The sequence below is a fragment of the Garra rufa genome, chromosome 24, assembly GCF_049309525.1.
Source record: "Garra rufa chromosome 24, GarRuf1.0, whole genome shotgun sequence".
NCBI lineage: Eukaryota > Metazoa > Chordata > Actinopteri > Cypriniformes > Cyprinidae > Garra > Garra rufa.
The window spans coordinates 4,830,110-4,901,848 of record NC_133384.1 but is presented as its reverse complement, the minus strand read 5'-3'; the positions used below and the strand labels follow the sequence as shown (position 1 = coordinate 4,901,848).

The following is a 71,739-nucleotide window of genomic DNA, read 5'->3' as shown; positions in this document are numbered from 1 at the left end:
CTTTTTTACGTCATTAACCGAACAATAGATGCGCGTTCAAATATTCATAACCTGAAAAATACAAAGGAAAACCAATGCCATTTCTATTTGAATGAACATTAATGATCTTTGATATTTGAAAAATACTGTAAAATGTTACTTCTGCTTTTGTCCTTCTGCTGCTCTATCATTTATGGGAGACCGGGGCTATAGTCACATGGAGAAGTTGTAGCGAAGGGACATTTCAGGACATTTTGTGTGTGAATTTTGAAAACTAGAATAAATATCATATTTCTGTAGATAACAAATGAACACATGCTACTGGCATAGCCTATGTTGAAACAAGAGTCATCTTTGTAATTTCGTTCAAGTGGTCACTTTAATTTCAATCTCTGTTGACCGTAAACAAAGTTTTAAGTTTTTCTGTTGTGTTTCATAATTGTTTTACTGTATACATTTAACTGAAAAACCAAAATAGGCTGTTTAATAGCAGGTAACCTCATAGAGTTTGACGATATGCCCCGCTCATGTAATTATGCTCAAAATAATTTAACTGAGTTAGTTAGTTAGTCAGTAGCCCATTTCTATACAGTAAATGACTTTCATAAATAACCCACTCCAGTGAGAAATATTCACTGGAGAAAAAAGTGTGACAATTAGCCCCGGTTTCCCCTACAGTACACATTGCTTCTTGTTGGGATTCGAGGGATATCAGGTAGACCTTTTTTCACACAGTCATGCTGTAAGGGAACGTGTGCCTGTGAGATATAACACAATGCTGTTCAATCTACAATGTGTATAGTCAAGTAGTGCAATAACTAAAATGTTATAAAATTGAAAAGCACACAGTTAATGCCCACAATAATGAATTAAGCGTTTCTTTGAAGCATAAACAAGTTTTTTTTTAATTACTTTCTGGATTCCATTAGGTTGTATAGTAATTTGTTTTTGATGGTAAAACATTAACAGCCTAAAACGTGTTAGAATAATTAAAACGCCTTCATGGCTTGCGAACAGTTGGTTGTGCCTTTTTAGTTACTGTACAGGAATATAAAGTTGCTCTGTTGAGTGTCAACAAGCCTAGTCAGAGGGAAAAAATATGACCTACACAGTTTTCATTCATTTTGGCGTTCATCGTTTCCATCCGGCATGAATGCGGAAATCTTTATTCTTGACAGTTCTAGAACTGCATTTACATTGTATATACAAGGCGATCAACCTAAGCCATCTCTGAAACTAAGTGATGCATGATGTGTACTTAAGAACACAATTTATAGCTTGGAAAAATGGCAAACATTTTCTAAACAATCTTGTGTGCTTTGGATCATAATAAAGAATATAATCAAGCAGTGCTAATTTGCATGCATCGTTTCCTTGACATTAAATGTTGGCCAGACTCTATTACGACTGTTAGTCTCTGAGCATTATATTTAGGTCAAACTGTGGGAAAATGGAGTGACAGAACTGTATTGCAAGCTTTGCTAATGCATTCCCTTCTGAGAAGTATCTTTCTTGAAAGGTCACTTGGTAAAACTTTCCAAAAGCAAAACCCCAAAGTGCAGCCATGTGTCATGTCAGATTTGAGTATTGTATGACTGTGGTTTCACACAAACGCAAGGCAAAGGTGTGTATTTTGTGGGAATATCTACAGGCTATCTGTGAGGCTGTAACGCTTGTAACATCTGGCGTTTAGTATAACACAACTAAAGTACTGTTTTCAAGGAGTCAGTCTTCTGTTTCACATGTTGAGCATTTGTAAGGTGTTTCAATATAAGTCAATGAGCCTTGACACCTTCCAAAAGTTTGAGCTCCCCATCCCTTGTCATTGTTTTTATCTTCTAGCTAAATAAATATGCTGCCAATTTAAATAGAATTGTTTGGATCTTTTGGGCTTTCCAATTGGAGCATGTTAGTTAGATTTGAAAAGATACTGAAACCCTTTAAAACCAGCCAACAGACCAGACCAGCAAGCCTGTTTAAACTGGTTTAAGAGGAGACAGAGACATCTTGACCTAACAAATGTATCTGTACCCGTTTATGCTCATCTGTCTGATCTAACAGTAGATGACATTTAACATGACCTATTTTATAAATATTCACCATGGACAGACAGTCAGCACGAAACAATTTTTGACCCATTTTACTTTCATAATCATAAACAATTTTGAGTGAAACCAGAAAAATTCTAGGGTGGGACTTGATTTTGCCAGTCACGCTACCCAGTCTCATTGGAAATACGTGATTCTACCTACCATTTCTGCAATACATACCCATGCGTACAAATCGCTGGAGTTTCCAGTTGAAAGTAACACTAGAGGCAGGAAAACTTTTTAAAAGTTTTATTTCTTTTCACACAAATGATGATTTACAAGGCTAAGTTTTAATTTAGAAAGTTTTTAAAGTTTATTTTATAAGGTTTTTACTTTGTCAAAAACAGCTCTGTTTAAAGTGACCTGTTTCGGTGCATGTTTCTTTAAAGGAACACTCCACTTTTTTTGGAAATAGTCTCATTCTGCAACTCCTCCTTATAGTTAATAAGTTGATTTTTACCGTTTTGAAATCCATTCAGCCGTTCTCCTGTTCTGGCGTTATCACTTTTAGCATAGCTTAGCATAGATTATTGAATCCTATTAGACCAATAGCATCACGTTCAAAAATGACCAACGAGTTTTGGTATTTTAAAACTTGACTCTTCTGCAGTTATATCGTGTACTAAGACCGGTGGAAAATGTAAAGATGCGATTTTCTAGGCCGATAAAAAAATACAATAATTTTATCATTGTAGGGTGGTTGTGTCCACACATGCTGCAAAGACACATTTTTTATGCAAACAACACGTAAAAGTGAATTTTGCATCCGATTTGCCCTTTTAGACAATATATTAAATATGATAAGAAACATCAGTTTGCAATATCAAGCAGCAACTTTAGCTATATAACAGATAACACCGGAAGCCAGACACATTAAATTTACAATCTTACTGGAAAAATAAGTTTGATAATATCCACAGATAAATCACAAGAATTACCACCATTGACCATGTTAACTATAAACTGTACCATGTAGTATATATGCCGTCGGTTAAACCACTGACACATACTGATCTCATGAAATCCGGTTGTAAATTTCCAAATTTAAGGTGCAGCGCAGATAAAAATCTAAATGGGTCTCTTAATTGCCCCTGAATTGAGGTTTTGTGTACCTTTGCGCACAGTAATTAAGCTAGAGTCATTAACGGTTACTGGTATCTAAATGACGCATACTGTCCTAAACACAGGGGAAGATATGGAAAGAAAAATACATGGCTTTATGTAGACAGAAAGGGAGTGAAAGGCACAGGAAATCTCTGGCATTTGCGGCATGACATCACCGCAGTCTTTAAACCCATCTGTCAGCCTGAAGAACCTAGAAACTGAGGCGTTTGAATCTGAACAATCTGTCTCATTACTCCTGAGGCCGTCTCTACTCAAATGCCTGTGGGAGAACTAACACCTCCTGTGAGTTTTCAATGTCCACCCACGTTTAGACATCTGTGAACCCTTCACAATGAAACATTGGCCTGTGAGTTGAACTGCAGTGTAAGATTTACGACTCCCGAGTCCCAGTAAAAGAGAACATATATGGTAGTCTATAGTGTTGACTGCTGGACCTGGCAGCACTAGCCTGTAATTGGACTTGTGCAACATGGTGTCAGTCAACCACACACTTGATTAAAGGAGTCTGGTTTATATAAGCAGTTTAGATGGATGTCGACTGTGTTTGTCAAACCATTAAATGACTGTCCAAGCCAAAAGACAAACAGAAGTACAGTTGCATAGTCACATCCCAAATATGCACCACAACCTTTTGTTCTCTAGTCTCTGGTTTTACTTACTTTCTAATCAGAATTTGCAGGCAGCTGATCGGATTTGTCAGTAATAACTATTTATGTGCCTGTGACTTTTATTTGATTGACTGAGCTCTGAGGGACACTTTAACATTTCTGTTTCCATAGACAAAAAAGCATTTCAGATAATATTTTAATGTCCAAGGCAACTGTTAGGCGTTGTTATGTAATAAACATAGTCTGGTGTCAAGCCAATACATCTGGCCAATCTGTTTTATTCTCTCAGAGGTGAAAATACACAATGTTCTTAGGTAAGTTTTATGATATTATAGTCAGATCTGGCTTCTTTGTTCCCTTAATAGAAGTCTGTAAGATTTTACACCTCTTTAATCCATCAAATCAGAAAATTAATAACATGTACATCTCCTTAATTAGTCATGCAATTTAAAGGATTAGTTCACCCAAACATGAAAATTAGCCCATTATTTACTCACCCTCAAGGCATCCTGACTTCCTTTTTTCAGACGAATGCAATCAGAGTTTTATTAAAAAATGTTCTGGCTCCTTCAAGCTTTATAATGCAACGGGCGGGTGTTTCTTCTTATCAGTTCAAAACAAGTCCAATAAAGCGCATATTAAGAAGATTTTGTAAGAAAAATTTCCATATTTAAAACGTAATAACCACTTTTCTCTAGCTTGCACTAACAGTTGTACATGGAAGCAGCTCTGGGCTGATGACGTTTTACATCGGCGTTGTGCCACTCAAAAGCGAACGCGGATGCGCAGTGAAGGGATAAAAAAAATACAATGGTCAATAATTAAAAGTACAAATGAGGATTTGTAAAAACAAATGTCAGAGGATTTCGATATAAGCCAAGAGGAGACTTTGCTAAAGTCAGTAAACTTTGCTTCATTTGCTCCTGTAAAAAAAAAAAATGTTGGTTATCACAAGGCTCACTGGCGCATGTGTAACGCCGACATCCAACGTCATCCGCCCCGGAGCTGCTTCTGTGTACAACTGTTAGCGCAAGCTAGATTAAAGTGATTATTACGTTTCAAATATGGATATTTTTCTTACAAAAACACACCGATTCGCTATAGGAGGCCTTTATTCACCAGCCGGAGCCGTGTGAGGCACTTTTTTATTATGAATGAAAGCGCTTCATTGGACATGTCTTCTTGAAGAGAAACACCCGCCCATTGTATTATCCAATTGCATTCATCTGAAAGAAGGAAGTCATATACACCTAGGATGCCTTGGGGTGAGTAATTCATTTTTGGGTGAACGTTAACCCTTTAACCCTTTAGGGTATGAATTCATGTCCGTACCATGTGGTCCGGAACTAGTTGTTTGTCAAAATTTAAAACTCATAGTGGTGTGTATTCGCTTGTGGGAATTTTCAATAAATTCCTATGAGATCTGAGCAACATGCTCATGTTGGGGAATGTTTAATTGGTAGTGGAACGGAGAAAGTGTTGAAAGCATTCGAGAGCATCTCAAAAGTTGAGAAAACCTCAGCTGTATGCAAATGAGAAGCTGGACAACAGCAATGCTTAAGCATTCTGACCTTTGGCTAGCATCTCATGCCATTAAGTACTGTTTTTGGTTTGTATAGACATCTTCGGTCCATGTTGTGTTTATATTTCAGACGATCATGACCAGTGCACTAACAGAACAATCACACCGGAGGTTGTTTTAATCAAACCAAACCTGCCAAGAGTAAACACGACCTAAGAATAACCAACAGTGATAGCTTGCCTTTGTATTTCGTATCCTTATTTAACCCCTATAACTGTGTGTGGTCTTTGAAACACAAGGTTACGAGGGTTTCCCGTATCAAACAGAAGCTGTTCCTCAGTTTGGCTTGTTTAATTGCTCTGGCCAATACAGCATTCCAGCTCGGCACAGGAAGTGACCACAGTAATTGCGAGCATTAGGCCAGGGCAGGCACAATTTTGGTGATGTCAACCAAATGACCCCCTTCTTTTTTTCTCTGTTCTTCATCTTTGTGATTGTTTTTCCAGCCAAGGAAAAATAAATAAGAATTACTGGTAAATTAAATCCTCAACTGAACTATTGTGGCCAAGCCCATGTTAAACCAGATGCTGATGGCGTCATGTAATGTTCCATTCTAGAGGCATTTACAGCTGCACTGGAGTGGTGCAATTGACACTCAACCCCCCTTGCCAGTGTACAACTAGATTCTCGGGTTATAGACACAGGGGCATGTTTAAACAATCAAGGAAATTTCCAAGCCTCAAGAGAGAAAGCTTTTCTATTTCAGTTGCGCACAGCTGAAATAATGTCTGTCTACAATAACCTCACCAGCCTTCTCCCCCTAGTTTGTTCTGCGCCCAGCCTTCAAATTTGGTTTCTGGTCCCTAAGTGATAACACATTTGCCGGTCACCTGTCTACAGACTCAAAGATTTAGAAGGTGTTATGGAATTGCTGCATGTCTGTGTTTATGTACAAGTTTCGCATTGTCAAATCACAGCTATCTGTGGTTACATTAAAATGCTTTCGATCTGACGTTGGCCTTTGTTTTCACAGCGTAATGAGGCGTAAGTCTGAGGTCTAAATATTTGTGTGTATATATGTTCTGGCAGTTGATTCTGGTGATTTTGGTTGAGATTGTGTTAACATGCTCATGTTAAGCGGGCAGAACAAGGTACTCACTACACCAATTCGGAAGTGCTGGTCTGCTGGAGAAACACAGTGACATACTTACGGTATGAATGAATGGGCGCTGTGGTAGAGTCTGGCTTTTGAGGGATCAGACCGCCTAATGAGGTCAGTTATGTGACTCAGTAGTGTTTTCATGTTTCCCAGAACTGCCTGAAGTGAGATCATCTATGTTAGCTTCTGTCTTATTTGCTGCTGTTACTTAATGTACTGATTAAAATTGGCTTGATTTAGTTGATGTTATAGCTGATAAAATGATGGAGAAGAGCATCATACCCTGTTGAAAAAAACTGCATATGCTGTTTAGGTAGGTTTTGATGCTGGGATGCTGGTTTTAGCTGGTCTTTAGCTGGTTTATGCTGGTCCTTAGCTGGTCATGTATTGGTCCTAAGCTGGTCATGAGCAGGAGGGACCAGTTTAAGACCAAAACCTACCTAACTAGCATATGCTGTTTTTTTCAACAGGGTAAATGGACATAATATGCAGAAGCACTGGGTAGTCAAGAACATTCTGCTTTTTAAAGAGCCAGTTTAAGTACCTGGATTTTAATTGTGAAGTGCACAGTCCCAGATAAAGCAGACTGCGTTATCCTCCACAATCAAACAGTCACAACCGGCTTACCATAATTATAGCAAGAACACTTCATTCTTAGTTCATTCCCCAGTATGGTTTGCCCACCTGAAGTACGCCGACCCACCGGAGCTGACCAAAAAAGTGTGAAAGGCCATGTTATTGTAGGCTGAGAGCTTTCTTAAACATTCTCTGTCTCCAGAGCCCCAAGCATTACTTGGAAGATAAGCTGAGAGGGCCACAGAGAAAACAGAGTGTGTTCTCTAGTTTCCCACTCATATAGTTGAGAAAATACTTTCTTTAAGGGGGAGTCTTTGGCTTCTTTTTTGACTCGGACTCTCCTACTGAGACTTGAGTGTTCTGTGTGGTAGAAGTTCTGAGTGTATTACGGTGGCCTTCCAGTGCAGTATGAGAGTTTACACAGACGGCCCTGACTGTGTGCGCAGGAACACTTTTAAAGCCCCACTCTGAGAAAAGAAACAGCCTGCCTGTCTGAAGCAGCATTCCTCTGGACCTCAGCAGTTCACACAGAGCTGTCAAACACTGTCTCCTCAGGTCGGTCCAGACTATGTACTCCATTCAAAATAGCCATCTTTTAAAAGTCCAAACTGCTTTTTCCACAATATTTTTTTTTTTGCCTCAGCTCTAAAAACAGTGTTCCTACATCAAGCGGCGGAGAATGAAATTCTTCGGAGTGTTGGACAGTGACCTCTCTGTCTGAACTGAATGTCTGCTTGCACTGCATTAAGCACAGTCTGTGGACTCCATTAACACACATTATTGCCCTACAGGGTGCACACTCCCTTAATATGATTCCTCTGGTTTTGTAATTCTTTCTGTTTTACAGTTAAGCTACATGAATCAAAGATAATACATCTTGATAGAGTGCATTTTTTTAATCAAAGCTGCTTAAAGTGATTACATGCTGAGAGGTGGCTTGGTTTCTGTTTTTCAGAAGATGCTTTAGAGCTACTAATCATGTCTTCTGCTCAGTTTCTGTGAGGCTAACTTTCTCCATATTACAGATATGTTGAGATTAAAGACACATCACGAGACATTATTCATTATTGACCATTTCAAAAGTAGCTTTTGAGAAATCTTTTCATCTCATCTCATCTCATATTTGGGGACATTTATTTTAGTAAGCATAACTATTACCATTACTATTACCCTTGACTCTAAAGGTGTGGTCACATTACCAAAATTTCAAAAATTGGCAAAAAAGCTCAATTGTCTACCTCGAAAAGTTAGCGTTGTATAACACGCAGGTCACATAGAAGTCACTTTCAAACAAAACAGCTTTCTACTGTTCAAAGTTGCAAATTCACATGACCAACTTCCAATGTGAAATCTGCATGGGGAAATCTTCCAAACTCAAGAAAAATTCCTATCACACAGATTCCCATTCAAATTACTAAATTTTGACTAAATGTGACCATACTTTAAGATTTATATCCAAAACACCCCCAATCATTCCAATAATGATGCTTCTCTAAGTGATCAAACTTTCTGTTTTTACCTGACTAGTAAGCAACCATCCAGAGCCACTGGAAAATGCCCTATGTGCCACCTAGAACCAAGCATCCACCTAGAACATCCAAACTATAAGACCCTAGCAATTGTCTACCAACACCTGAAAGAAATATCCAGAACACCACAAGACATAAGGCAAAACTTCTTGGCAAATCCTGTATTTGAGCTGAGTGGAATGTCTAAGTCACCTGCTTATCTTTGCATCATTGCCATTGCCATTCGACCATCACAGCAGGAGTTGTGCGTCACCACATACTTTTGTGGTGTGGCTTTTTAGATCTGTAATAGCCACAATGGAATAGAGTCAGATGGAGATTATGTTGTGATTGATTATACACTGAAATGAATTAGTATGAAACTTTAATTATAAATACAAGGAGAAAGCATTGAAAGATGCATGCCAGCTGCAGAAAAACACCAGTCCCGAAGGTGTAATAAATTCTAGATTGGCGAAGAATGATGTGAATGAAAAACACACTGGCGTGTTCTGAAAATAATCACATTTTGACTCTGACCAAGAAACATAGCTCAGTACATCTTGTTTAAGAAAGCAGCAATTGAGGTATCTGTGATTTACAAATCCAAGATGAAAATGAAAAAGCTCTCTCAAGCTTTAAAGATTTCATGGAGATCTTAGTTTCATTGAAGTATCAATATTGTCTGAGATAATTCTCTTAAAATCCCATAAAAGAAATACAATCAGATACAAATTGGACACTTTCTGGGATACAGTAGGAATATGGAGCTATAAAATGAATGTGACCATTATAGCCAAGATTTTGTCTTGGAAGAATTACATAAGAAATGTTTGCGTTCATATTGAGATCTTTTGATGGAAGACTTGATGGAATTTGGCAAATCTGAACACGTCACCAATTGGTCACTTTTTAATTCTGCTAAGAGAAACAACTGAGATAAAGAGATTTTTTTTTACAATGATTTTACAATGATTAAAGACCCTTCAGATTTTCTTTAAAATGACCTATGTTAAAGGCTGATGTAACCACTGAACAAGAACCAGAGAAAGCCTGGCAGACATCAAGATTAGCAGTCCAGATACTTTCATTGTATGGATTTCCCCAGCTGTTATTTTAAACCCAACCCGCTCATAGAAAAGGGCTTTCTCAGACGACAAGGCTCAATGAGACCTGGGCATTTATAGGATGCCGTGTGCACATGGCGTGACCGGCATGACTCTCTAGCGGCCTTCCGTTGGATATAACATTTGGAGCTATAAAATTAATGTCACCATTATAGCCAAGATTTTGTCTTGGAAGAATTTGATAAGAAATGTTTACATTCATATTGAGATCTTTTGATGAAAGACTTGGAATTTGGCAAATCTAAGCACATCTTTTCTGAAACCCCAAGGGGAGATGCATTTGAGTTTACTGCGGTCTTGAGCAAGTCACCAATTGGTCACTATTTAATCTTGCTGTCTAAGAGAAACAACTGAAATAAAGGGATTTTTTTCTTGCCCATGGGATTTTACAATGATTAAAGACCCTTCAGATTTTCTTTAACATGACCTATGTTAAAGACTGATGTAACCACTAAACAAGAACCAGAGAAGGCCTGGCAGATATCACATGTCTTCAAGAGTAGCAGTCCAGGTACTTTCATTGTATGGATTTCCCCAGCTGTTATTTTAAACCCAACCTGTTCATAGAAAAGGGCTTTCTCAGACAACAAGGCTCAATGAGACCTGGGCGTTTATAGGATGCCGTGTGCACATGCCATGTCCGGCATGACTCTCTTGCGGCCTTCTGTTGGATATAACATTACCGTCTAAGCATCCAGACGCACAGATTAAACATTTACAGCATGCTACATCATATAACTTATGTGAGAAGATCCATGCCTTTCTGTCTGGAATGTAGATAGGAGTCAGAGGGATCATGGTTTAGTTCCAAAAAAAAAATTAAGCCTGTGAAAGTCTCTAAGGTTTCCAGGCTTTTCTTGAGAAGTCCTCACCCATTGTAATCTGTTCTTTAGAACAGGTTGTCTCTTTTCTCACAAACTGACTCATAATGATTGCTTCTATGGAAGATGTGCACATTTTCTACATTTTGAGTGCTCACTGTGAAGGTTATTCGCTGGTCTGTACAAACATTATAGTACAAACACATGTCTATTTCTGTGTTGACAACTCAGAGAGTTTAGCATGGTAATATACGTACATGTCAATGCTAATGTGCTTGGTTCCCTTCCAGGAACTTACGCTGCGTCGAAACGCTTTGGGAACGCCTCCAGCGTGACCACGCTCTGAATCATGTGTGTAATCAGTCCAATGGAATCGCGAGACGTCACGTACGTGATGACGTCACCGACCAGGAAGCTTAAAAGCACGTATGGTGAGAGCAGCGCTAGCTTTCTGCCATTCAGCAAGCGCTCTATGTCTGTCTCTCTGTTTTTCGTGCCAGTTTGCACACCTTTTATTTGAGAGAGATTGTCTGTCTGTGTATTATGTCCAAGAAGGGTGAACTTTATAAGCAGCAACATCACAGGCCGTGTGTTCCTCCTTGCCCTCGTTTTATTACGGGTGAGGACACACACGGTTTGTGTGTTGTCTGTCGGGGAGCAGCACATGCCGCATCAGCTCTCGAGAGGGCTGGTTGCGTGCAGTGTGAGCGCATACCGTTGCGTGTGCTCCGCTCCCGGAAAGCCCTCTTCGAGGAGGGGGCTTTTACCAGCGTCCCTCGCGGGTCTGGCCCCGCTTCCGCCGAGGCGGAGCGGCGGCTGCACTCATGGGGCTCGCAAATGGATCTAACAGCGGGCTTGGAGACGGGCGAGTCCCTATCTCCAGCCTCACCTGTTAGATCCATCGCCCACTCTCTGGGTTCGGAAGCCTGCTCTGCGGTTTCTTCCCCCCGGGGAGAGGGCGCGACGCTCCTCTTATCTTCCTCCGAGGAGGTTGATGTAGAGGGCATCGGTGAGGATTCACCCCCTCACTCTCCCCAGTACGAGGATCTTTTGGAGGTGGTTACTCGTGCCGTAGCCACATTAAATCTAGAGTGGCCGGCCGAGAGACGGGCTGAACCGCAGCGAAGCAAATTGGACGAGCGTATTCCAACGTGTATCCAACTGTATTCCAACGTGGCGGGGCTGTCAGAGCGCGCTTACACGACGATGCCCCGGGTTGAGCAGACGCTTGCGAGCTATCTGTCCCCCGAAGCGGCATCGTCGTTGAAGGCTCCAGCGTTGCCCTCCAGAGCTCTAAAAACCATCTCAGCTCTGGTGGGCAAAGGCTATGCGGCGGCAGGTCAGGCTGGTGCGTGTCTGCACACCATGGCGGTGTTACAGGCGTACTAAGCCGACCTGCTCAAGGAGTTGGATGAGGGCGAAGGGGCTCGGCCTGACGATATCGCTGAGCTCCGGAGCACCGCTGATCTGTCTCTCCGCGCCACCAAAGAGATCAGGTGGACCTCTTCGCGACTCAAGAAAACACGCAATGTCCCCTGTGGTTTTCCCAGCATTATCCAGCTCCTCTTGGGCTGGACGCTATGGTACAGACGTGGCCGAGGCCGCGTCTGTACGCCTTCCCCCGATTGCTCTGCTCCCGGGAGTTCTGGCGAGAGTGCGCCGGGACGGGATCCGACTTCTCCTAGTCGCCCCGCTCTGGCCGGGCCGAGTATGGTTCTCGGACCTGATTTCCCTCCTAGACGGCTCCCCCTGGGAGATTCCTGTCAGGAGGGATCTCCTCTCACAGGCGGGGGGCCATATTCTTCACCCCCGCCCGGAGCTATCGAAGTTGTGGGTGTGGCCCCTGAGGGGGCACAACTCGTAGCTTCCGGTCTCTCAACCGAGGTTGTTGAGACCATCCTCCAGTCCAGAGCTCCCTCCACGAGGAAACTGTACGCCTTGAAGTGGAGACTCTTCACTTCTTGGGTTGACCCACTCCACCTTGAAGGTTTACGTGGCAGCCATAGTTGCTTACCACGCCCCTCTTGGTGGCCTGTCTGTGGGAAGACACCCTCTAGTTACACGTTTCCTCCGCGGTGCGCTGAGGTTGAGGCCTCCAGTACGCTCTCGCGTCCCCACGTGGGACTTGGCTGTGGTGCTTGAGGCTCTTTCTAAGCCTCCCTTTGAACCTCTGGAAGATATTTCGGATCGTCTTCTTACTCTTAAGACTTCCCTGTTGCTAGCCATCACATCTCTTAAGAGGGTTGGGGACCTTCAAGCCCTCTCAGTGGCTCCCTCTTTTCTTGAGTTTGCGCCTGGCATGGCCAAAGCTTTTCTGTATCCCAGAGTGGGATACCTCCCTAAGGTCCCCACCGTTGCACCACGGCCTGTTGTACTGCAGGCGTTTCATCCTCCTCCCTTTCGGGAACCCGGCCAGCAGAAGCTTAACTGTGTGTGTCCAGTGCGAGCACTGGACACATACGTCCACAGAACTGCCCTGTGGAGGAAGGCTGACCAACTCCTGGTCTGCTACGGCCCTCCGAGGAGAGGCCGTCTGGCGGCCAAGCCTTCCATAAGCCGGTGGATCGTTGATGCCATTTCCCTTTCGTATGAGTCTTCTGGTCTCCCCTCTCCATTGGGAGTCAAGGCTCACTCGACTCGAAGTATGTCTACCACTAAAGCCCTTCTTTCGGGCCTTTTGATTCAGGATATTTGCAACGCTGAGGGTTGGTCCACGCCCCTTACGTTCACCAGATTTTATGGTTTAGATCTTCCTGCCGCTCCTGGCTCTTTCGTCCTATAGGCAGGGATATCCTCAGTATGGCGGCGTGGGTATACTCGTTCCCAAAGCGTTTCGACGCAGCGTAAGTTCCTGGAAGGGAACGTCTCAGGTTACGTATGTAACCCTAGTTCCCTGAAGGGAACGAGACGCTGCGTCTCGAGGCCATACTTCCGGCATCCCTGCGGCGCTTGCTGTTCCAGAAAGCTAGTGCTGCTCTCACCGTACGTGCTTTTAAGCTTCCTGGTCGGTGACGTCATCACGTACGTGACGTCTCGCGATTCCATTGGACTGATTACACACGTGATTCAGAGCGTGGACACGCTGGAGGCGTTCCCAAAGCGTTTCGACGCAGCGTCTCGTTCCCTTCAGGGAACTAGGGTTACATACGTAACCTGAGACGTTTTGGCGGCATAGATCCGGTACGCTGATGCTGCTGTATTACACCTAAACCTACCCAATAATATGAACAAAAGCGAATGTGACGTAAAAACACAATCGCAAGCAATCGTTTGAGTTTGTTTTTCGATCTCAAATCTTTCAGCTCTTTCATCGTGAGTCATGTATTTCACGGGATTTGTACCCAAGGATTTCACATCCTAAGTCCAATTCTGTGCTGGCTGAGTTATTGAGCAAGCTTCTTACGTACAGGAAGTGAAACATATGGAGCTGTAATCATAACTGTGTATGAAAACGATGCTACTGTGTAAGAAAGTGCTCACTGTTTTACCGCCTCTAGTGTTAATTTCTGTTGGAATATGCAGTGCACATTTCACGTCTTGCGAAACCCCCATATATAACATACATGAAATCACCCTGTAGCAAATCTGCACAGGTGGAGCTGGGGAAGTTGTAGGGTTTCTGAAGCGTGCTGCAACTGCTACAGCAAGCACTAGCCAAGTATTTGAATGTTGAGCAGGAAGCTCATTGGCTGCTAGAATGAAAATAAGACACTCAGATTAGGATTAGTCCTGCACCATCTAGAGCAGGGGGTTTCAAACCTTTCCTTCAGCTCGTAAATAGAGACTGCAAGACCTGAATTGGGTGTGTCTGATAAGGTAGACAAAATTTACAGTGCTAGGGGTCCTCCAGGACAAGTTTGAATACCCCTGATCTAGAGTTTCATGACAGAACACTGTATTTCATGCTGATAAGAGCCTACAGTCGCAGAATGCAAGTCAAAGGCAACCAGAACTTAAGAAAAACTCCCTAAAACTGTTTGATAAGATGAAGATAAATGCCTCAAAACAAAATATTGCACATTCATTCAAGTGTTGATGTTCAAGCTTAAATAAATGGGTTGGTTTAAACCTCTGACTCTAAAATTTCCACCAGGGCTCCGAAATAGTTTTTTCAATAAGATACTGGATAATTTGTAAGCTTAAAAATCATTAGTTTTAGTGCTAACAGGAAGTGGTGACTGACTTTATGTCAGTATTCTGATGTAAAACAGAATAGTGAATTTTTGTACACTCCCTCGCCATCTCTAGACGTCTGGAAAGAAGAATGTTCTGTTCTGTTTTTCTATTGTTTGTTAACTTTACATTTATATTCTTGGCTCAGCACACACACATTACTAGCCCTATATTCTGAAATGGTTCAGTTAAGCCATTTCATGAGGTGAGAAATCCTGTTGCTCCTGCCATAACTCCCAGTTTTATTGCTGAATGTGAACTAATGTGTTCCATTCTGAAATGAATGAGGCAAAGACACTGACCTGTTGTGACTTCCCATTCAACCCGATTTCCATCAGAGATATTTAGAAACCTACCCACGTTGTTCCTACTGCAGAGAAAATATTTCAAGGTGCAGTGTTTATTTTTTTTAAAGGTAAAATAGTTTCTTCTAATCCAGTTTGCTGTGCAAAGACCACCTCCATCACCTGGACCATAAATACTGTTTGACTAATCACTCTGATGCCTCTGGAAATGACTTTTAAATGCAAATCAATGCACTGAAGCATTTATGAAGGCCACACCATGGCATACAAGAACAGTTGAGGTTTTATTCTACAAGCTTGTCATTTGTTTGCAATATGTACAGTTGTAAAACCTGCACTGTGTTACAGATGACGAACACACATCCTGTTTCTTTCAAGTTTGCTTAAGATTTCTCTGGGGCTGTTTTCCAAACCCTAGAGATGACGGACGATTGAAGTTACCCAGCCCTTCACACCCCAGTCTGGAATTTATTTTCCCACACTGCTCTACTAGACGGTCTGTACCTGCTCACTGGCACGTCCAGCGGAAATGTAGCGGGCGCTTGCGAAACTAAGACCCTCTTCTGCTAACTAACCATCAGCACCACTGTTACCGCCATCATATGTAACACTACTACTCATTATAGAACATGTCCTGCCAAAACCATTTCAAAACATGGTGATTTTAACTTTACTGTGCGTTTATTCTCACAAGAGAAAGGGATGAACTTTGGAAATCAGTTTTGTGAGTGTTGACATAGGTTTGAGGTTTGGTTTGGAATAACAAGATAGCCTCTACTGTAGGCAAAAAGCAACATATATATATTTTAGTAAAGAGGCTCTTTAAGGAATGGCATGGTTTTGGACAACTTTAACTTAAAGAATCCTAGGTTTTTGAGAAATATAGTCCAGGAATAGTAGTGTTTCTACACTTTAACACTCCACAGTCAGAAAAAGGTCATACTATTTTACTTTGCTACATTTTTTCTAACATACACTTTTTATTTCTCAATTGTCTTGTCACCAGAAAAGCTGCTCGTACTTACTGTTGCAACACAAGAGACAGATGGCTTCCACCGCTTCATGCAGTCAGCAAACTACTTCAAATTCAATGTGAAGGTAAGGTTTATTTCTCAGTTGAACCAATCACACATTGCAAGGTCGCACACTCTTTTATATCATTGTGCAAGACCACTGCTTCTCACTTGGTAGATGCTTCATTTCCTCAAGCTGATGTTGATTGGGATTTAGTTTGAAATGATATATACTGAACGCAGGTGCTTGGGATGGGAGAGGAGTGGAAGGGAGGTGATGTGGGTCGATCTATCGGTGGAGGCCAGAAGGTTCGACTGCTAAAGGAAGCCATTGAGTCTCTAGCTGACCAAGAGGACTTGGTCGTCTTATTTGTGGACAGGTAATGTACTTGTTATTCGAAGGGTTGCCTGTTAGAACTGGCCATAAAGCTGGTTTCTTTTAATAGTATGATTCTTCTCAGATGGTCGGAAACCATATGTATCAGTTTCAACCAGCTGAGAACAAATGTTACCTTTTCTACCCAATCTAACATTTAAAAGTACTAGCTGTTACAACATGAAGCACTTTTTTCTTCGTTCATCCCTAAATGGCATCAGACTGACTGGACAGTAAAAATAGTGGTCCACATACAAGAGAGAAAAAGATTCAATATTAATTTCTCTATGTGGGGACTAGCTATTAATAGACTCTGTTTTGCCACAAAATACTTTTTGAGTAATTACCTGCAATTGAAAGCAAATGATGCACAGGAAAACATATAGTCTAGATATAGTTAAAATGGCTTGCTAAATGCATAGCTTTGTGCAATGTAAATCAACTATAACAAATGTGTCGTAATTTTGAATGCATAGCCATTTTTAACAGCCTCAGTGGGAAAAATCTTACTGTCCCACTGCCATCTCAATGGGAAACACAGAGACTCTGTGTGAGGCAAAGCGGTTGGGCATTTGTTCAACAATTTTGTAGACCTACCTTTATAACCTTGCTGAAATGGTGGCTTTTCACTCAATTTATGCTAATCAACCATAATAAATGGCCTGTTATTTAACTTCATCATTCAAGGGAAATTATGGCATGTCAATTATAATGAAAGTGTGGCGAGAGGGTATTTTTTATGCTGTGCTGGTCTGGGTGTGTTCTACAGAAATGAGTGATTATTTTGATCACGAAGTAGAAAAAGAATAGTGTTTGATGTTAACTTTGCACGTACGTGCCACATGCCACGCAGTGCCGTTTTATCAAGGGATAATTTATATAAAACACCTCAAATTGAATCAAATCCTCATTGCAGAACTCTCTGACCTCTAAAGCAGCTATTTATACACACCCTTATCTGGAATTACACATATGTCTACGTCTCCTAGAGTTCAGAAAGTTCAGAAAAACAGCATTCAAGGATGTACGTCAGAGAGTAGTTACCTGTATATATAACCTAAACATTTAGGTAAGGATCTAGCAGAGTTGAAGGTTCCTCTGAAGTACCTTTTACAGTAATATTTCCTTTAGAGGTCTAGTCCAGACCATTTCGCCACATTGAAGCTGTCAGATATTTTAGAGATGAATTTTAAGTCATGCTAGAAAAAAGGGAAATGACTTGTGTGCACAGGTGCTCCCCAGACGAGAGGAAACCATGGTGCCTCCCTCACAGTTTACTTCCTCTAGTGACATTTATAGTTACTAACGTTACCAGGCATATTAATAGTGTCTGAAATAGAAGACCTAAATGCCTATGAAATGCCTTTCGCTCCCTTCCAGGAGTTCAGTTAAAATAGACATTAAATAAAGTGATTAAATAAAGTGGATGTGGATTAGCAAACATTATTTGTACAATGTCTTGAATGTGAAAACTGCTGATCGGTTGGGATAATGTAACAGGATAACTTAATTTAATTCTCCTTTTCTCTCTTCAGTTATGACCTCATCTTTGCTGGTGGACCTGAGGAGATTCTCAGAAAGTTCCAGCAGACAAATCATAAGCTGGTGTTTGCTGCCGAGGGAATAATTTGGCCAGATCAACGACTGGCAGAGAAGTATCCATCTGTCCGCAGTGGAAAACGCTTTCTTAACTCTGGAGGTGTGTACAAATAGGAAATACCAACTTCATAGGATGTTCTGTTTTGATGTGAAAGGTACTTCATAGTTACACATCAAGGCTTTGCAGGCCCAAAGCCATTGTGTTTTTGAGATTTCAACTTATTCAGATCACTTAAAGTTTTTGCACAGATGTCATATTGTCAAAACATTAGGTAACTCAATAAATGCCATGGAAAGTCATATAAATGTCCTAACCAATATTCTTTGAAAGCTCATAGACACCATGCATGAAAGCTAGAAACAGTTGTGTTCACTTAAATGAAGTGTTTAGGTCTGGGATGTATGCATGTGCATGTGCAGCAGGTTACAACAAAACGCTGTTAAGTATAGAAATCAGCTGCATTACATGATATTATGAAATTATAAGGATTTTTCACCCATTTTGATGTGAAAACAAACATTTGCATATAACAAGTCATAAACTTTTGTTATACATTGTGTTACATGTAAACACTTTTACTGCCAATCTGGTAGCCTATTCATTGTGTGCACATCTGGTGACATTTTAACTTACTATAAAACTAAATTGTATAAAATTAAACCTGGTTATTAGATTTGTATCATTAGCTTGTTTTTCAGTTGTAAATGCATTTTGCATTATAAATGTACTGTAAAGAATGAAACAAGCCATTTATGTATGAACACAAATGTGCCTAGCTTTATGCATCATTAAGTTGGAGCAACAGTTAAAGGGCAAAAGTTCACATACACACAAAATCTGCAAAATATTAATTATTTTACCAAAATAAGAGGGATTATACAAAATGCATGTTATTTTTTAATACTTAATTGAATAAGATATATCACATAAAAGATGTTTACATAGTCCACAAGAGAAAATAATAGTTGAATTAATAAAATGACCCTGTTCAAAAATGTAAATACACTTGATTCTTGATACTGTGTTATCTGAATGATCTGAATTTTTTTTAACCTTCTGTCTTAGCTGCATATGAGTCCCTCAGTTGTCCTTAGTGTAAAAAGATGGATCTCAAAATCATACAGTAATTGTTGGAAAGGGTTTAAATACATAAAAATGCTGAAAACCAAATAACTTGTGGGACCAGAAGGATTTTTCTAAAGAACAGTTTACTCACTAAAGAACAACTATTACAAAAAAAAAAAAAAAAAAAAAAAAAAAAAAACGCTGTGGATCATTCAGGTATCAACACAGTATTAAATATCAAGTGTATGTAAACTTTTTTATAAATTCAACTATTATTTTCTCTTGTGCACTATATGTAAACATTTTATGGTAAACATCTTATTCAGGTCAGTACTAAATAAAAAATAGCATGCATTTTATATTATCCCTCTTATTTTAGTAAATAATTAACATTCTGCAAAGTGTATGTAAATTGTTGACCTCGATTGTATATAACAGGCTACCTGAATCTGGTTTAAGGGCACTGGCATGTCAGAATGTGTACAATTAATTTTTACATATGTTTAGTCTGTAAACGTGCTAGTTGATTTTCAGCTAGTTGATGCTGAAAGCGTGTAAACCAGTAGGTATTACAAGCTGTGAAAGCTTGTAATACCTACTGGTTTACATGCTTTCAGCATTCCATGTGTTGTATACACACGTTCACATGTTTCTTGCTTCCTTTGGGAGGTCAGTCTTTACAAATTCGACTCAGGCAGTCTATCACTAGGATAGGTCATGGCCAGCTGCCATATTAGCTATATCATCACAATGCAGTGTGGGTTTGTTTAGTCTGGTAGGATTTAGAACAATACAAGCAGGATGATTGTAGAGAGCAAAGGACAAACAACGGAATTTCATTATCGGTACAATATGATAGAGAAAATGTTTTCTGTGTAAACTGGCAAGCGGCGGTCACTCACCCTGTGGAATTTCCTGAGGGCCACCAGGCATAGTGCACTATTCATTCAGGGGTCTTCATGAATGGTGCTTTCATTTGAGAGTGTGTACGTGTGCATCCATCCATCTTACTCAGTCTCTCCATTGAAGAACAGTAATGTCAGCCCCTCTTTACTCAAAAACCCTGTGGCCATTGCTCGTCTGAACTTTGAAGTCCCAATCCCGTCTATTTTAATCTGGCCAATTGCTGCTTTGACTGTGGTGGTCACTTTGTCTTGTGTAGTGTCCTGTCAGGGCGTTGAGCCTGTGTCATTAACAGGGCAAGTTTGTTTGCGTTGGACAACCTGTTCGATAGCCTGTACATTCAAAATTGAAGGTTGGTTTTAGCCTTTCGGCTGCTCCGTAGATTGCGGTGACTACTGTTTTGTTTCAGTTGGACCAGAAATGTCATATAGAGCAGTGTGTTTGTGGAAAAAAAGAAAGACTGCATGGCACGGCCTGTCTCTTTTTGGTCATCCCTTACTGTGCCCAAGGTAGCTTTGTTCAATCGGTGGGAAAAAAATATTTTGTATTCTAGATTAAAACCATATGTCATAATGCCTTACATCTGTTGCTTTCGGACCTGGGCAGTATGTCAAGGGTTTTACTTTATTGCACAGTAATAAAACAAGATTCATGTCACCACATCTGAAGTGACTGCCTTCAGACTAAGACGATCTGCTAATTTAGCGAATGAACTAACATTTAAATCATGCTTGCTTGAAAACTTGCCTTGTTTATCTTCTTCTGGCTTTTGTTGCTTTGACAACTCACTGAAAGGTCTAGATTTCCAGTAAAATCATTTAAGATGTAATTCTGCTTCTAAACAGATTGGTACCATCCAGAATTCCTACTAAAGCTACTGGCAACGGTGTTGAAGATGTTTTTTAGATCAGCTTATGAATGTAGGCTATAGAAAGAGTTATTAGGAGTTAAAAATGTAATAGTCCAGGGCGGTACCTCAACATAGTTCCTAATTCCTGCCAAATGATGGTATCTAGGGCTCCAAGCCCTACAATTTTCATCTGTGGTCAGAGTTTCAGAAAAATGATGAGAAATCAACGCAGGTTGCTACGGACACAAAAAGAGCCAGCACATAGCTGAGGTCCTATACTGATTACAGTCCTCCATCTCGAGTAGATGTATAAAGTCCATGCCAGCTGAGATTAGACGTGGCCACACAACACTTGTTGCTTGTTGGTCGAATGTTTCTGCCAGACATCCCACTGTTTTGAGGGTTTGAGGAACCGCACCAGAATTGGGAGTGAGATTTGAGCTTCTCAGAGGAGATGTAATTGAAATAGGAATTGTTGTATTCAGGCAATCCATAATGTCAATGCTTCACACATTCATTTACATCCTATACTTACTTTTACAGCACAGCACACAGTCTTAAAAAATCTTTGCGATGTCTTTCACAGGCTTTATCGGGTATGCTCCATACATTCAGAAGATTGCGAACCAATGGGACCTGCATGATAATGATGATGATCAGCTATTCTACACAAAGATCTACGTGGATCCACTTCAGAGGGTCAGTCAAAAAACAAGCCTTTGCGCTCTGTGAAAACATAAATGTGCTTGTAACTTGACCACATGCACTTATAAAATGCCTGCAAATGTATCATACCACTCAAAAGCAAACAAACTGGTTAAAAATACGCAACTATAAACAGTTTACACAAGGTCACACGGTCACTTTTACACAAGCTCTAGTGTGTTCTGTTCTTTATTTTAGGAAAGACTTAATATGACCTTGGACCACAAGTGCGAGATTTTCCAGAATTTGAATGGAGCCGTGGGTGAGTCAATCCAAGATTTATTTCATTTATTGCATAGTTAATGAATTAAGGGATGACAATAACAATTTTGGTATTGGTTTTAGTTCTTGGTGATCTCTTAAAGAAGGACTACTTAAAGGGATAGTTCACCCAAAAATGAAAATCACTTAACGATTTCCTCACGCTCAAGCCGTTCTAGGTGTATACGACTTCCTTGTTTCAGATAAATACAATCTGAGTTATATTTAAAATGTCCTGGCTCTTCCAAGCATTATAATTGCAGTGAATGGGGTTTAAGAGTGTGTTCACACTTTTAGTTTGGTTCGTTTGGTTCATTTGGTCCGGATCAAAAAGGAAAAATGATACATTTGGTCCTGGTCTGCTTAGAGTTCACACTGGCATTTTTGACAGCGAACCTGGAGATACCGAAACTAAAGGCATAGTGATATGTTCACAACCTGATTGGTCAGGTTGAATGACGTATATTTTGTGATGGAACTCTCCGAACACTCCAAACAAAAGGAAAAGGTGCGTTCGACTTAAAGCGGCATGCCGGGTGTATGATATCAAAGTACCCATTCACCGATCAGCCTGCTGATTGCCGCTTTAAGTCGAACACACGCAATGCGCACTCATTGTTGCGTGCATATGATTCGATTTTTACCACCTGCGAACTCACAAAGAGCTCATAAAAGGCACTTTACCTCCTCGTTGTTCTACGTTTGCCCTCTGCTCAGTTTGTTTTGGATACACACTTGTACCCTTTATTAAATCATGTCGCATAGCATTGCATCTTGTCATTACTTCCTCTTTTTGGTTCGTTTAGAAGTATTTGGTCCGTGTCATATTTCATAATTCATATTTCATTCGAATTGCACCAGAGTTCATTTGGAAGTGGGCCAAGACCCATCTTTTTAGTCTCAGTCCGTTTGTTTGGTGCGCACCAGAGTTCGTATGGCAGCGTTCACATTTACTCAAACAAACCACACTAACAGAGCAATCGCACCAGTTCATTTTAATTGAACCAAACATGACAAGTGTGAACACAACCTAAGAAACATCATAAAGGCCCTCTGAAGCAAACTGAATTTTAAATATGGATAATTTTCTTACAAAAATGTATCGTTTCGCTTCAGAACGCCTTTATTAACTGCTCGGAGCCATGTGAAGTACTTTTTTTTATGATTTCATGACTTATTGGACTTCATCCATCCAACTTTATCCTAAACCCCATTCACTGCCATTATAAAGATTGGAAGAGACAGAATATTTATAACTTTTGTATTCTGATTGTATTCATCTGAAAAATCACTCAAAAGAATCCGACAGAAGTACTGAATGTAAAAAAATTTACAAATCTTTTTTTTTGTATTAAGATGAAGTTCTCCTGAAGTTTGGGATGGAGCGAGTGCGAGTGAGGAACACTGTCTACAACAGTCTGCCAGCCATTATCCATGGAAATGTGAACACCAAGGTAAACAGCTGCATTTACATAACCCTTTGAATTGCGCAAGTTTAATTTGCAAATTGAAAATACACCCAATGGAAAAATGTCAATTTTGCTAAAACTCCCATACTATATTGCACAAATGTTTTTCACGTTAGCATGAGATGGATTTTCAGGCAATACGAAAAAGGAATATTTAGCTAAACTACTTTTTTTTATTTTTTTGCATTTACAGGTACACAATCACTTTAAAAGGTGGACAGTGGTGACGGGTTTCTTTTTTTTTGTACTTTACTCAAGTAAATTTAAAAAGTATTTGTAATTTATCAAAGTGTTGCGTCTCTGGAAAACTTTACTGCACTACATTCCGAAGCATTATGTAATATTTTTTACTAAACTACATTTCATAAATAAAAGTCGTTTGTTTTACCTTTAATGCTTGAGAGCATTAAAAATGTAGTGCTTTCTTGCACTCAAGTAAATCTTTTAACTGAGTAGAACGAAGTAAGAAAGTAATACATTTCTAATGTATTTAAGTATTAAATCGTATTTCATATGAAACGTAATGCAGTAAAAAGTACAATATTATGCTTTGGAATGTTGTGAAGTACAGTTTTCTAAAGAAAAACTCTTCACTACTGTCAGCCTCTGGTCTTTAATGTACTATAACCTCCAAGAAACACGCTCTCAAGTACAAGAGGCTTTCCTTGCCACTGATGCTTGCATTAATGCATATTCCTATGTCTAAATTGTCAGTCCATTTAAGCTGCACCTTCTGCAGTTTATTTGGTTTAATTTAAACTGAAAAGTCTGTCTACCTTTCTTCATGTTGTGCAAAACTGTTTCCATTAGAACACAATATGAGTTACTACCAAAATTATGTTCCAGACTGTAATTGTACAGTTAGTGATTAAATACTAGACAGTCCTTTGGCCAAAAATCTTGCAGTCATTTCCTAGCTATCTTTGCCTGGCTGTGGAGTTTGACATTTTAGCAGGATGTCTGCGTGATAATGTAATCTCAGCCCTGTAGAGCTTTTCCTTCTGCACCTCAGTGACGGATTAAACAAACACAGCACTGTGTGGAGTCATCTTTTCCTAATATCCAACCATCTGTGCTGTTTCTAATGAATAATCATCCATCCAGAGCTTACCCTTATGCTCTATGAATCATTCAAGCTGCCCTGTGTCCATTCCCAAAGATCTCTCTTATCTCCAGCGTCTTTAACATGCCCTGGAGAATGCAGATGTTCTCGTAAATACTCGAACAAGGTCCAATAAAAGTAACAAGACTTGAGGACACACAGTAGTAGCTTATAACCAGAATGCGAAGCCAGAAGCATGGTTTATGGCCTCTCTTCACTTAGAATCAGTAAGCAACTCCTATTTTATCTCAGTAATGTTAAACTAATTGACCTTACAACACTTTGAGGTCATGACCTGTGTCTCTAAGGGGTTGTCAGGCTTAGCAGCCAGGTATAAATGTTAAATGATCTAAAACTATCTAACATGGCTTAACATGGGACGAATTAGAAAGACAGCATCTGGATACCATCTGTAATGTGGCTGAGGCTGGATTGAATTGAAGATCCCCTCCTTTCTATTACAGTCTAACTTCCTGTAATCAAAAGCAGCATGACAAGAGCGTGCACAGCTGTCCTGCCAAAATCTGTATCCAACAGCCAGTGAACAAATTAACAAGGAGTACAGGCTTGTCTTCCAAGAAACAAAAAGCCAAAGCTGGTTTTTCTTTGGTCAAGTACAGGCAAATTTAAGGTGCAATATCATTTTAAAATCAGAATCCATAGCCATATTTATATATGGCAAGTCTTTTTTTGATTTTTTTGGAGAGAAGATTTATGAAACGCAGTCATTGCATCTTGCTGGAGTCTATTAATTCTAATATTCATGACACTGGTATTCTGTTTCTGTATGAGAAATACAGTGTAAAGGTAAATATAGCAAATGTTTGTTGGTGTAAATATTATTTAATGTGGTGTCCCATGGGCTTCACAGAGAGTGGGTTGCTCCTTATCCCACCAATCAAAGATAAATATTTGAAGTTAGCTTTTTTAGCAAAATGTTGCAACCTGTTTATGGTAACAAGTACATTTGTTCTTATCTAAGATAAACACATAAGCCATAAGCCATAAACCAACACACTTTTGCAAGAAAAAAAAAAAAAAAACATAATTCCCTTCGGAACGGTTAATCTGCTTGATCTTTCACACTATTTAAATACAAAATGAACATCAGATGCTACATTTCCCTCCCTGCTATGCTGTCCTGTAAATTCCCAAATGAGATACAAAACTCATTCTTTGATGTATGTTGTGTTATACATTCAGAGTAACAGTCCAGCAATAATTATAGTTCTAGTTACTGTAGGTCATGAAAATTTGACAGCAGGGTTCATTTTTGGTTTGTCGTCCTGACCAAAAATGGATTTAACTACTACAAGCTAGAAATGAGTATGAGTGTACATTTCCTATTATGGATCATAAATCATCTAAACCATGTAGAATAAATATTTTAAATGTTCTTTTTATCTTTTTAATAGTATAACAAAAATAAATATCTAAATACCTAAAATGCCTTTTTTTCCTCCAACAGATATACTTCAATTACTTGGCCAACTACATCCCAAATGCTTGGAACTATGAGCAAGGTTGTACCATCTGTGACCAAGACATGGTGGATTTGTCTAAGCTTAACGTGAGTCATCCAATTAAAGCCACAGTAGCTGTTTTTGTTCCTTTTCCTCTCAGCACCAGAAAGTTATTTTCTAAAATTGCCATTTAAACAATGAAACATTTCCAGTTCTATTAATACGTGCCTTTTGACTTAAAGATAAGCCAAGAAAAGTGAAGCTTGGAAGTTATGCTTGTCGTATCCAACAACAACAAGGATCGTATGTGTCCTATTTGTCTTTACACGTTCCTTAAATTATAAATGCCCATGAGGAGCCACTTGAGGAAGAGGAAGCTGTGCACTGCTGTGGTGCAGGAAATGGCTTTTGGTTTTTGGATGGTTTCACTTACTGGGGTGTTGCTGTCAACCAGACCTCTCTTTAGCGGGCGGCTCAATGTGGGGTTTTATCCACAGGGAAACTTACAGTGGTTGTCCTGAAAATTTGTTGTAGGGTTCAGCTAAGGTTGGCAAAGAGGGCTTTGAGTTCTTTCCAATAAGCTTGAGTTACTGATGCAGAAATAACAAATTGAGCTTGTGGGATTATCCAGCGCAAAATTCACTAAAGTCTTGAATTTACCTGATAATATTGATATGCTTATCAGCATTTGATAACACACTGCTAAGGTTTTCTGAGAGGCTTCTAGAATGTAATGAAGTTGAGATGCAACGGAAGTAGCAATAGATCTTTTCTGTCATATCAAGAATGGATGCAACAGGATGATGGTTAATTTTAATTTCATGTTGACAGGTTGCCAAGATGTTCAGGTTGCTTGCTGGTGGTGTTTTTAATCTGGGGTGCGTTTTTCCAAAAGCATTGTTAGCTAACTATGGTCGTAAATTCCGTTGATCCCTACTGGTAATGACGGAAACTTGCAACCGTAGTTGCTTTTGGGAGACGCACCCCTGGGTAGGTGCTCAATGGCCCAAGTCAAAACATCCCAAAATATCCTAAATCTCCATGGTAATCTAGTCTCTAGTTATGAACTATATTTTACCACAAATCTGTAGAATTTTTAGACGGTTTTATTGTCCTCCAGGCAGAAAAGCACAAACACAAACAGACCAGGAGAGTAAGGAAAATAAGACTTTGAAATAAAACAATGCAATTGAGATAATAGAGCAGAAATTTATTTTTCTCTGTCTGATCTGGAAATCTAGGAACCTCTGGAAAGGATGATGAGACCAAAGTCTGTTGTTTGTCAGGGCGAGGGAGTGGCTGGGTCATACCACTCTCATCTGCTCAGTGGTTTTGGGTTGGTTCTTGGTTGGGACAAGGGTTGAAAATCTCACACTGCTTATGCTGAGGTTAAAAGGGCCCCGTTAAAGGAAACTCTCCCGGTCCAGACTCCGCAGAATCCCCTGTGTCTCCTGTTTAGTCGCTCCTCTTCTGTCGGTAACAATTTAAAAACCTCTGGCTCGATTCTAGGACACTCCCTTCAGGAACCCAGAGCCAAGGTCGGAACTGGGGAAATTACATGGTGCCACTCAGGTCCCGTTTCATCTAGTGAGCTGTATAGACTGGTCAAGAACCACAAAAGTAGTGGTGACAGATCCATATAACCTTAAGCTCAATGTCATGGGAAAGAAGCTTCAACTTTCTCTTAGACCTCCAGCAGCGCTTCTTGCTATGTGAAAAATAAGGCTGGATGTTATATATTATTTTGCTATACCATTTTTACCATGGTAGATATATTCATTATCCTATTCACAGTATTCATTTGTGAGAGAGACACAAGTAATGTAAAAATACAGACAAACAATTCAAGACATGATATTCAATATCAATTGATATTCAATATCATGATATTCAATATCAGTTCAAGACTTGATATAGAAGACTTGATAATATCAATTCAAGACTTGATATTAGGAGGTGTTACAGAATTCAAATGATATACAGACACATTTGTTGTGTATTAACTATTTTCACTAATATGATTTTACAGTTCAAATGTAGTTCACCTGTTCAGAATTAAGAGCTTTATAATATTTGTTTTTTGGTTATTTATTTTTGAGTCATACTGTTTTTGCTGGGCAAATAAGTTAAATTAAAGGAGTAATTCACTTCCAGAACAAAAATTTACAGATTACATACTCACCCCCTTGTCATCCAAGATGTTCATGTCTTTTTTGCTTTAGTTGTAAAGAAATTATCTTTTTTGAGGAAAACATTTCAGGATTTCTCTCCATATAGTGGACTTCTATGGTGCCCCGAGCTTAGACTTCCAAAATGCCGTTTAAATGCAGTTTCAAAGGGCTTTAAACAATCCAAGCCGAGAAAGAAGGGTCTTATCTAGCAAAACTATCCAGTGTAAAAAAAAAAAAAAAAAAAAAAGACAATTTATTTACTTTTTAACCTCAGATGCTCGCCTTGCCTGGCTCTGCATTCTGTATTCTGGTTCAAGACAGTTAGGGTAAAAAATTCCTATCTCATTTTCTCCTCCAACTTTAAAATCGTCCTACTTTGCATCGAAGGGCGTTTGACCTTCTTTGTACAGTATGTGCTTTGTAAACACTGGGTTGGTACTTCTGCAGCGATGTAAGACGATTTTAAAATTGGAGGAGAAAATGAGATGGGAGTTTGTCAACATACCCTTACTGTCATGAACCAGAATACACAGAGTTAACGCAGAGCTACACAAGACAAGTGTTTGAGGTAAAAAGTATATAAACTGTAATTTTTTAAAGAAAATAACTGATCGTTTTGCTACATAAGACCATTCTTCCTCGAATGGGATCATTTAGAGCCCTTTGAATCTGCATTCAAACTGCATTTTGGAAGTTCAAACTCGGGGGCACCATAGAAGTCCATTATATGGAGAAAATCCTGAAATGTTTTCCTTTAAACATAATGTCTTTATGACTGAATAAAAAAGGACATGAACATCTTGGATGACAAGTAGGTGAGTACATTATCTGTAAGTTTTTGTTCTGGAAGTGAACTACTCCTTTAAGTGTCTTTCATTTATCAAGTATTTAACTGACTGCATTTAAAAAAAATAAATACTACAACATGGTTATTAAATATGCCCCTGTGTAAATCCTTTAATGGACTAGCAATCCATCAAGGGTGTTGGGTCCTTGCCTTGGGTCAGAGACGCTGGGATAGGCTCCAGCATCCCCATGACCCTGCAGAGGCCAAGCGGTTTTGAGAATGGATGGATGAATGTGGTTATTAAAATATAAATAATATGTTGTACAGTCTCCAGCAAAATATTTATATTGCAATACACAATTACAGTGCAATAAAATGACTCCTACTGTGATATTTTTTGGGGTTATACTGCCCGCCATAAGTGAAAACATTGTAACTCAACAGCTTGAAAAGGTATTAATGTTTGACCAGACCTTTCTCTTTATCTAAACAGGAATTTCCACAAGTTACAGTTGGTATATACATCGAGCAGCCGACTCCATTCCTGCCAGAGTTCCTTGAGAGTATCCTGAGTCTAGATTATCCCAAAGATAAACTAAATATCTTTGTTCACAACAGTGTGAGTGTTGGGCTGACAAAGCAATGAGAACCATTTGACCTTTTGGATTTTAGTGTCTGTCTTTGACCGTGCTTGTTCCATGTCTTGTCTTGTTCTTCAGGAGGTTTACCATGAGAAGCACATACAGAAGTTTTGGGAGGAGAACAAGGATGTATTCCACAGTTTTAAAGTTGTTGGCCCCGAGGAGAACCTAACTCAAGGAGAAGCAAGAAACATGGGAATGTAAGCATCCCTTTTAATTTCAGAGTCACTCTCGAAAATATGCAAATAATGAAGTAAATTACAATGCAAATCTGAGCAACTCCTGATCAAAGATAAACACAAACCTCTGCCACATGTCAACAAACTTTCCAGCTACTTACAAATAAAAAACACAGGAACAACATCCGACTCACCACAAAGCAGTAAATCTGTCCCAATGAAATACAGAAGATGCTCTTATGAACCCTTCTATTTGCTCTTAGTTTAGCATTCTCCAAAACACTGCTGTCTCCAAGATTCCCATCCCAGCTCCAGAACATCTGCTTGTAGATTTCTACATTCTTACAGTCACTGCAACAGCTATCACAATGTCAAATCAAGTGTAATCTGCAAACACTTGACTTTTCTAAGCTATTTTTACAATTACTTTTAACTAGCTGGTTCTAATAGCAACTTGAACAAACCCCTAACCCCACATATTAAATTTCAGTATGTGACTTGTTGGATTGTTGATGAGCATAGACAGGCATAAATACATGACCTCCATAAGCTTTTAGTGAATGTATGGAGTCATATATTATTAAGTTTTTTAGGACTACTCTACAGGATGTGCAGTAGACATACTGACTCTTTTAGCTGGTCCCAGTGCTGTTTACTTACTGCATGTCTGTGTTTGGCATCAGTGGCCGTTGACATGGTGATATTACTGAAGTTGTTTGTCTTAATTACTTGGTCCAGAAAATGCTGGTTTGCATAAGACGTCAGAGCAGACTTCAGAGCAGACTAGAGTATCTTGGTTTCAGACACCTTCCATTGTGCTTTAGAGTGAAGCCTTCTAGGAATATTAAATAAATACACAAATAATGATATTTAAAATCACATAATCACAGGATGATACTCAGAGGAACATCATATTGCTTAGATATTGTTCTTTCATCTAAGGGCACTTGAAGTATCAACTTGGTCTTAGATGTTTGTCTACAAGACGTTATTGGAAAGAAGGGCTCATATGAAGCTCAGCAAAATTCTTTCAATTCAATCTTACTGCTGTTCAAGAGAAACAACATTGCCCTGAATTTTGCTAATAGTAATAATGACATTTGTTTTCTTAAAGGGACTTGTGCCGAAAGGATCAATCTTGTGATTATTACTTCAGCATTGATGCAGATGTGATGCTTACCAACCGACAGACCCTAAAACTCCTCATCGAGCAAAACAGGTAGTTTTCCCCTTTCATTTCAATGCTCTGGAATCTTCCACAGTACCTGTTTTGTCTGAGGGAATGGACTTGAATCCCTCATGTGCTAAAACCACAGGAACATTACAGCCGACTGAATGCAAATCCCTCACGGTTTAAAAATACGCACGAGTGGCATCCTGTTTTCCCATGGTGCATAGAAACAGTCTGCTCTATATCGCATGAACTCTTGTAATGCTGCTTGCCTTTAAATAAAAACAAAAACAAAGCTGAACTCAGTCACGTTTAACGTGACAACCTTAAGCACTCTTTCGCATGACTATGGAGGAAGCCCTTTTCAGATATTTTAGGAAGGCTTGGGAACTCTTTCTCCTGTGCCTCTGGCTTGTGGAGTGAAATCGTAACTGGTAGCTGTAGAAATGTGGAATTTTACTTGCTTGCTTTCACATTGTTGACCAACACTGTAATTTCCACTAATGTGTTTTGAATGACATGTTTACCTCAGTAAAGTGATATTCTGTGTGCTTGTTGAGTTTAAGGTCACAATAGAGTTGAAGGGCTTGACTGTGTTACTCCAGGGTCACTCTCACGATTATAGGAAGAATATTGTATAAAACTGCTCTCATGTGTTTGGATAAAAGGATGCCTTCTTCACAGCCTCACACAAGTATATGTTCTTGGATGAATTACGTTAACCACTTACATGCTATAAACTTAAAACCAACATGCTATATTGTCATCCATCCATCCATCCCGTCTATTCTCCAAACCGACTATCCTTTGTAGTATCACAGAGATGCTGAGTCTTTCCCAGCATCTCAGGTCACAGTCAGGGAACATCCTGGATGGATGATCAGTTCATTAATGGCTTACACACAGACAGACACACACACACACACACACACACACACACACACACACACACACACACACACACACATGTTGGGTTTACATGTTTTATGGGGACATTCCATAGGCGTAATGGTTTTTATACTGTACAAACCGTACTTTCTATCGCCCTACACCTAAACCTAGCCCTCACAGGAGATTGTGCACACTTTTACTTCATCAAAAAAACTCATTGTGCATGATTTATAAGCCTGTTTCCTCATGGGGACCTAAGAAATGTCCCCACAAGGTCAAAATCTACTGGTATTACTATCCTTGTGGGGACATTTGGTCCCCACAACGTGATGAATACCAGGTACACACACACACACACACACACACACACACACACACACACATGTTGGGTTTACATGTTTTATGGGGACATTCCATAGGCGTAATGGTTTTTATACTGTACAAACCGTACTTTCTATCGCCCTACACCTACCCTACACCTAAACCTAGCCCTCACAGGAGATTGTGCACACTTTTACTTCATCAAAAAAACTCATTGTGCATGATTTATAAGCCTGTTTCCTCATGGGGACCTAAGAAATGTCCCCACAAGGTCAAAATCTACAGGTATTCCTATCCTTGTGGGGACATTTGGTCCCCACAACGTGATGAATACCAGGTACACACACACACACACACACACACACACACACTTCTAAAAATAGAAGAACCATTTTTGGTTCCACAAAGAACCATTCAGTCAAAGGTTCTTTAAAGAACCATCTCTTTCTTACCTTTCTATAATCTGGAGAACCTTCTTTTCCCACAAAAAGGTTCTTCAGATGTTTAAGGTTCTTTATGGAACCCTTTAGACAAAAAAGGTTCTTCTATGGCATCGTGAAGAACCTTTATTTTTAAGAGTGTACAGGCAATTTATTATGACCAATTTGCCTATGCTGCTTGTCTTTGGATTGTGAGGGAAACCAGAGCACCCATAGGAACAAAGGAGAACATGCAAACTCACACATACAAATTTTCCATCAAGGCAATTCGAGTGCTAGTTTGGATCCAAAGCCTAGTTTCAAATCAGTTCTTTGTCTTCCGACACCCAAAGTACCAGCTTGGAACCAGGAAAAGTGGTTTGTAAGTAGCACCAAAACATTGCTGGTCTAGAAGTAAGTTGCTCTTGCTGTGCTTTGGTGTCTTGTGATGGTTGGTCTGTGCAGCGCCGATGCATCTCGAGCAAGCCTGTTGTGTTTAGTGCTGCCATACAAGAGTTGCTGGGAAAGATGCGATGTATTCAGTGACTTAAGACGTGACTCATGGGGGCTCATGGAAAAGCAAACCGGTTCATAGGCTTGCCAGTTAAACCAACTCTGAACCAGCAATAGCACTAACTTTGACCTAGCACCTAGTTCCTGCTGGTGGAAAAGGGGCCACAGAATGGTGTTCTGGATCAAACTAGTCAAGAAGGTCTTTTTGGCACCATGCCACCCTATAGTGTCATCCTAGAAACTTAATTCTGTACAAAACTACAGCAAATCTGAATCGGTTTCATGTATCATTTGTTTTTGTTTTTCTCTGTAATTTTAGGGTCTTCTTGTGGTGGCAAGAAAGCAGTGTTATTTCTTGCGTAGTAGGTCTATCATAATATATTTATGAACTGTTGCAGATTTCTGTGCTGATTTTTTCTTTTTCCATCTCAGAAAAATAATTGGCCCTCTTGTCACTCGTCATGGAAAATTGTGGTCCAACTTTTGGGGAGCCCTGAGTCTGGATGGTTATTATGCGAGATCTGAGGACTACATTGACATTGTGCAAGGAAAGCGTGTGTGAGTGTCTTGGAAGTTTTGATCCAGAAATGACTAAGATCTGATATTTCACTATATAATCATGTTGGAACATTAAAAAAATCACATTTATCCTTCTCTGATGCAAAATAGTACTCTATTCAAACTCAGATTACTTTGTTCATCAGGACATGTCTCTAACAGTCTATTTTAACACATTATTAAAATAACTATATAATACCAAACATTGTTACTAATTTTAGATATTATTTTGTCTTTCCTTGTGTAAATAGTGGTGTGTGGAATATCCCCTTCATGGCCCACATCTACCTCATAAAGGGCCAGACTCTGCGGAATGAGCTCAAAGAGAGGAATGTCTTTGTCTTGGAAAGATTGGACCCTGACATGGCTATGTGCAGGAATGCCAGAGAATTGGTATGACCGCTGGAACACAAAGCTGTACAATTATAGTAATTATAGTATTTTATCTAGATCAGCAACAATCGTAGCATTCATCTTATCATAGGGTTTTAATTATTTAGGTGTGCAGTGTCATTTATTATAATCTATTGCTGTGTAATTAATGTTTAAAATTAATGTAAATTAATGTATATATATACTGTATGTATGATAACTATAGTTTTTGTATTTAATATTAGTTTTTATGTTAAGCTCCATCATCAGCATTTATGGCATGCTGTTTATTAATCATGAAACAACACTTATAATATATACTTGATGTTTTAAAAGTATAGTCACAAAATGTCTTGGATTCTGTTGATAGAGCTGAAGTTAGAGTAAGGGAGGAATGTAAGATGGTAGATATGGAAGCCTTTTTCCGCCACTATATGAAAAAAATATAATTGTGACTTTTCGCAACACTCACAATTCAGATATTTTTCTCAGAATTGTGTGATGTAAAATTGCAATTCTGACTTTTTTCTCAAGATTGTGAGATACAAACTCAAATTGCGAGAATTAAAATCAGAATGGCAAGATATATACTCACAGTTCTGACTTTTTTTTCTCACAATTGCATGATGTAAACTTACAATTCTGACTTTTTTTATCAGAATTGTGAGATATAAACTCGCAATTGTAAGTTATAAGTCAGAATTGCAAGATACAAACTCACAATATTGACTTTTGAGATGATATCTTGCAATTGTGACTTCTTTCCTCAGAATTGTAAGATATAAATTTGTAATTGTGAGTTATAAAGTCTAATTCTGAAGGGGAAAAAATAAAATTTTCTTATCTCACAAGACTTTATTTCTTAGAATTACGAGTTTGTATAACAGAAGTCTGACTTGTAACTCACAAATGCAAGCTTATATCACACAATTTTAAGAAAACAAAAGAGAAAAAAAATAAAACAATTTTGAGATAAAAGTTGAAATTATCTTTTACATATTTTTTTATTCAGTGGCAGAAATGGCATCTATAAGTAGATCATCAAGTAATTCACCTCTTAAAACAGCAATTGTTCTGTATTAGTTTGCATATGAAAATTTAGCCTGATTTCTCAATGCTTTGTAACATCTGCTGCAACTCTGTGACCAAGATGAACTGGCAAGTATTCAAAGTATATCAGTGTGCTATTGTGAAGGCATGGCATCTCTGTTAATTCATGGCAGCCTCTGTGATGCATTCAAAGTGTTCTTTGCCCACCATCCTTTCCATCTCTCCATTCTTCACATCCATCGGGTGACCTTGAACCCATGGGAATGTCTGGCTGTGTGCTTTTCACCCAACCTTAAACAACCTACACCACTAATAACTAACTATGATGTTTTTCTGACTAAAATACTTCCTGTCTACAGCTAACTGCTTAGGACACCTAACGGCAGCGCATTGCTCTTTTCTGAGCAGAAAATTAACTAAAGGCAGCATCTCTACTGTTCTGGTAGAGTTTATTACTGTACATGTGCTATGTCCATATCTTCCCTAATATTCTCATTTCATAGTCTTTCTCTCTCTCTTTGTATCTTACTTTGTTTATGTCTCATTATATAATTTACATGGTGCTTTTCCTTCGTTTTAGACAGTACAGAGAGAAAGAGAATCTCCTTCTCCGGAATCATTCCATATGCTCAGACCCCCACAGGTTCCTCTTGTTTTGATTATTCTAACATGTATAATTTAAGATTCAAATGCTTTAAAGCATCACTTTTCCAAATGGTTAGAAAGTGATATTCTGACCAAACTAAATTAATAAATGTAGTAATAAATGCAGATTTTGGAAGGATTAGGTATACTAACATCTAATATTGCTTGTTTGGGATTCATTGCAGTATGTGTAATCTCAAGATCACAAGCATTGTTGCCAAAACATGTAATCCCAGAAGACTGGGTGAACTGATTTTGCGATGAATTATTATTCATGTGGAAAACCCTGGTTCCCTGAGGACAGGGAACGAGACGCTGCGTCCTGGTGGACACTTTGACTGGTTCTGAACATGCAATAGAACAACAACAATGAATTTGACATTGGCCGGCGCCAGCCCATGACGTCATTAACAAGGCGCCTAACAGTATAAAACGGGCGCCTGTGAATACATCAACCATCTTTTTGTCTGATGGAGACGTAAGCGGGGCCCGAAGCATGGCTACGAGACGCAGTGTCTCGTTCCCTGTCCTCAGGGAACCAGGGTTACATACGTAACCTTAGACGTTCCCTTCTGGAGGGAACTCTACGCTGCGTCCTGGTGGACACTTTGGGAACGTCTATACAAACGCTGCCATGCTTAGGGATAAGTGATCAACTGACTGATTGATGAGCCAAGAAGGAACATCACCCCTGCTTCCAGCAAAAATCGCTTGGGCCAGTGCCTGAGCTCAACCTCACAGGTCAGCTCAGAGCTTCGATCGTCATAGCTAGCTCGGCTACCCTAGCACGGAACTCAGGAGTGGAGGCCTTCTACACTAACCGCTACAGAAGGTAATGAAGCTTACTACTAAGACTTCATACTAAGCGGAGTTCAGAAGAGCGGAGGCTTCAGCAAAATCACTGTCTAGATGAGAGGAAGCCTGGCAACACTCTGTGCTAGCAAAAAAACAACTCTAAGAGTGGAGGTCTCATGACCTAGCTACACTCACTTTTTTTCTCTGAAGACAAAAAGATGGTTGATGTATTCACAGGCGCCCGTTTTATACTGTTAGGCGCCTTGTTAATGACGTCATGGGCTGGCGCCGGCCAATGTCAAGTTCATTGTCGTTGTTCTATTGCATGTTCAGAACCGGTCACGCTGAAGGCAGTTCCCAAAGTGTCCACCAGGACGCAGTGTAGAGTTCCCTCCGGAAGGGAACCATAAATCCCCATTTTATGCTCAATGTGGTTGTTTCATGGTTTTTCTATTCCATAAATTTATGTGCATGTGTTAGTAGACATTTAAATATTTAATTTAAAATTATGGCCATTTTAGAACACATCTTGCACTGACAGATGTGTTCAGCTAACAAGCAGAACCCTTTGGAAAAGTGATGCTATTAAGTTTGATAAGCTACATCTGCTTTTTTTCTAACGGGGTAAACATTGGACAAAGCACCAGATATTATATATATACACTGACCTATGAAATTCTACACAGTGGTGGAAAGGCCAATGAAGGGTCTTATAGATTTCCTGCATTATAGTTTTCCCTGCAGTAACATCTATATCCAAGAGCAAGCCCCTTTCAACCACACTAGTAGCAGTAACTTACCCTCACTACCTCCATGACTTATCTCAGTCTAGGTATTTATGTAGCAATTGTTACATTTGTATGTTTGCATTGGATTCAACAATTAGGCTAATATGCTTGAAATTGGTACAAGACATGTTTTGGTAAAGCCTAGACTGACAATAAGTCTGGATCTTCCCACACTTAGATGCAAAAAAAAAAAAACAACCTTGTCCCTGCTTCTAGTATAGTAAACAGGAATGTTGATTCCTGGAGTTGCACTTTTCCCAGCACTTCCCAGTGTTCCTGTTCAATTCCCTCTCACAGCCCTTCCCAACATCTGTCCTACATTGTTATTGATTACACATTATCAGAGATTATGCTGCTTATTTGTGATTTGTTTTCATCGTTGATTTTAAATTATTTGCATGATGTGGTTTGTTTATTGCTCATTTTACATTGGTAAATGTATTTACATTTAACATTATTTATAGTATCTAACTACCTTTTCTTTGTCCGCCACAGGGACTTTTCATGTATGTTACAAATCGTCATGAGTTTGGAAGGCTTATTTCGACTGCCAACTATAACACATCTCGTCATAACAATGACCTTTGGCAAATATTTGAAAACCCATTGGTGAGTGACTAGATGATTTGTGATCAAATGTTTTCTGTATACAAAGTGTCTGCTACAATACAAAAACATTGAGAACCAGAAGTGTTCATTAAGGGCTACATTTGTCAGCAATAATAAAGTGGAGTGCTGACAGGGTAAACATAAGTCTATTTTGACCTCTATCGAGGTTTTTTCAGAAGAGCTAATCACTGTTTGTAGTGCAGGTCAGTCAATGGGCTAAAGTACTAATCTTGTTTCTTTTTCACAGGACTGGAGAGAGAAATACATCCATGCCAACTACACCCGAATTTTCACTGACAACATCTTGGAGCAGGTGAACAAACATTTACATTTATTTATTTAACAGATGCCATTCAGGTAAAGTAGAACAGATCATTCCACCATGGAGGTTTAATAAAAGTTCAGGAAAGGTTCACTCACTTGTAGAATAAGGAGATTTGCAAAAGTGGATGTAGGTAGGAGGGTGCAAATGCAGAACTAGTGGTTGTTCTATACCTCTCTACACTCTTAAAAATAAAGGTGATTCTCGATGCCATAGAAGAATCCTTTTTGTCTAAATGGTTGCATAAAGAACCTTTAACATCTGAAGAACCTTTCCGTTTCACAAAAGGTTCTTTGTGGCAAATAAGGTTCTTCATATTATAAAAAGGTAAGCAAGAAATAGTTATTTAAAGAACCTTTGACTGAATGGTTCTGTGTTGAACCAAAAATGGTTCTTCTATGGCATCTTTTGAAGAACCTTTTGAAGCACCTTTATTTTTAAGAGTGTAGGGGTTCTTAACTCTGGCCCTCAAGGTCCACTTTTCTGCAGAGTTTAGCTCCAACCTTGATCAAACTTCCTACCTGTTACTTTCTAGTGATCCTGAAGACCTTGAATAGCTTTGTTCAGGTGTGTTCGATTAGCACTGGAGCTAAACAGGAAAGTGGACCTCGAGGGCCAGTGTTGAGAAACCCAACTCTATACTCTCGGTCTGATTAAAGACCAAATGAACAACCACATTTTTTTTTTAAATTAGCAGAAGTTTAATGATCACTGCAGTTTTCCAGAGTCTAGAGATGACTAGACAAGGAGCTGTACAGATTGCTCAGATAGAAACCAGATAGAACCTGATGATCTCCTGGAGAAAGTACAGTGCAAATCTACATAACTAGGCAGCCTTTGCAATGGTTTGTAAAGCCAAAATGATCATCAATGTTTCGTTGACAGGCTTTGCTGAACGTTGTTGCTGGGCTTGCCAGAAGACAACGAGCTCTGTCTGTGCTAGGTTAAGTTGAGACGTTGAGTTGAGAGTTAATGGTCTTTTAACTAGGCCAAGATGTCTACCACGCAAGCCGAGATTCAGCCAGCCAAAGGCAAGAAAGAGAAGTAGAACCATGTGTTGTTGGCACAGAAGTAGGAAAATCCATGGGTCCATGATGGGTCCAAGAATTTTTGTGTACTTTGAGAAAAAGAGGAGGCTAATCAATGATCCTTAAGTCACCACTGTGGTCACTTGATGAAGTTAAGATACAGTTTAATTCCATGATACCATAAAGCAGATGTCTTCAACCCTGCTCCTGGAGAGGTACTATTCTGCAGATTTAAGCTCCAACTCAATCACATCTGAACCAGCTAATCAAGGTGTTCAGGGTTGTTTGATAATTACAGGCAGGTGTGTTGGAGCAGGGCTGGAACTGAAGTCTGCAGAACGGTAGCTTTCCAGGAGCAGTCATCAATGAAGCCACAATTAACTTAGGCTTACGATGCTTTCGAGAAATGCAGCCCAGGATGGTAGCTCTCCAGGAGCAGGGTTGGAGATTCCATTCTGTTGGTAAAGTTTGCATATTTTGAGACTATAAATTTGCAGATCCTCCAATAAACCAGAGATGCGTTTCCCAAAGCAACTATGGTTGCAAGTTCCGTCGTTATCAACATGAAGTCCAATGGAACTTGTGACCATAGTCTTTTAATGACACTTTTGGGATACACACCCTAGGACAGGAACTCTCTAGGAGCATGGCTGGAGATCCCTGTCCTAAAGAATCTACATGGGAGGCAGGATTCAAACCAGCAGTTTCCAAGATGCTAATTGTTGAGAAGGTTAATTGAAGGATCCATTGATTTACAGTCTCAGAAGACACAAACTAGTTCAACAGAATTAGAAGAAATGATCTGGAGGCTTCAAGGCAGCATCATCATTAATCATCATTAAATATAAGTCCATGTACATTGTTAATAAAGTTACATTCACAGAAAATAATTGTAATTTAGTTTTATATCACAATTTAGACTATTCTTTATCGTCTCTCTGATCCCTACATTGGCTGTTTTTGCTACTCTAACTTTTAGACTTCTATATGCAAATTACTTCTGTTATGATTGTCAGATAAATATTAAAGTAAAGGGGGGTATGGTTTTCCATGATGTCAACTTTGAAAAGAAAGGCATTTGTTCTTTCCATAACACTCTCATCAATGTTTGCATGAGTTTAAATTGTTTAGAGTGAAAATCTGTTATGCTGGAATAGCTCATGCTGAGTGTTAAGGGCGAAAGTTGACCTGATGATACTAAGCACCTGTTTATGTTTCTGCAGCCATGCCCAGATGTTTTCTGGTTCCCTGTGCTCTCGGAGAAAGCCTGTGATGAGCTAGTGGACGAGATGGAAAATTATGGTTCATGGTCTGGTGGAAACCACGAGGTCAGATAAACCCGCCGGCCTTAAAACAGTCTGCACACTTTGTACAGAGATCGCCCATGAATGAAAATTACTCTAAAGATGTGTAAATCCAAAAAAGGAAATAGTTTTTTATTCGAAATGGACAAAAATGTGTAAAAATGTAGTCAATTACATATTATTACCATGGGAAGTTACCTTTTAGTAGACTATACACAGTAGCACGATTGCTGATAACATTTAAGTTAGGTTAGGTTTTTATCATTTGCTGTTTGCCCATTCATTATGTTTTCTCGTTACAGGACAAGCGTATCACTGGAGGCTATGAGAGTGTTCCGACAGATGACATTCATATGAAACAGATCGATTTCGATAAGGAATGGCTGCACTTTATCAGAGAATTCATCTCTCCTGTCACTCTCAAGGTCTTCTCTGGCTATTACACCAAGGTGAGCCAGTCTGGGCCTGGACCAAGTCATAATGAGCTGTTATATCAGAATGTCTGACTGTGTTAGGGAATTTCTCTATTCTACCTTAACCTCATCTTTTTATAAGACATTTTGTTCCTTAATGTTTGCCAGGGTGAAACTCATGAATCCTGTAAAGAACGTAGTTATATTTCACCTCTAAATCAGAATATTTTAAGGGTCATTACAACCACTAAGAGAGGTGTATGAGGAAATTAGTTGCAGATTTTAAGTTCATCCATTAAATCTGTTTGATTCAACTCATGGCTTTACATACTACTCAAAGGCAATCAGTGAATCACTGAGCTGCTGATTATTATAAGTAGGGCATTTTATATAATTTGCACAATTTGAAGTCATTTTTTTTTATTTTGTCAGCCACCAGGATCTTTTTTAGTACATTACCCATCTGTTTGATTTCTGAAGGCTTATTACAACAGCCAACCAAAACACAGCTTGCTAGATGAGCTTTGTTTGGTTTTTGGTTGATGTGACTCATGGAATGAGTCAAGTCATCTTTTTCTCTGTAATTTTCAACTTTCCCTCTCGTGCTGTTCTTCTTAACAGTCTGTCCACTGTTAACTGGAGCCCTGTTAGTTCTCTGGTTGATTTGACTCATGGAATGTGAACTCTGGTTGGTACCGTGAGTCTGAGTTCTTTGTGGGTCATCCATTAAAGAGATAGGAGACCCAAAAAATAAATGATAGTTACATGATAGTGTTATGTTAGGAACAAAATAGCCATTTTAACTATGATCTATCACTGTATGGAAAACCTGAAAGTTCTTCACCAACTGTTTGTTCCACAGAAGAAAAGGTTGCACAAAATTTTGGGTTTGGATTGTGTCTCACATCTTTTTTCTTTCAGGGCTATGCCGTTATGAACTTTGTGGTGAAGTACACTCCAAACAGACAATCCTATCTAAGACCACATCACGATTCCTCAACATTCACCATTAATATTGCTCTCAACAACAAGGGCTTAGATTTCCAGGTAAGCTGATACACTGGCCATGTGTTTCCTAAAACAGGTTTTGAATACATTGTAGAATCACATATAGTTAAACTTATGACCCATTTCCTTCTATTTCAGGGTGGAGGTTGTCGATTTCACAGATATAATTGCTCCATAGAGTCTCCTAGAAAAGGATGGAGCTTCATGCATCCAGGTAGACTCACTCATCTTCACGAAGGACTACCTACGACCAATGGCACACGCTACATAGCGGTGTCTTTCGTAGATCCTTAGACTCCCATATAGTTCTAGTAGTTCTACACTAGGAATTTACTAGCCTGTATATGTTTGTGTAGTGACAGCTGTTTGTCTGTTTTTACTGATTTATTCATGGTTTATGTGTTGTGTGACTGTTTGTATTTGCTGTCTTTTGAAACATTTACTACTGTCGAGAAAATGCTGTTTAACAGAAGTGTAATAAAGTCGACGGAAGCACACACACGCATACACATACACATACACATACACGTACACACTCTGGCAGACTTTAATACATAAAAACATTGTTTCATTACTCAAAATTATGAGAAATTTGACCATAATTTTTCAACTTGGGCAAAAAAGAAATCAGGCGAGGTCACTCTTCATTTAAACAACTTTGGCTCAGGACGTTTAGCATTAGCATTAAATTCCCTAAATTTAATTAAATTTACTAGTTTGGAAACTGTAATTTTGTTATGATGTGCATTTAAGTGATTCTCATTGGAAGACATTTTCTTATTTTTAACATTCCAACAAAATACAGAAAGGTTTTCAGTGCCATTGCAACAAAATTAAGAGCAAAAGATGTACGTTGTCTTAGTACTTGTGCTTTATCATTGCATTTCAATCATTCTGGTGTTACTGCGGAGAATGATGCAAACATTGTGCAAGCCTGTTACTTAGTATTATTTTTGGCAAACATTAGGGGTATTCTTCCTCAACAGCACATTAAATGTTTAAAAACTCAATAGTGTCATAAACATTTAGAGTTACACCTTTTATGATTAATTAATTTCATTGGGATTCTCTAACTGACAAATCCCCAACCCAATGTGCACTCAGCTGCTCTAAGCTCATAAATGCAAAAGGAAGTTGGTAAAAAGGAAGGTGAGCTCAAAGTACTGTAAAAAATCTGGATTTCTATAAATCTCAGAGCTGTTAGTGACAATGAAATAACATATGACTTCAGTGGTTTTTCCATGTAGCAGCTGACCATGTTTTTAAAAGACATGAAGGTAATTACTAGGGTTGCGTGATATGAAACTATGAATATGCTGTCAACAAAATAAGTATAATTTTGTATGTTTGCACAACAAGAAACGGCAGGATTTAAAATTAATCCTAGTTGAATTGAAGTTTTTTCAAAGTTTTGCTGAAGGTGTTTTTTTTATACTGTAAAATACAAGGTAAATATGCCTTATTATCTGAACTGAAAAATGTCTCAGAGATGTCAAATGTTTTACTTTCTCTTGTTCCTTACAAATGTCTCAGCCAGGTCAGTCTCTTAACTTATTTGAAACTGTTGAAATAATAAAATATGTTTTTAAAGAGAAAAGGCTTTTTATATTCTGTTAATAACAAATGTGTTGTTCTGAAAAAAAGACAGATCAAGACTGGGAGCAGTCTAACTGTTAAAAGTGTAAATGCAGTGCAGCTTTATAAAATTAAAAACACTCTCTTGAATCATTCACATTCCGTTTGTCATACTAATGGAACATAGTACTGTACATGTGTGAACACTAATATGCCCATCACATTACACTTGGCTTGTCAAATGGCTAAGTCTTCTTGGAATCAGTCAGCACAGCTAAGAACTTAGTGTTGATAGAGTGAACATGTAAACAAGAAGCAGATTGACGCAATCTATGTTACATGGTCAGTGACACATACTTGAACTCGTCTTTTACTGAGATTGATGAGATGTTGGAATTTTGGCACAATTAAAGTAATGTACGGGGGAGTTGAAACTGTAGTTCTTCCTATGCAGCTGGGTCATTTAACTGGAATCAACGATGATACTCACATTTGGGACTGCTAAATCTTAAAGGATTAATTAACTTCAAGAAGAATAATTTCCTGATCATTTAATCACCCTCATGTCATCCAAGGTGTTCATGTATTTCTTTCTTCAGGTTTCTAGGAAAAACATTCCAGGATTTTTCTCCATATAGCAGACTTCAGTGTGACCCGACGGGTTGAAACTCCAAATTGCAGTTTCAATGCAGCTTCAAACGGGCTCTACACAATCGCAGCTGAGGAATAATGGTTGAGAAAACAATTGGTCATTTTCTAAAAAAATAAATAAATAATAAAAATGCATATACTTTTTAGCCACAAATGCTGATCTTGCACTAGCTCAACACATTATAGCTCACATTTCAGAAACCATTTTAGTAAATCTTCTCTTTAGAAATGAAACTTGGATATATTATATTGTAGTCAATGTGCAGCTTGTATAGCAGTATAGATTTATTGTCCCCTGAAAATTACTCAACATACAGCCATTATTGTCAAAATAGCTGGCAACAAAAGTGAGTACACCCTAAGGTAACTTGTCCAAAGTGTCAATATATTGTGCACCATTGTTATCTGGCACTGCCTTAATCATCCTGGGCATGGAATTGACCAGCGCTGCACAGGTTGCTACTGAGATCCTATTCCACTCTTCATGGAGCTGCTGGACATTAGACACATGGTGCTTCTCCACCTTATGCTTGAGGATGCCCCACAGGTGCTTAATAGGGTTTAGGTCTGAAGACATACTTGGCCACCCCATCACCTTCAGCTTCCTCAGCAAGGCAGTTGTCATCTTGGTGGTGTGTTTGGGATCGTTATTGTGTTGGAAAACTGTCGTTTGGCCTAGTTTCTGGAGGGAAGGCATCAATATCTGCTTCAGAATGTACAGTATATAATGGAATCCATGTTTCCCTCAATGAACTGCAACTCCACAGGACATGGTTCCAGTAATTCATGCTCTTGGACAGGTTGTCTTCAGCAAACTGTTTGCAGGCTTTCTTGTAAGCTAGCTTCAGATGAGGCTTCTTTCTGGGACAACGCCCATGCAAACCGACTTTTTGCAGTGTGAGGCATATGGTCTGAGCACTGACAAGCTGACCTTCTATTTCTGCAAATTTTAAAGCAATGCTGGCAGCACTCACGCATTTGTTTTTTGAACCCAGGTTCTGCACCTGACACACAGAATGAGTGCTCAACTTTGTTGATCGACCCTTGCAAGGCCTGTTCCAAATGGAACCCATCTTGGAAAACCTCTGTATGACCCTGACCACTGTAGTCACTGTAGTCTAACTTGGTTTCAGGGTGTTACTGAACCTCTAATAGCCTTGGCCATCTTTGTGGAGAGCAACAATTCTAAATTACTAATCGTTTTGCTAGATAAGACCATTATTCCTTGGCTGGGATTGCGTAGGGCCTTTGGAAGCTGCATTGAAACTGCAATTTGGACCTTCAACCCATTGCTCCTCATTAAGTCCACTATATGAAGAAAAATGCTGGAATGTTTTCCTCAAAAACCTTAATTTCTTTTCGAATGAAGAAAGACATGTACTGTACATCTTGGATGACATAGGGGTGAGTAAATTATCAGGACATTTTAATTACTTACAGTGATACTTGTATCAGTGGTTTCTGCCTCTCAGATCAGCTCTAACTGTCTCTGAAATTCTCTGTCTCTAAGATTCTTTGTAACTGCAAAGTACTGTCAATGTGAACACACCTCCAGTGTATCCCGCATGAACTACATAAAGTTTGAAAGTTGCCATAGCAAAGGAAGGTGGCGGATATGCCCTCTGATGCTGAAGCGTGAGATCTTTTTCCTTTCCTTCATCTTTCGTCTCATGGTTGGGGTTTGCTGGGAAGAACTCCCAGGCTTGTTCAATGTTTCCGTCTGGGTCTGCGGGTTTGAGAAGCTGCTGAGAAATGCAGCAAAAGAGGGTGGCATGTAGGTCTGAGACACGAGCACAGCAGCAAGCTACAGAAAGATCCCTTTGTGGCCTCTCTCCCCCCTGCTCACAGCTCTGAAAGATGACATTGATGCAGAGCAGTGGCACAGGAAACTCGCAAGGCTAATAAACTTACAGGTTTGCTGAGGATAACTTATCAAACAGAGCTAAGAGGGGAAGCTGTAGTCAAGACGATCAGTATGAAAGGTGAAAGCAGACAGGAAGTTTGAAGTCAGATCAGGCCACTTGGCTTGATTTATGCTTTTTTCTGATACTCTGGGCATTCAAAGAGAGGGGTTTACCAGTGCCGTTCAATTCACATAAGCTGTGAATAGTCTGCATACCCAAGCCATTTGAGAAAATGAGAACAGAGACTGGCTAATTAATATTAACATTACTATAATCCTGTGTATAAATGTTTGTGATATATACGTAACACAAATTAAGGTGAAATCCGAGAGCTTTCTGACCCTGCATAGACAGCAACTAACAGAAGTTCAAGGCCCAGAAAAATATCTTATATTTGTTTTGTGAAGATGAACAAAGGTCTTATGGGTTTGGAACGACATGAGGGTGAGTATTTAATGACACAATTTAAATTTTTTGGGTGAACTATCCATCAGTAGCAGCAGCAAATGGAATTCTAAAAATACTTAAAGCTTCAAATAAAAATCTAAACAAGGCCAAACTGGTAGTTCACTTTTCAGGAAATCAGACTATAAATGGCTGTAATTTCTTAAAACAGCTTTTAAAAGTTTTACATTAATGGTATCCATTTAAGGTCAAAATCAGGAAATCATGGTTTGGTAAAGGAAACACAAGAGAGTCGTTGCTTAAGTCAACTGACGTGTCCCTCCAACTGCTGACAGGTAATGATTACACAGAACAGACCTGACCACATAAGGAATTTGACTACCCATCTGTTTATGTCTAAGAAGAAATCCAGACACACAAATAACCTTTCCATTTCTTTAATTACACTCTCACACATTTATTACGGGGTAGAGCTGAGGTAAATCTAGGTCTCTAAAGTTATCACTGAGTGGAACCACCCTGTTTTCTGAGGCATCAGGGTGGAGCCTTTTGTTTAGCAGTTGGGAGAATGAAAGCTGGTGCCTAAAAACCAGTGCCAACAATCCAACACAGCAGACTAACCAAAGAGTGTTTGCCTACAGACTGGAGTTTAGGTATTGAAACATTTCTGAAAATTCATACCACTATTTAGAAAGGAAGAAAGAATAAAAATCTTTATTCCTTACTAAAAAGGCGAATGTTTTGGAAACTGGTCTAAAGCACACAGTGCTGTGTTCTGGTGTATTTATGTACACACACCCAGGCACCTTATTAAGAGTTGTCCTTAAAAACAACATCCAATATAGAAACAAAATAAAACCTTATTTTTCATATGCTATATTCAGAAATCAAATGAATCCTGTGATCATGACTGGGTTTGGTCTTAGTTCATTTGGTAAAAGTGGATGAGAACATTCAGATCTTCCTGGTTTAAAGAGAATTATCAAAGGTCTTAAACTTAGACATGACATCAGGCGTGTGAGAGGAGCAATGTAGACATTTCAGACATTTGAAGAACAGCTCACCATCTAAATGAGACCTGAATTCACTTAACTACCCCTCTAATGTAATTTGGGACAGTAAGCGTGAATGGAAGACCTTCTGTGTATCTTCAGTGAGAGAGACGTTTCACCACAGCTGGACCGGCATGGAAAGCTCAGGGGGAAAAAGATGAATCAATGAGTCAGTCCCTGTTTTGACACATGGAAAAGTACTACTGGAGAAAATGATGAGTAACAGAAAGTCAAGACAAGATCTCAAGGAGGTGCTGTCCTATTAAAATAATAATGGTGCTTTGGAATATTCAATAAGTATTTTGTGTAGGGTAAACTATGAGACAATAACAGACTCTTAAGTTCTAGCCATGCTAAGCATTTAGATTTATGCTGTCTTAAGTCTTACTTATGAGTTTGTAAGTAGTAGTTAGCATGTTATGTGTGCTCAAGTGATTTTAGTTAAGGTAAAACAGTAATTTGAAGAAAATAACCTTTTAGGTGAGTAATTTAGGCTTATTATAAGTAGGGGAGCGTGGGGCACAACCTAACACTTTTTGAATTTTGTGGTTTATGTAAATCTACGTGGGGTTCAAGAGTATAATTTTTATCCACATTATTTTCACACTTGTCTAGTACAAATATATCGCTTTGTTTCATATTTACAGTGTATACGTTTTTCGTTATTTACCTCAAAAGAAAGGAAGTGAAATGTGACAACATGCCCCTGTGGCATTATCATATTTCTCTGAGACCCAGGGTGTGACATCACACTGACTTCCAGATGGTTTAAAGGACATTCAGCCTCTGGGCAACACAGCCAACACCCCATAAAAGTCCGCTCATTCTTTTTATTTAGTGGGCAGTGAATGTGGGCAGCTGCCACTGGGGCCCTGTAGGTCCATTTCAGACCACTCACGGGCCATAGAGCTAAACACAGACACCACAGCGTGCAAAATATGTGTTAAAAATGCCTACTGCCCTCATAGTTAAGACCAGTCATTTGGCGCTAACGCCCAGAGCCATTACCACTTTTTCAGGTGAGTGGTATATCATTTCTCCTAAACAGTAATTAGGGTTAATTGTATGCTTGTGAGTGCATCAGCTTATTTACTTTCCAGGCATGAGATCCTCTACCGGATTGTTTTAAATCCAGGGCAAAGCCCATTTAGCCAAATTACACAGCAACACTCTGGAAAAACAATCTAAAAACTAGAACACTCCCACACAATTATCCTTCAACTTATGGAAAGACACAAAAGGAGATCTTTACCCACAAATAGCTTCATGAGCAAGGGTGTGTGGCACTGTCTCCAAGGCTGTCTTTCTTTTGTTTAATACATACCCTCTCTCTCGAGTGGATGAGTCTAGTTGAGGGTCGTTGGCAAGAGTGCTTGTGTGAGAGCTAAGGGTTTATGGTGTTGACACTGAGGTGTTTCTGGAAATTGGAAGAGATCACATGCGTGTTTGTGTGTGCAATCATAAACGTGCGATGCCTACAGGTCCAATCTGTCAGCATGCTGTGCCAACCGCGGCCAGACTCTGAGTACATAGAAAATCAGTCAAGTTTATGTGTCAAACAGTCTGTTCTGACATAGACACATACTTCATGTGGTTTTACAGGATGAATGGACCCAGTGAGGTCTGTTTTTTCACAATACTGTTTCTCTTTCTGCACTGCCAGAAGACGAGGAAGAGGAAGACTTTGGGGTGGATTCAATGTGTTTTTCAAGCTTGAGCAGTGAACCGAAACACTCCTCCATTAAAATCTGACTGCCTGAGTCAATAGGGCCGTAACTCCACAAAGTCAACCTTCTTTCTTCCCGAGTTGGCCTTTGTCTATCAACCGGACAACATGTGTGCAAGCAACTACAAATGACTAGACAAAGCAAAAATCTAGTCCTCTCTAATTCAACAAACAGCACTGTGGGAAAACACTTTTTTTTTTTTTTTTCAATCTAGACAGCTGTGTTCAAACAGGTGTATGAAGGTTTTTTGAGGTATGTCAAAGATGTAAGTCAGGGGGATATAATCAAAGGCAGTAAATCTGTTTACCTTATGCCTGTCTCTGATAAATCATTATAGATTGCGCATAACAGTTGGAGAAATCGGCATGTGCTGGGCACATCCCTGTCATGTTTGTTTGCAGTGCTGTCATCTTGTGTTTGCATTGATGTGTCTTGCGTCACGGCTGTCTGCTCAGTGTTTATTACTGATTATTGCTGCCCACCCAGGAGCTGTCTCTCTTGAGACATCCAAAATGAGTACTCTCCACATGTACACATGAAACATATGACACCCACACCCACAAACTACAGTATACATCCCAGACAATTACACTGCTTGTTTAGGCTTCTCAAAACACAACATTCCCAAACCTTACATAAACTGACCCTCTTTTGTGATATAAAGCCAAGGCACACAGTATAAGACTGAAAGCAGCCAGATTTGATCTCCATGTCTTTGTGGTTTGTAGTATAAGTGTGTAATAGTATAAGTATTTTTTTGTTTTGTTTTTTTGTGCGCAAAAATATGTACATATCTGATGACTCAATACATGCAGTTCACCTTTATTCCTCGAGGTGGCACAGTTTGATGGACAATAATGACGTGATATTTCATTCATAACTATCGCAGGCATAAAACAAAAGAATGTCATCTGCAAAAATTGAATTGGTTTGAATGGCTTTACTACAGAGCTATTACTGTACACAATGCAATATAAATGTCATTGTTATTTGTGACCCTGGACCACAAAACCAGTCATAAGGTTAAATTTTACAAAACGTATAGATGTATACATGTATGTAAATGTATGTGATGTATACATCATATGAAAGCTCAATAAATAAGATTTCTATTGATATGTGGTTTGTTAGGATAGGACAATATTTGGCCGAGATACATCTATTTGAAAATCTGGAATCTGAGGGTGCAAAAAAATCTAAATACTGAGAAAATCACCTTTAAAGTTCTCCAAATTATGTTCTTAACAATGCATATTACAAAAATTACATTTTGATATATTTAAAGTAGGACTTTTACAAAAAATCCTCATGGGACATGATCTTTACTTAATTTCCTAATGATTTTTGGCATAAAAGAAAAAATAATTTTGACCAATACAATGTATTTTTATCTATTACTACAAATATACCCCAGCGACTTAAGACTGGTTTTGTGGTCCAGGGTCACATTTGATGATGAATGGTGAATAAGCCAGCAATCAAAATACTGACACTGAAGTAATTGAAAACGATAGTTTTAAGAATATGGCTGAGATCGCAAATATTAGCCAGATGCTGAATATACTGTGGAAATGCGCTTTGAGGATGATGGCGATCATAAAATCATCTGCTCAAATTTAACCCTGAGTTTCAAAGGTAACGAAATATGCTTTTTTTTTTTTTTTTTGTAAATCTTCTGTAATTGTTCTTAAAATATCAAGAGAGTTTTTTTTTTTTTTTTTTTGCTATTGCAGAAGTTAGATCCATCCATACTGGATATATACTGTAGGTCCGAGTCGCTAAAGACCCAAATATGCAATAATGATTGGCGAAACATTCATGGATTTAAGGGTTAAAGACAGTTTTTTTTTTAGTGTGGTATTGATGTGCCTTTCACACAACTATTCATGAATTAGGTGTATCATTTACAACCTTGGAGGCTCACCAAGAGTACACATTTCAAGCTTGTCAGTAGAGATTCCAGGACTTAAAGTAGTAGTTCACAGTCATGCAAAGCAGTGTATATGCAATATGCAATGTATATTCAAGGCCAGTTTTACCTTCACACTTGGAACTTATTGATAAAATAAAGGAATGCTCAACAACAACTTGAAATATAAAAGGTATTTGGGTTATTTCAGCAATGTTGTTGATAATTTTCTACTTAACATTCTGTAACTGTTTGATGGTTGGGAATGTAGGCTAGCTAGCAGCAACTTTAGCAACTTAATAGTCTTGACGTCACTGAATTGCCATCAGAGTTGTGTATTAATGATGATGTGATGTTATTTTTTACTATCGGAATGTTATATTAAATCTTCTCAGATGATAAAGCTGAAACCGGTTATTTTCCAATTCAAGAACTAAATGAAGCTTTATTTTGACACATTGCAAGCTGTGAAATTATTAGGCCATAAAACAATTACTGTATGTGACTATGGGCATCTACACATCCTATGTTGTTCCAGTCCTGTAAGACAACAGTTGAATTTCAGAACACAAATTAAGATATTTTTGATGAAATCCCAGAGATTTCTAACCCTGCATAGGCATCAACGTAACTACCACATTAGGAAAGACAGTAAGGACATTGTTAAAATAGTCCATGTGAGAACACGTGTCATGGTACTGATGTTAGGACGCATTGGAGACTAAAACAGGAGAATAAATTGTTGAAGAAAGTCGTTATTTTTCATTATCATTTTCTTTGTACAAAAACAGTATTTCTTCATAAAATTAAGATTGAACCACTAATGTCACATGGACTATTTTAACAATATCCTTACTACTGGGACTTCTGGGCCTTTCTGCACAGGATCAGAAAGCTCTCAGACTTCATCAAAAATATCTTAATTTGTGTTCCAAAGATGAACAAACTCTTATGGGTTTGGAATGACATGAGGGTGAGTAATTAATGACAGAATTTTCATTTTTGGGTGAACTATCCCTTAAATGTTATGTTGTGTTACTGTGTGTTTATCTAAAATAAACAAAATTAGACCTCACTTTACTGGTATTTAAACAGTGGGCTTATGTTGAACTTTATCTTTTTGAACTTACGCTGAACTTTATAAATACAGGTGCCGTCTTAAACTTTACTGAAGTACTGAACAAGTGTTTATGTTGCTACATAAATGCCCATTTATCTGACAAATACATCCAGTCTACATAATCTGCAAACGCCTTGCTGTGAATGTATACAAGAGTAGGTGGCTGCAGTTATTCTCTAGCCAGATTGGTGGCAGATGTCCAAGAAACTGGGTGACCTTGCTAGTGGCGCTAGCATTCCACCATGCCGGCAAAAATAAACATACTCCGCTTGAGTCAAAATGGAAGTCACATGACGTCTATGGGACCACTGTCCTCCTCAAATGTAGATTTTATTTTAAAATTTGTTCTCACAAAAATACACATCATAGGCGTGAGATAATGTTTGCGCTTATTTGAAGAGATGTGGACAGCTGTATGACAAGATCTTTTTTTGGCTCCTGCTCCTGCCTCATCTTTCTCTCACATTTGTCTAGCAGTTTCACTGGTTGTTGCTCATTGCTGGTCCTCGGTATTTGGGACAGTGTTCATGCCTGGCTAGTCGGCCAAATTTGAAAACAGTCTGAAATCTGTTGTAGCATCTGTGACTAGTCACAACACGTCTCAGAAGTGCTTATACTAGACTAAAAGACCGTCTGGGATGAGCACGTGCTGAGAGTTCGCTACAACCAGGGGCTTTTTGTTGCAGACTAAAAACATGAATGGGCGACAAGCTTCAGTTTTGTAATGTTTGCTTGGCTTAAGATAAATGTCTTACATGAAATAAGATGATTGTTGAATTCTCTGGCAAGAAGAAATAGAAAATACTTCAAACGGAAAGTTCAAGAACTGTTGGAATAATTGTTGAAATTAATCAAACATTCAACATCAGTAATTAAAAAGCAACATACCGACTCAGTTGATAGAGTATATCATCAAATGGTTAGATCTAGCCAAGAAAACCTCATGTAAGTGCAATTACATTACAACCTTCAGGCATATCAGATTTTGCACAAACCTAACATTGAGTCAACCCTAAATTTGGATGCTAATCACGGGTCTCCATGATTAGAAAGGAAGATGAATTCTCTCACTATGTTAGAGAGAAAGATTATCCCACACAGGCAGACAGAGTTTTTTGCAGCTGTGGTTTAAATCAAAGCTCACTATCCATGACGACGAGTAACCCATTCAATTAGAGATAATCATGCACAGATACTCCAGACTTAGCCAAGATTTGTGAATGCTATGCATCCTGGTTGTATACAGTAAGTGTCTGCTTCTTTTGGCCAAGTGCTTATTTCATTTGTTTTCAGCACTTCTTTAAGTTCCCAGTTGCATGTGGAAGCAGAGTTTAGGAAAGAAGAGTACTTTGGAGCTGTCTACATGAACCCATCACCCTTCCTTTCCCTCTGTGGAAACAGAGTAGCATAGCTCAACTCTAAAACCACAAAGACATGGAAATCAAATCTTGCTGAGTTGTATCCAAGTAACTTGGACACCAGAATCTCCAAAGATCATAATCTCCTCACTAAAGAGTTAAATACACTGGTCCTTGATGACACTTTTTCTCCAGTGTCTTTTTCAAGGCTTGCTTGCGTGCCTCGAGAAACCGTTGCTACTGTGGATCCTGAACAGAAGACTGAGGTTCTGTCTTGTGGGAAGTCTAATTTACTTTTGGGATCTGTGCTTTTCCCTTTCCGCTCTCTCCCTCTTTGTATAAATTTACAATCTTGGTGATGGATGCATAGAGTGAACCATACTGTGCTATGCCCAATTTAACAACAAAGGCTTTTACCACAATAACCATGCCATCCTGTATTCTTACTCTTTGTCCCCTCCAACTCTCTGTCAGTCTAGTTGGAAGCATCTTATTTTAGCCCCATCATTACAGTAAGAAAACAGATGCACTGGGCTGGTCCACTGCTCTTTTTGGATTTTGAGAAACACAATAGCTAATGGCAACCGGCAAGGTCTTCCAGGAAAGCAGCCACATGGGGAGGAAAATGAGCTGGAGAAAAGCAGTCAGACTAAACAACAATAGGTTGCCACTTGAGAACAGACAAAGAGAATGAAGACGAAGCAGTTGAATCCGTCTGGTTGTTCTGAAGGACCATTTCTTTCTGAAGTTGCTTCTTAAAACCTCCTCTCCCTGAAAACCAATAAAAAACTCAATAACCTTATACTTCACAGAGATATTAACCACAAGATTTGCTGTTTCTTACCCAGGGATTTAAAAAGCTAGCTTTCCTCATATTTCTTTCCCAGTTCTTTTGCTCTTGCCAATCACTGTGCTATTGGGACTAATGGCTGCTTCTGAGGGTGGGCTGTTTTTCCTAGTGAACATGTAAGCAGTGGACTCTGACTCTGACTCTTCCGGGGCAAATTCTTGGCAGCTCTCTGATTTCTTCTACTCTATCAGACCAGCCTTGCTCACATTCCATGATGTCATTACCTTGTGCAAGTGGAATTTCCTCCACCAAACAGCACTAACCACACCAAGTGATGTTTAATGGATCAAGCCGTTCTGTACCCTCAGCTCTGGAATTATTACTTAAAAGCATTTCTTTCCATATTTACCGCATCGAGTTGGATGGTAGGTTCCTGGAAATTGCTGGGCGTTTTATGAGAAATGAGTGCCATTACTGCAGGGTAATGAAGCATACCTTTAACAGGGCTGACAGGTAGTGTTCAGTAGAGATACAGGTTGATGTTGAAGAAGCATATCTTTTCAAATTATACCAGTGTTCTAAATTAGCCAAAGAGAAAATTCAAAAATGTTCTCTGTTGTCAGGTAACTGAGCAAAAATTATGAAAGAATGAACCAACCAAGGATGCAGAGATGGTTAAATCAATTTAATTTCCTAGATATGGGTCAAATTTGAGTCCAAGATCCAACAAACTTCAGACTAATGAGGTATTTGAAATTAGATTCAGAAATTCAGATAAATACAAGTATTTGAGAAAATTAATTAAAAAAAAATCCCAAATCCCCCCAAAAATCAAATTGATGAATTCACAGGGCAAATTTTAATTTAGCTGTACAAATGAGATAATAATTGTAGGAGAAAAATACATAATCATATTAAAGCTGAATAATGGTATACTGAGGAAATAAGTTTCCTGGCATTTGCACAGCCCATTGCTAAGGTGTTCAGTGTGATTTCAAGGTCATTGCTAAGGTGTTACGGGTGGTTGAGAGGGGATTGCAAATGCATTGCTAGGTAATTGCTTACAGCCCCAAGTCAAAAGAGCACTTTTGGAATTCTATGATGTTCTGGTTATGCCAATGGGATTTATTTGTTTTCTCATCAAGCATTTATCACAATCATTAAACAATTAATATAACAACTCTCTTCAGTCCACACAATTTGATGTATCATCCATGTCTAAAGCACAATAGAAACTGTGCAATAGAGGTTTACTACTTACGAGTTAACAGCAAATCCCTAACACTAAGTATGAGCAATATTAATAAAAATGTTAGCCTTAGCAAACACCACTAATGATAATGAATCTTTGTTGAGGAGCTGGTTTGCAAAATGTTTTCATTTTCTTTGCTGAAGCATTTTATGCTTCCGAATTGCAAAACACTGCATATTGTAAAACCACACTGGATGGTGAAAAGTAGCAAGGCATTGCTTATTACAAGTGTCCGTAAAACTGCTATTTTACACAAGAGCTTTGGTTTTCTCAGCGTAAACTGCGAATGAGCAAGTAGAATTTACACAGCTTTCTCTTGCCAAAACAACGCTGCTAGGTAGGTCTAAATGCATGAAATACTGTAGACCTGGGTGTGAAAAACAGACACCATATTAGCCCTCAAATCAGCCAGCAGGCCTGAATCCACCCACTGCCTGCCTGTGGGAGTCTAGTGTGTCTGCTATGAGAACAGGGAACTGTGGGCTATTCAGAAAGACTGAATGAAAGCCGAGAGATTATGTGAGTAATGTATTTCATGACTGGTGTTCAGTTTCACACGACAGCGCTGACCAAGTGGAACGGATTCTGTTAATGTAAAGAAGGAACGGCTGTGAAACCCATTAGAATGAAGGAGCTTAAATCATAGCTTCAATCTTAGACAAAGCGTAACATTTTTTTGACATTTCTGACATTTTGAACTTTGTGCAATATGAGCTTTGGCCATTATGTATTAGAAACAAAATCATTTTAATGGTAAAATATCAGTTTTCTTGTTTCATATCCTTATATTATGTCATTAAAATATCCTGTTAGTTCCCTCTGACAATATCTCCAGACACACTGCTAACATGTGCCAAAATAATTTAACATACACAGCAGAACTTGAGGTTATAACTTTCCTGATATAATGTTGCTGTTTAGATGTAATGCTTGATGTTCTTCTTTACCTCCTATGACATCTTTAGTGGAATTTTGACTTTTTGCTCACTATTTTTTTATATATCTATACTGTTCCATAATGGTTTCATAAAATTAAGGTTGAACAACGTCTCATTGTTTTAACTTTGTCCTTAGTGGCTTTCTATGCCTTAAATGTGGTAGTTGCGTTGCTGTCTATGGAGCGTCAGAAAGCTCTGGGATTTCATCAAAAATATCTTAATTTGTGTTCTGAAGATGAACAAAGGTCTTAGGGGTTTAGAACGACATAAGAGCGAGTAATTAATGACAGCATTTTTGGGTGAACTAACCCTTCAAGTGTGGTAAATACAGTAAAATACTTGGGTTATATAAATGGGAGTTATTTAAATTAAAATGATGTGCATTGTTGAAGTTGCTGGCCTGCAGATTTTTATATGTGCACAGATAATGCTAAAATAGCTCTCTTTAAAGCATAATGTACTCCACTTTATACAGAACATTTAGGGTGTAAGTATAGTAAAGTTAAATTGAAAAGGCTTTAGGTGGCATTTAATGATGCAGTAAGAATTTGGCTGAAGTGCAGTTTTTTTTTTGGATGAGCGCAAGCCAAATGTTTGAGCCAAAATCAAATAATGTCCCCACATTGTGTTAAGGAATCTTATGTACAATTTTGTATCAATTAACAGATTTAAAGATTGGACTTACACTAAGTGACAAGGTATTTTTCAAGAGTTTCAAAAAAAAAAAAAAAAAAATGTACTCCACAGCAGCCATATTAAAGGCATAGTTCATCCTAAAATGAAAATTCTGTCATTATTTACTCACTCTCATGCGTTCCAAACCCTAAGACCTTTGTTCATCTTCGGAACACAAATTAAGATATCTTTGATGAAATGCGAGAGATGCCTGACTCTGCAGAGGCAGCAACGCAACTGAAACAACTGATTCAAACAGCCCAGAAAGCAAGTAATGACTTTGATAAAACAGTCAATGTGACATCAGTGGTTCAACCATAACATTATAAAGCTACAAGGATACTTTTTGTGCACAAAGAAAATAAAAATAACATTAACTTTATTCAACAATTTCTTATCTTCCGCGTCATTTACTGCTGCACATTCAGAGGAGTACCACGATGCATGCACATTCTCATAGCTTCATAAAATTATGGTTGAACCACTGATGTCACATGGACTATTTTAAAGATGTCCTTACTATTTTTCAGGCCTTGAACATGTCAGTTGTGTTGCTGTCTATGCAGGGTCAGGAATCTGTTGGATTTCAATTTGTATTCTGAAGAGTTTGGAACGACATGAGAGTAAATAATTTTCATTTTTGGGTGAACTATCCTTTTAATTCGAAATATTTACATTTAAATTTGTGTTCTGGAGTTTGTGATATGGAGATACTGATTAGATCAGGCCAAGGCTTGTTAAAGTCTCTGCATTGTCTTGACTGGACATAATTCAAGCACAAATTATAATCAGGACTACATTCTTAAAAATAAAGGTGCTTCATGATCCCATAGAAGAGCCTTTTTTTGTCTAAATGGTTCCATAAAGAACCTTTAACATCTGAAGAACCTTTCTGTTTCACAAAAGGTCTATTAAAAACCATTTCAAGCAAGTAATATAGCCATTTACAGCGAATACCAAATTAGATGCATCCCATCTGCAAAAGTTCTAGCAATGTCCTTGAGAAAAAAAAAGAAAAGAAAAAAAAAACATCCAGCAGAAGCCAAAGCATAAGTAACTGTTTAAATCCAAGTGGAAAAATAAAATCTTAAATATGCAATTTCACAACTACACTAAGCACATATGTTGTTTTTTAGGTTTTTAGTTGGTTTAAGCCTGACCAGCTGACAAGCACACAAACCTCCTCTAAAACCAACAAACCAGCCTGACCAACAAATCAGCATGTTTAAGAGCTGCTGAGAAGATGTCCACATAGGTCAATGCACAAATAGGTTTGGGAAGCCTACAATAAAACTCTGAACCACCCTGTCTAAATCCCTCAGATTTAAGCAGGCCTCCACAAGGTGTCACTGTATATACAGGGTAAAACACAAACAACTAGACACACACTCCACATCCCCATCCACATTCTGCCCCCTTGAGGATAAGCGACAGAAACAGGACTAGACCATCAGAATTAGAACCATGTACTACATTAATCTAAAATCATCCTTGCGTTACAAAAGAAAATTATGTAAAATAAATAAACTATATGGCTTAAAATGTCAAACACTGGCAAAGGATTTTTGTTTTGAACAATGGATTTTTTTTCACCATTTTACACCACAAGGAGGAAGCAAAGAGCTTTGAAAGAAACTTTGCTAACTTGTCCTCTACCTTCTTTAAACATTATTAGTCATGTTTGCTAAAGCAACCTTAACTATTACTATGACTCATACTTGGGGTTAAAAGTTTGAGCGAACAATATGGGCTCTTGACATAACCACCAGTAGCAACCATCACCCTCGCAAATGCATAGAAATGTGCTAAAATCTATTTTGAACACTTTGGATACCAAAATACCCACCCACAGCACCCTAGCAATTGTGACAGTAAGTTCTGTACAGAACCACTCAGACGTTCATAAAAAAAAAAATAATAATAATAAATATATAAGTAGTATGCAATCGCTCTTGTTAATACACTGTAGCTTTGATGCTTATGCCAGGCAACAAAGTATGTGTAAGACTTGGTTGTGATTTAATGGTTAAAGGAATTGTATTCTTATTACTATTATTATTGGATCCTTGTTTATTAGCCTGAAGGAGGAAGACATTTGGCAAAAGAACATGAGCTCATTAATGATCGCTTTCCAATAAATTTAAGTTTTTTTTAAGCTAGTTTTCTTGATGGCTTTCATTAATTTTGAGTGCTTGCTCAATTGGTTTCCTCTGGCAGATAATGCATTAACAGGGAAGAAACAACAGATGCATTTTTGCATAGTGAACGAATGCAAAAAAAATATCAGCCTATATACACAAAAACTGACATACTCATCCCTTGAAGTCCTCTGTCCTGCAGAGTTTAGCTTTTTCTAATAATCCTGGAAGCCTTGATTACATTACTCAGATGTGTTTGATTAGGCAGAACCCTCTAGAAACGTGGGCCTTGAGGGCCAGATTTGAGAAACCCATGCACCAGGCTGATATCTCTTTAAAGCATGGGTGTCTAAACTCGGTCCTGTAGAGGCACTGTCCTGCAGAGTTTAGCTTCAACTTGCCTGGAGGTATACCTAGTAAGACCTTGGTTAGCTGGTTCAGGTTTGTTTAATTGGGGTTAGAGCTGCATTCTGAAGGACAGTAGCCCTCCAGGAGCAGGATCGGACACCATTGCTCTACAGTATACAGTTGAAGTCAAAGGTTTACATACATCTTGCAGAATCTGCAAAATGTTAATTATTTGACCAAAATAAGAGGGATCATACAGAATGCATGTTATTTTTTATTTAGTACTGACCTGAAGATGTTAAACTGCCTGCTGTTTCTCAGAAAAGACTTTCAGGTCCTATAGATTCTTTGGTTTTTCAGCATTTTTGTGTATTTGAACTCTTTTCAACCATGACTGTATGGTTTTGAGATCCATCTTTTCACACTGAGGACAACTGAGGGACTCATATGCAACTATTACACTGCAAAAAAATGCTTTTCTTACTTAGATTTTTTGTCTTGTTTCCAGCCAAAATATCTAAAAATTCTTAAATCAAGAGGGATTTTCTAGACGAGTAAAAATTATTGTCTTGTTTTCAGAAAAAACATGTCACAATCAAGTGTGTTTTTGCTTGAAACAAGCAAATTAATCTGCCAATGGGGTAAGAAAAATAATCTTGTTATAACATAAACTCACTTAATTCCGACTTGTTTTCAGAAAAAAAAAAAAAAATAATAATAATAATTTTTACTTGTCTATCAAATCCATCTTGATTTAAGAATTTTCAGATATTTTGGCTTGGAAACAAGACAAAAAATCTAAGTAAGAAAAGCATTTTTTGCAGTGTACAGAAGGTTCAAACGCTCTCTGATGCATCAGAAGGAAAAACAATGCATTAAGATCCAAGCTATGAAATTTTAAATTTCCTTTTAATCTGAAGATCAGGGTAAATTTGATTTATTTTGTCTTCTTTTAATTTACACACCCTCATTCCATTCAAAAGTTTTCACCCCCAGCTCTTAACGCATCACTTTTCATTCTGAAGCATCAGTAAACTTTTTGAATTCAACTGTATTATACAAACCAGTGTCTTTTTGTGTTCCATGAGAAAAAAGGTCAAGTTGAGCAGCATGGAAATGGATAGATAACAGAATCATCTTTAGAAGGTGTGAGTCAACTGAACTGAGCAAATTTATATGAAGTTTAAGTTTTAAACTGACAGATCACTCAAAAATGCAAATTCTGTCATCAATTAGGGGTAAATTGGGACACAAAATAACCTGAATCCCCCCCCCCCCCCCCTCATTTGTTCCAAACCTGTATGAATTTCGTTCTTCTGCAGAACACACAAGATACAGTATTTTGAAGAATGCTGGTAACCAAAGACATTTCTAATTTCAAAACTTCTCTTTTGTGTTGTGCAAAAGATTGTTATACAGGTTTGGAATGACATGAGGATGAATAAATTATGAATTTTCTTTCATTTTTTGTTAACTAACCCTTTAAATGGGTGCTATTATGTTTTTTCACATTTCCAACATCAGTTTGTAATGTTGCTGTTTGAGAATAAGATAGATCTGCAAGGTTACAAATTCAAAGTCCACTCTAAAAGAAGATTCTCTTTAACAGAAAACACTTTTCAGCAAACGGATTGTTCGGACTGCAGTGCACTGTTTCTGGATATTGTGAAGTCAGTATCACTCATTTGAATACATTTCAAGTAAAAAGGGAGACATGGTCTGGTTGAGAAGAACAGAAGATTACATTTTTTTCCACTCCGGTCCCAAAACCCCTTTGTTTGGCCTTCCTAAGGTGGACACATTTATTTTTTATCACTGTTCCTGAACATTATAACCCCAATGTTTATCGGTGTGCTCCACATTTTACAGAGAACAGCTTCCAGAACCTAAGAGAGTACAATGCCTGCTACACACAAAAGCTTCTCCTGCAGCTGTATAATAGTTTTACTGCAGTTAATGTAATAATGCTGTAATTAAATAATGCTACATTGATCACATATTATGGCTGTACTTTTCCCATATGCAGTAACTGCAGTTACTTTAAAATGGTGCATAACATTGTATCTAAAATGTATAAGAAAAAAAGAAGAAAAAAAAAAAAAACATACAGCCTTTGCACTTGCAAAGGTTCTGCATGATCCTTGGTCTTGGTAAGGAACGTGTCATTTCCGTAACACGCTCTAAGCTATTCACTACTCACTGGGCCAGCTAACCAATCAGAGTACATTTCAGAAGGAGGGGCTTCATTAAAACAGAATGGGAATAGAACTGCTGCAAAAAAAAAAAAAAAAAAAAAAAAAATGCGTTTTTGGGACAATCAAGACTTTAAAACTGGCCACAAAAAGAAGTCTATGATGTTTAAATATTCCTGTCTGAAAGCTCATTATAATTGACCTAGAACCCAACCTAAAATCTAATACACTACTGAAAGAATTGAAGTGGACATGGTGAAGAAAAAAAAACAAACAAACAAAAAAAAAAAACAATCCTGACAACATGCAAAATGGAACAAACAAACTTTCACATTGTCAGGTTACAAAAGTCACGAGTTGGCGCATTCGATTAATGGAATGCTTGTATCCTTGTGTGTGAAAAATAACTTGACTTTGTTTTTGGCCAGGGACACAAGATTGATGACCATAGATGAGTTCTGCCATGAGGCTCGTCCTGGTCTAATGGAACGTCAAGGATTCTTTCAAGGTTAACTCTGCGGAGGTGTCCAGGGCCTGAGGTGTCCGGCCAGACAGCCGAAAGCGTGGAAGATGATCAGGAAATCACCAGAGAACTCACTAATCTCTTCACATTACAGCCCAGAGAGACAGCACAAAGACGCACACAGCACCCAATGCCTCTGGTTCCGTTTTTTGTGTCAGATAGATGTGACAGCTATGGGATTTCACCATAATAACCTCTCTAAGGACCCTGATAATTGTGTCACTTTCCAAAGCTGTCCACAAAAGTGCCCACAGAACAGATGACTGCTATACGAGTAGGTAGAGATACTGTTATATTAATGACAGCAATAAGCAAGGCCATGCGCTAGAAAAATGTTACCATTGTCAAGGAATGTAATGTATACAACATAAAGCAGAAAGCCCCTTGAACCTGATAAAATCACTATAGCACCTTGTCAGCTGGCTTATTTGATTTATAAAATCACAACATCTGTAATATGTTCAAGAGACCAATTGTCAATATTACTGTTAACAGTAAAAGTAATAATTTTGACAAGTAATATAGTCCATTAGCCTAGAACCTTTCGTGTGTCAAGTAAGGGTTTCTATGCACCTATCAACAGAAAAGTCATACACCGCTTTGACCTCCACATGAAAAGCACTGCAGATAGTGTTGTCACGGAAGGGTGATTTTACAAGGTTGCTAGGTAGCAAGAAAGAGGGAATTGCACACAGTAAACAGCGAAAACTGTGAAAGAAAAAGAAAAAGGTAGCACGCTTTTGAGCTTAGAACAGAAACAAGACCTGGCAACTGAAAAAAAACAAAAAAAAAAGGTCTGAAATGGTGGTGCTCTTTTTGAAGTTAAATCTTTTACCTAAAGCTAGTTTAAGATTTGCACAGGATCACTCTCTCTTCTATTAGTACTATGGCCCCCAACAAGTATAAAAGTGTGCCAATGCATTCTGAAATCTAAAGGATGCTTTGCAGACTGCTGTTAAATTAGAACATTCTAAGCCTTTAATCACTTGGAATCCACTATGGATCTGATTAATTGTTTACATTTTTTTTTCTTTATGAATTTGATTGATGCATAATTCTATATCGTTGTAGGTAAATCTGGGCTGTTGTACGAAATATATAAAATTACACAAACAAATAAAATATTAATACAAGTAACTATAACTGTAACAAAAAGTCAGCTTCAAATAGCAAGTATATGAAGTTAATTCCCAAAAACTAAAGTTGTATGGGGTGCAGGTAAATTAAACGTGATTTGCTGTGACATCACAATCATACAGAGCTGTCATATGAGCAGACTCCTCCCTCGGTCAAAATCGAGGGGTGAACAACTTGCCCAAAATTGGAAATCTCTTCAATCTGGGGTGCATTTCCCAAAAGCATTGTTACCTAACAATGGTTCCACTGAACTCTATTGGTAACGACAAATCTTGCGACCACAGAGTCCTAGAATAAGGACACACAGCTGTTTTTAATCTTTCCATGAATGATACAACAAGTGCTTTTGGGGATTAAACAGTTTGTGGAGTTTGCAAATGTAAGGTTAGTGACATCAAATCTTTTGGTCTTTCAGAGTTTTGACAATGCCGTAATTTGAGTATGGGGCAAACATTATAATGCCAGATCATAACACAACAAAGGTGTTTTCTTCTTTCTTTCTTTCTTTCTTTCTTTCTTTCTTTCTTTCTTTCTTTCTTTCTTTCTTTCTTTCTTTCTTTCTTTCTTTCTTTCTTTCTTCTGTCTTAAAGGGGTCATTGGATGCCCATTTTCCACAGGTTGATATGATTCTTTAGGGTCTTAATGAAGAAGAAGTCTATAACATACTTTGGTTAAAAAAAACACAATGGTAGTGTAAAAAAACACTCTTTTTACCTTGTCAAAATCAGCCCTTTTTAGAGCGAGCTATTCTGTTGCATGTTCCTTTAAATGCTAATGAAATCTGCTCGTCCCGCCCCTCTCTGCTGTGGGATGATGAGCCGTAATGTTTACTTTAGTCGCATTTAGCAGCGAAACTTGCTAACTAGCACATTATTAAGAAAGGCCATTTGCAAGAGATGCATAAAAAACCCCTTATATTCACTTCTGCTGTGGGGGAAGCTGCATCACGAATGATTCACATGAACACAGACGCATATGTAGATCGGGATCAGCACTTTCCTTTCAAAAACTAAAGTAACATTAATCCCCTGCATCTTCAGCGCTCAGATGTCGGGAGTAAATGACAACTGCAGAAATCGCAGAAAACAGAAATCGCTCAATCAGAGACATTCTTGTCTTCCCCTGCACCTGAGTCGACACAATGGCGATCGGAATCGGACTGTTTCAGCTCGGTGAGGGCGGGTCTAAGGTAAGGCGCTCATGTCAATCAACTATGATGGTAGCGGCCTCTGTCGGTGTGCCATCACACCGACAAGAAGCTGAGAATGATTTGATTTTAAAAAGGGGATATTGAAGATTAAAAAGGGGATATTTTAAAGATTAAAAAAAATAAATAAATACCACTGGGTGGATTTTTATCATTGTAGGGTGGTTGTGTACACAAACTACCAACACACATTAATGTTCAAACAACATGTAAAAGTGAGTTTTGCATCCGATGACCCCTTTAATAAACCAAAGAAACATTTATTGTACATGCATTTCAGGTTTCTCAAACTAAACTTAAAAAAGTAGTTTGATGTAGTGCTATAAAATGATAATATAAGATAAAAAAAATATATGGTAGGCCAACTTTGATTATATAATTTATATTCAAAATCACTGTTTATAAATTTATAATATTTATAATTTATGTCACACTGGTACTTTGTAGAAAATGTCTTTACCTGGAGAACCATCTGTTCTCTGCAGTAGCCTACTGTTGAGATGAGAACCGATCCAAATGATTCAAAGCGTTAGTGACCTATGATACAAAATGAATGATGAACCGATTCAGGCATCATTTAACACAGTTAAAAATGTTAACTGAAAAGAACTCAAAAGAATGATTCGCAGATAGGGAATCACTATTATCACTGTTCTTATTATGAACAGCTGACATAAAATGTGGGTCATGCTGAAATATTATGATGAAAATGTGTCTAAAATTGGTATACATTAATCATTCTAAACGTTAATCTAAAATTACCAGGGTCTTCTGCACCAGTACAAGTCTTCAAATGCACATTAAAAAGTAGCCTACAACTTACCCACTTGAAAGTCTATATAGAAGGTAAGCGTCATATTGTTGATTCATATGCATTGTTCAGGTTCTACAGAAACCGTTACGTTTAACTTAAAATTCCAACTTGTAATCTGAAGAGGCTGTGATCAGAAAAGATCTTGTTCTGAAAAGACGACGCATGTTTCTATTAATTTGGCCTGTACGTGGCACAAGCAACAAACACTCAGTGTGAGTAATGAGTCAACTGCAGTTGCCTACTTCTTACCGACTTGAAAGCCTGTGTTAAGAAGGTAAGTGTCCTATTGTTGATTCATATGCATTGGTCAGGTTCTACAGCAACCACTACATTTTACAGAATTTTTAAAATTCTGCCACGGGTTGCTGGGGGTGAGGAGCCATAGGGAAATACGCAGGAGCCAGGAGATACAAAACAAACAAATATTTAATTAATCCAAACAAAAATCCAGGGAAGCACACAACCAACATAACTTTGGGACAGCACAAAGGAAACTGAGGAACAAACGGCTTATAAGGGGTGGCAAAAGGGAGTGGTTAGGAACAAGAACAGGTGGAGCAGATTACACTAACGAGGGGGAAGTCCAAATATGGGCATGGGTGAAACCAAATACAAACAGAACAACAGGGGAGACAATGGGAAAAACCAAAACATGAAGTCCATGGGGGGAGAAACACTAGGAAACACTAACAAAACAGTCCATAAACCTGACAACTTGTAGTCCGAAGCGGTTGTGACCAGAAAATAACTTTCACTTCAAAGACAAAGCGGGTGTTTCTAAGTCCTGTACATGACGCAAGCAACAAACACTCAGTGCGAGTCTGTTGCATGTACAAAGGACTCTTCTTTTCAGTGAATCAAAAAAAGAAAAGAAAAAAACTCAACACAACAAGCGTATTCTGATTCAGGAACTGAATCAGGGTTTAGGTAAGGGAACTGGGATGGCAATGGCACAAGCTTAATTCTGTGCTCACACAGTGACACATTTTTGTGTTGATTTTGATGTTTGTTTTGGATTATTGTCCTGATGGAAGATCCAACCACAGCCCATATACGATTTCTAACAGAGGCAGTCAGGTTTAGATTTTTTATCTGCTGGTATTAGACAGAATCCATAATGCCATGTATCTGAACCTGAAGATGTCCAGGACCTCCGGCAGAAAAATTGGCCCACAACATTAAAGACCCAGCAGTATTTTTAACCGTGGACATGGGGCACTTTTTATCTCTGTTTGTACCAAACCTATCTGGTGGGTTTGTTGCCAAAAAAACTAATTTTTTTAGTTTCATCTGACTATAGAAGCCAGTCCTTTTTGAAGTTCCAGTCGTGTCTGACAACTGAATATGCTAGAGTTTGTTTTTGGGTGAGCAAGAAAGATAGTTTTCCTGAAACCCTCTGGAACAGCATGTGGTGATGTAGGGGCTGTTTGATAACTTTATTTAAGGCTTTCGTAACTAATCTCTGCAATTTTCCAGCTATTTTGTGAAGCTCAACAAACTTGTTCTGCACATCAGAACTACATTATTTGGTTTTACTCCTTGTGATGGATGATTAAGGGAATTTGGCCTTTGTGTTCCTCATATTTATAATCCTGTGGAACAGAAACTCATGGCTGGAAAATTTTAAATTCCTAGCCACCCTGGTGTGCTAAAAAAATTATATTAATGAGAATATACTTCAGAGATATTTTACTCAGATACATTTCTATGGGTGCCAATAATTGTGGCCAACGTGAACTAGAGAAATGCATTTATTTCATATTGAAAGGTTAGAATTTTGTACATTTTTTGAATTAAAGATCTAAAAGGATAAACGATGCAGATTCATTTTCACAGCCACCTTTGCTCATATTTACCAAGGGTGCCAATATTAGTGGAGAGCACGGTAGAGTATAGAATTCTGTTGCATAAAGTATCTGTATCTTTATCATATGAACTGTCAGTCAGAAACTGATTTAAGTTTCATAAGCCTACACAAAACCTGGGAGGACAGATGTGCCTGAAACAATGATAACTTGCAGTTCAGTCAGATGCTGATTCAGTTACCACACTGGCAGATTAAGCATGTTCACTTGAGTGAAAGATTTTCAGACAGGTTTAAACCACTTTATGAGTCTTTGTGAATGATTCATTAAAAGATCATGAGAGTCATTTGCTCATGAATCATACTACGCTGATATGTTTGCTTGTTTGTTTATTTTTTCATATAGCCTGCAAGGACAACTTAATGTAGATTTTGTCTATTATACCGTGGTATACTGTCTTTTGTCTCATCGCATCATCAATTCAGAGTGAAAATTTGCAACTCAAGTAAAATATGTGCACTCGCGTGTGAGGGAAAGAGGAGGGGAGCGTATGTTTGTGAACTGGAACAGGTGCTACTGTTAATTCTGATTGGTTGAAAGTTAGTCATTGAAAAAGTTTGAATTACTACCCTCTAACTTGTTTTCTAAATCTATCAAATGGACTTGCCTCTGTCAAAGTCTCTAAACAACTGCAATGGGAATTCTGAGTAAAATATTGGCTGTTTTACAACAGATTTAAAAGTGCCTCATCAGATGATAACTATGAAACTATCCATTTTATAAGCTGCATTTAACATCTCTTCTTAATGTGTACATTTAACTGCACTGATTTTAAGTGTTCAGTGTAATGGTTTATAAGTGGTGGAAGTCTTAAAACCATTGTTCCAGCATTATTGTTAGAAATGTTCTCAGTTAATTTCTTGGCAGTCTAACAAATCGAGAGTTCTTAAGAAAGTTTCAAAAGAGCCAAAGTAATTTAAAACAAATATTCTCATATTAAACCATGTGAGATTGAGATGAAAATGAAAAAAAGCTATAAAGCTGCAGACAAAACTTAAAAGCATTTTCTTGATCTGACAAGATCTAATCTGATTGCCTGATTTTATGCAGCTTCTGGGAGTCTGAGTGCACGTTTGCATCAGTCCATCTGCATAATGTGGGATGTTTACCAAGGTTGATACCATAGGCATTTCTGAGGAATGACTATTCATGCTGCTGCCAAAAAAAGCTTTGATGCATCAAGGCATGGACTCCACAAGACCTTGCACCAAGACATTAGCAGCATCCATTAAGTCCTGCAAGTTGTAAGGTGGTGCCTCCATGTATCGGATTTGTTGGTCCAGTAAATCCCATAGATTCTCAATCAAATTTGGGAATTGAGAATTTGAAGGCCAAAGCAGCACCCTGAATACTTTGTCATGTTGCTTAAACCATTCCTAAACAATTTTTGCAGTGTAGCAGGGTGCATTATCCACCTAAAAAAGGCCATTGATATCAGGGAACACCACTGCCATGAAGGAGTATAAATGGTCTGCATCCATATGAATGTGGATGTCATCTCTTACTCAGGTAAATGACTCACTGCCATCTGCCAGATCTAAAAGAAGACGTGATTCATCAGACCAGACAACCTTCTTTCATTGCTTCATGGTTCAGTTCTTATGCTCACATGCCTATCTTTTGGAATTGTTCTGAAGCAATCCAACTGCAATGCAATAATGCAATTTGAGCTACAGTATCTTCTGTGTTTTTGGACCAGACGGACTAGCGTTCGCTCCCCGTGTGCATCAATGAGCCTTGGGCACACATGACCTTGATACCATTGTACCGGTTGTTCTTCCTTAAACCACTTTTGGAAGGTACTAACCACTGTATACAGGGTACACCACCACAAGCCCTAGTCAAAGTCACTTAGATCTTTTTGCTTGCCCATTATTCTTGCTCCCAACACATTAAATTCAATAACTGACTGTTCACTTGATGCCTAATATATCCTAGCCCTTGACAGGTTCTATTGTAACAGTATAATCAATGTAATTTTGTGGTTTCATTGTTGTGGCTGATCATTGTGTCAATAATCTCATGAGCCTCTGCTCTAATTCATTTTAAGAAGGACCTGCAAGCAGAAGAGAAAAAAGGTGTATAGGAGAATGTGTACCTGAAGTACTGACATCCCACTTCTCTGGCTTTCCTTCTCATAAACGCTGTTGTCAGCCAGCGACACAGGGACAATTAATCTCTTCACAGAAAAAAACACAAATGCGCAAACACAAAAGGCATCAAGATGACAAGACAAGGCAGTTCAATATTCCAGATTTTCATTGCCATCAAGTGCACAAATAGCAGTGATAAACTTGTTCAGGCTGAACAGTAACAGACTGCCACTGTGGGATTCTGTTCATATGTCCGTAATTGAGATTTTCAATTTGGTATGATGAGCTGTAACACAAATTTGTTTGTTATCAGAATGGAAACTAGTACCCAGAGACAGACAGAAACAAAGCACAGATTGGGATGTGGCCTTTGATACAACAGAGAGAGAGAGAGAGAGAGAGAGAGAGAGAGAGAGAGAGAGAGAGAGAGAGAGAGAGAGAGAGAGAGAGAGAGAGAGAGAGAGAGAGAGAGAGAGAGAGAGAGAGAGAGAGAGAGAGAGAGAGAGAGAGAGAGAGAGAGAGAGAATTGAATTTTACAAAAACTTTAATACAATTTTCAAGAATTAAATTACAATCATAAACATTTATCAATCAGATCATAACAAAGTTCACAAAAAGAAAAATACTACTTCATTTTCAAACAGACAACACAGGGCACTATTGCAACACCAAATATTAACAAAAGTATCGAGATCATCAACAAATTTATAATAATTAAAATCAATCAAGATTCTTGCCTGTACCATATTAAAAAGAAGTTCAACTACATTTTGTTCTACATTATCCTCAATTTTTTTCTTTCTACTCAGATAAATTGCTAGTTTAGCCTTACCTATGATAAAATTCAACAACTGACAATGAAATCTTTTCTCTCTAGCATATTTAAAACCAAAAATAAACAATTCCACAGAAAAGGTTTCACCACATCTTTCAAAAATATTGCTTAATGACAAAAATAGAGGTTTTAACCTGTAACACTTTGCAAAAGCATGGAAGACAGTTTCTCTTTCATTACAAAAAGGACATTTGTCACTACTTTCAGGGTTTATAACAGATACAAAGGAATTAACCGCAATGGCTCCATAAAGGATTTTCCATTGCAAATCTCCAGTTTTCATTATCAATGGTGGTTTATAGAGTGACCTCCACTGAGGTTTTATATCTGCACTCAAATTGAAAACGGTACGCCACGGGGTGTCAACTTTCCCATCCAACATCTTTTTGTTAAAACTAAGCACACAGTATTTATATAATTTTTTTCCAACACAGGATAAAAAATCAATATACACAGTACTGCAAGACTCCAAAAAAACTCCAGAAAAATTTTCCACATTCACAGCAAAGACTAAATTTGGAAAAGGAGCCACTGAGTTGGGTTCGATAAGCCCATCTCGGAACCTAGACAACAGAGTTAATTCAGTTGGTTCAAGTGTAGATTTCCATTTTGATAAAAGCTTTGTGATGATGCGAACAGACTTGAAGCCCAACTTTTGAGCAATTGTACCATTGTTCTTTAGGTCACGGCCTGTTTCCTTCAATAAAAGGCCCAAGGTTAGGATCCTGCTATCAATGAGGGCTTTGTTAAGTCCTGGAAATAAACCATTTCTAGACAAATCCATTCGTGTACCATATATTAAGGGCTCCTCCAATAACCAATGAAGTGATTGCAGATCCTCTGTTCGCTTGAAGTGAAAAAGATTCCAGACTTTAAAAATGTTCCTATAGAAAATTGGTAGTCCAGAAACGTCTATGTCCGAAGAATTCACGAGGAAAAGATTTTTGTCCAATCCTAGACCTTTGAACTTGCGTAGAATGACATGAGCAACAGCACACCACTTCACATCAGAAGAACTAACCAACAGTTTCTGAATACGCTGAAGCCGAAAAGTTGCCACTCTGCTCTGCAGATGTACCAAACCTTGACCCCCTTCTTCTTTAGATAGAAAGAGCAAACTTTGAGGAATCCAATGTATATTGTCCCAAAAAAAATCAACTAAGATGGCTTGAACTTTCTTCAACAAAAGAGAGGGGGGATCAATACATGCAAATTTATGCCATAAAGAGGACGCAACCAAGTTATTAATTATTAGGATACGACCCCTATACGACATTGCTGGAGTCAGAAATTTCCATCTTTCTAAGCGTCCTTTAATTTTTTCTACAACATTTTCCCAATTCATTTGTAAGGTAGAATCGTCTCCCAAAAAAACACCTAAGTATTTAAGACCTGTTCTTCCCCAAAAAAGACCTTCTGGTAATTTTGGCTTTCCTCTCAACCATT

The 71,739-nt window shown here is 38.5% G+C and overlaps 1 protein-coding gene across 1 annotated transcript; it reads left to right on the top strand.

The window, feature by feature from the left end:
* Positions 1–11,352: 11,352 nt before the first annotated feature.
* plod2 (procollagen-lysine, 2-oxoglutarate 5-dioxygenase 2) lies at positions 11,353–43,361 on the top strand. Its single transcript, XM_073830312.1, has 21 exons — positions 11,353–11,886; positions 12,503–12,946; positions 15,924–16,091; positions 16,250–16,386; positions 17,918–18,081; positions 21,387–21,499; positions 21,704–21,767; positions 23,123–23,220; positions 25,806–25,907; positions 29,252–29,377; positions 29,478–29,599; positions 30,693–30,797; positions 33,326–33,451; positions 33,703–33,844; positions 35,454–35,516; positions 37,597–37,710; positions 37,958–38,023; positions 40,284–40,388; positions 40,667–40,813; positions 41,699–41,824; positions 41,924–43,361. Exons 1-21 carry the CDS (start codon positions 11,353–11,355, stop codon positions 42,077–42,079), a joined length of 3,222 nt encoding a protein of 1,073 aa, XP_073686413.1. The 3' UTR covers positions 42,080–43,361.
* The last annotated feature ends 28,378 nt before the right edge of the window (positions 43,362–71,739 follow it).

Excerpts from the sequence above, each read along its gene's own strand:
- plod2 (XM_073830312.1), top strand. The coding sequence starts at position 11,353 with ATGGATCTAACAGCGGGCTTGGAGACGGGCGAGTCCCTATCTCCAGCC. Across the intron at positions 23,221-25,805 it reads ATGGAAATGTGAACACCAAG|ATATACTTCAATTACTTGGC; the intron begins GTAAACAGCTGC and ends TTCCTCCAACAG. Across the intron at positions 29,600-30,692 it reads GAAGCAAGAAACATGGGAAT|GGACTTGTGCCGAAAGGATC; the intron begins GTAAGCATCCCT and ends GTTTTCTTAAAG.